The sequence below is a fragment of the Melopsittacus undulatus genome, chromosome 2 (genome assembly GCF_012275295.1).
Source record: "Melopsittacus undulatus isolate bMelUnd1 chromosome 2, bMelUnd1.mat.Z, whole genome shotgun sequence".
Classification (NCBI taxonomy): domain Eukaryota; kingdom Metazoa; phylum Chordata; class Aves; order Psittaciformes; family Psittaculidae; genus Melopsittacus; species Melopsittacus undulatus.
The window spans coordinates 26292730-26364524 of record NC_047528.1 but is presented as its reverse complement, the minus strand read 5'-3'; the positions used below and the strand labels follow the sequence as shown (position 1 = coordinate 26364524).

General features: G+C 41.9%; 2 protein-coding genes across 7 annotated transcripts; one reads left to right on the top strand and one right to left on the bottom strand.

Moving 5' to 3' along the window:
- Positions 1–19875: 19875 nt before the first annotated feature.
- On the bottom strand, positions 19876–58914 carry ATP7B (ATPase copper transporting beta). Of its 4 annotated transcripts, none has more exons than XM_034074454.1 (21): positions 58868–58914; positions 42698–43925; positions 40887–41117; positions 39384–39547; positions 38357–38518; positions 36831–36907; positions 36309–36483; positions 35501–35734; positions 35220–35311; positions 34960–35087; positions 33676–33830; positions 33337–33471; positions 32432–32626; positions 30750–30932; positions 28725–28923; positions 27246–27392; positions 25811–25953; positions 24808–25011; positions 24597–24714; positions 23716–23818; positions 19876–22157 (listed from the first exon to the last, which is right to left on the bottom strand). In XM_034074454.1, exons 2-21 carry the CDS (start codon positions 43875–43877, stop codon positions 21893–21895), a joined length of 4290 nt encoding a protein of 1429 aa, XP_033930345.1. In that variant the 5' UTR covers positions 43878–43925; positions 58868–58914; the 3' UTR covers positions 19876–21892. The 4 variants fall into 4 exon arrangements, with proteins under 4 accessions (XP_033930345.1, XP_030903578.1, XP_030903579.1 ...); XM_031047718.2 differs by lacking the exon at positions 58868–58914 and adding an exon at positions 50441–50689; XM_031047719.2 differs by lacking the exon at positions 58868–58914 and adding an exon at positions 50027–50101.
- Positions 58915–65441: 6527 nt separating this feature from the next.
- Positions 65442–71080, top strand: ALG11 (ALG11 alpha-1,2-mannosyltransferase). Of its 3 annotated transcripts, none has more exons than XM_005147646.3 (4): positions 65442–65499; positions 66797–67030; positions 67738–68669; positions 70793–71080. In XM_005147646.3, the coding sequence occupies exons 1-4, from the start codon at positions 65462–65464 to the stop codon at positions 71062–71064; spliced, it is 1476 nt and encodes a 491-aa protein (XP_005147703.2). In that variant the 5' UTR covers positions 65442–65461; the 3' UTR covers positions 71065–71080. The 3 variants fall into 3 exon arrangements, with proteins under 3 accessions (XP_005147703.2, XP_030903608.2, XP_030903607.2); XM_031047748.2 differs by having other exon boundaries at positions 65447–65499; positions 66836–67030; XM_031047747.2 differs by having other exon boundaries at positions 65461–65499; positions 66773–67030.
- Positions 71081–71795: the final 715 nt, after the last annotated feature.

The window sequence follows — 71795 nt, the reverse complement described above, 5'->3', positions numbered from 1 at the left end:
TTGTGATCTGCTATAGGATAAGGCTGCCTGTCCTGTTTAATTTTGCTCAAGTGAAATTACGTACTATGTCTTTCCTAAAAAAAAACATGAATATTCATTGCTCAGTGAATAACAAGTCCATAAAAAAAGCCAGATGATTCAGCCAGGGTAGGAATGCTTTGCAACCTCTGTTATCATTATTCTATTATTACCATGTAAGCCAGAGATGAAAATGACCTATTAGACCCCTCAGTGCAACCTTCTGCAAATTCAGGACTCATGTGCTAGAGCTTTATCATTAGATGTTGAAAAGAACCATTCAGAAAAAAAGCAGTATGGAAAAAGCAGTTGTCACTTACTATATTTTAATGTTAAAAAGCCAATAATTTATCCCAGTTATTCAAATCCATGTGTCAAATTAACATTCATTAAACTAAAATTAGGTGCTCTTTCTCTTGCAAAGAACTTGAAGCACATGAAATGCTCTTAGGAGAGCTCCTAGTCTTTTCTTCTTTCACAGCAGAGCAGAACAGTGTTTCCCTGATGAGAGTGCTGTCAGTATAATACAACTGTGAAATTTAAAGCATTACACGATGCAGCACAGAGAAGCCAGAAGTTTAGCCAGAAAAATGCCTGTACCGATATGGGTTTAGACTGTTGGCAGCTCCCTTGAAAATACTCAGTTCACTTGGTAGCTTCATAATGGTCTCTGCTTGGGTGCACTGCTGGAGAGACACCACAGGCAAAAGACTTACTGGGGCTGTTAGGAGATTGGAGGGCACCTGCTCTGCATCCAGCAGCTCTGGACCAAGGATGAATTCCAGTGACAAAGCAAATCTCTACTAACTCTCTGGAGTGGCAAAGTAACAAGGAGAACAAATAAACTGCTCTAAGGGACAGCTGGGTTACAATTATCACCTCTGCAACATGCATGTAATGGCTTTTGAGATATGAAATTCAGAGTGAAAAAAATACATAAATAGATCTCTTGGAAAAGCACGTCTGCTGATCTGGTGTAGGTTGGATGTTAGAAACAGGAAATAATAGGCCATGACTGAAGAACTAAAGGCTTTTGAAGCATGGATTCACCTGGGGTGGAAGGTCCTAAAGAAGCTGCTAAGCCCAAGTGTGCCTCAAAAGCAGCCATAGCTGGAACACTTTGTGCAAACACGCGTCTGAGCTGTTCTGCTTCATTCCCAGCACTGTTGTTGCACTTTCTATCTAGGGCTTTGCTTATATTGTTGTTTTTTTTTTGTGATATCTGAGGTGAATCTCCCTAACTGCAGTTTTGAATTATCTGTAGTCCTATCCACAGTGGAGACAGTGAATAGCTCTTCCATTTGTCACATATTTGTCTGTTTGAAGCTCCACATTATCTTTAACTAAGTCTCCCTACACTAACTCACCCTAACTCCTATTAGCTTCCTTCACAGGCCGAGTGCTTTAGGTATCTGAAGGCTTCTGTCCTCCCTTCTGGCCCTCCTTCAAAAAGACTGGAGAATCAAGGTAATTTGTAGCATCCAGACACAACCCCTGAAGATGCTGGAAGTCCAGGTTGCAGTGCTTGTTTCTCAAAAGAGATTCGAGAGAGCCGGCTGAACTGCATGATTGCCTGTGTGTTCTTCTGCAGACCAATGCCACCACAAGAGCTCTGTTCTGTGCCCAAGAGTGTCTCAGCCCCATGTGAGTGGAGAGCAAACGTGAAACGTAGTGACACAAACTCAAGGAGAACAGGTACTGATGCAAGCTTATGCCATAATCAAGCTTCCTGTGGTTGCTAGTCAAATAAAGAAGCATTAAAGCAGAACAATTAGTGTAATTTCAAAGTAAATACAGGGATAAAACCCAAATACAGGGAAATGTGGTGAACCTGAACAACCATTATATGTTGGCAGTGCAATTAATTTAAAGTCAATGAACTGTGTGTGCTCAGTAAAGTTTTGAAGGCTTAGCAAGTCCTGCACAGAGTGATCTGACAAAGGGACACAGAAATCTGATGGACTGGCTGTGCTGCAGACCCAGAGATTACCCACTTTCTGCTGCAGGCAATGCACTCCTTGCACTTCCCTGGGCAAAAACATGGACAACATTACAGAAAATGTGTGTTAAGGCAGAAGGGCCCCACTTTATCTGCACTGGCCTCAGGAACAAGCCAGTGAAGATGCCAGTCAATCTGATATTGATATTTCTAGGTGATATTTAAGAGTCATTTCTCTCCAAGTTTCTGCTCAAGTGACTCACAGCAGGCTATTTTCTGCTCAAGGCCACAACAAAGGTGGAAATTATGGACTGTAGCTTTGTGCTAGAAACACCTAACAGCCCAAAGCCCAAAGTGTCTTACACTTGCAAGTAGCAACTCCCACACAGAGCAATAAGGAGATTGAGTCAGTCATGCCAAATCAGCATAAACATTTGAGTGGGAGAAAGAATTAGCTCCTGAGCTCACTTGCACATATTTAAAATGCATCATTGTCATCAAAAAGCATTCCCAATGCAGCTGTGGATCTAAATCGTGGGAGAGGCAGAACATGGAAAATGGTAGAGTCATTTAAGTCAACTAAACATGTCTACATGTGTCATAAAGAGGAATGGTAAGAGTGACAGGAGGAAATCTAATTTACTCAGTATATGTGTGTGTATGTATGTGTGTGTGTGTATATATAGCTGTAATTTCCTATTCTGTGTGTCAGTCATTGCATAGGAGGCATGTCAAGAAGCTGGGAGGCAGGACTGTGACTCATGGAAATTAGAGCATCCAACCACAAATGCCAATGCTGCTGCTGTTCTGCCAGGAAGTCTGGCTGAATTCTTGAGAAGTCAGTGCAGAGGGTGTTGTGCAAATTGAACAAGAAGATAGAATCTGTGGCTGAAAATATCAGACGGGGGAGAAACAACAGCACCTTCACCTGTCAGAGATTAACATCTAATGTGGGTTAAAGGAGAGAGGAACCACAAAGAAACTGTATGTTTAAAACAATTCTAGAATCATATCAACCCACTAGACAGGATGCTCCAAGCTCCAAGCCCTGGCCAGCCTGGCCTTGAACACTGCCAGGGATGGGGCAGTCACAGCTTCTCTGGCAACCTGTGCCAGGGCCTCACCACCCTCACAGGAAAGAACTTCTTCCAAATATCTAACCTGAATCTACTTTCAGGTTAAACCCATTCCCCCTTGTCCTGTCACTACTTGGTCTTATAAAAAGTCCCTCTTGAGATTTCTTGTAGGACCCTTTAGGTACTGGAAGCTGCTCCAAGGTCTCCCCAGAGCCTTCTCTTCTCCAGGCTGAATGAGCCCTACTCATAGAGCTGAAAATCAACCTGTTTCTCCCTTTCTCTCTCTGTCTCTGCCTTCTTTTAGTCTTTTCTTTCTTTCTTTTTTTTTTCATCTTCTCATATTTATTGATTAACCTGCAGCATGATCTGCAGAAAGGGAGGGAATTACAGATTCTTGACATTCGGGGATTTAGGAAAGGTTTTGGTCCTGATCCAGCAATTCATTCACTCTATGCTGTCCCTCAGAGTACCTGAAATGCTTCAAAGTCCCATAGAAATACATATTTAGAATGAAAAGAGGGATTCCGCTACATGGTTCACAGGCAGTATGAGAAGCGGGCGAGGGGAGCACTCAGATGGTGAAGTTGAGCACAAGCTGATACAGTTGATGATATGGGCTTTTGTCAAAATAAAATGCAGATTTGTGCCTGGGATCTTCAGAAACCCTGGTAGCAGGGCTGGAGTTGTGAAGATAAACACAGCTTGTATTTTGGATCTTTGGGTTTGCAACACAGGACATAGGACCACCAAGCAAGCAACCAGCTTCCCTTGGCTTCCTCTTTTTGTGATTTCTGTGTGTGTGCCAGGGCATGTGTGTGTACACACTGACACGTACTGAGAGAGAAAAGGTGTCCAGGAGCTGGTCAGTGTGTGCAATGCAGGCAGAACACTGTGCCCCTGCCCTAGCCATCCCCTGCACTGCCTCTGCTATTAGAAACGTTGCTTCAGTCATTAACAGCAGGAGCTGTGCAGTAACAGACTTACCACAGTGTTAACGCTGTGGAAGCAGGTGACCTCACCATGGGGCTGTGACAACATACTTCTTATGCCATCACCTTCATCAGCATCTCGCACTTTGCCATGCTGCTCAAGAACAGGATGGGAAAATCAATTAAAGAGCATACTTCTTTGGTCTGAATGGAAACGCTACTGTCCACCCTCCACATTTTTAACGTGAATTAAAGCATCATGATGTTGTTATCCCTCAGCACAGCTTTCTGAGTGCTTTGGCGTGGGAGCTTTGCAAGCAGAATTACTGTTATTATTATTATGATTCTTCATGTGAAAGCCACATTTCCAGAGCTCTGGCTCTTATCTAGCCTGAGAACACTGAAATAGAAATTGGGTTGAAAAGCTGTTATTTGGCTCCTCACCCTGCCAGTAAATTTCCAATTTATGTATGGGTTTTCTTCCCTATTCTTCCAGATCACTTCAAGTGTTTGTGGTCTGACTGCTGTACTGCAGGTGGGAGGGAAGACATGTGAACCAAAGTAGCTTCTCGCTGGGAACACAGTGGGTGCCTCTTTTGTGAACATGCTCTCTCCCTGCTGACTCACAAAAAGCAGCTTTCCTTGCAGACTCTGGCACAGTTTCAAGCTACAGCACAAACACGTGAAGTCCCACTGAAGAGAAAGGGGTACACCCCCTGGTTGCTATTTACCTGTCATACATACACTTAATTTTTGAAGTGACCTACACTGGTTTTACATTGCATCACAGTACACAAAATCATCTTCTTCTCAGTGGCACTCAGATTTGCACCTGTGCAACTAGCAGTGACATTTGATTTAAAAAGCCAGCCCAAACAGCAACCTGATGGAAAGTCATTAACACTGTGAAATAACTGAGAGGTGAAGAAGCGATTCTATGACCTGACCCTTTGCGCTGATCAACTGGGGAGCAGCATTTCCTTGGGACCAGATGCAGTCAAGGACTGATAGAGGTGGAACTGATTAATTGGGCAGATATCACTTGGAGCACCCAAGGAGGAAGAGAGGGAACTTGTGTAAACTGATCTTCTTTCTAATGAAGGCATAAATAACAGAGCCTGAAAGCATCCCTCCACAGGGAACCATTAGCCCTGTAGCAGCCTGCTGAAACCCAGCAGCAGCAGGGTTCTTTGCACTTCTTTGGTACTTCTATATTTATGTGGTATACATATATGATGTATGGTACTTCCTATTCAGAGTGTGCCATTTACCCCACAGTTCTCTCAAGAGCTGTGCAGGATGTTATTGCCATTTTAAAGAAGAGGACACAAACAGAGGCTGAGAGGTTAAGGATGAAAAAGGATTTTGTGGCAAATCCAGGAAGAGAACTTCTTTGAGATTTCCACCCCATCCATGACACCAGCTGCCAACAGCACTTAAAACACCCACTGATACCTTTCATAAAGCATGATGACAACTGAGCATCCTATTCCATACCACTGGCTCTTACAGCTCCTGGCACACGTATCTCTGTGATAGATAAAAATCTGGTGCTTTTTACTTTTTGACCCACCCTGTTAGCTGACATTTATCAATTGGGAACTTACAGTATATCACAGATTAATAGGTTCCACCTCTCTCCTTAGTCTCATGTTTAGACATTAATTATGGCATATTGTTAATTTCCATTTAAACAGGACAGTTTCTTGCTAATTCAGCTTTTTCATGAGCCTGAATCAGGTTTTCAACACCTGGAGTTTTCTCTTGCCAGTCCAAGGGTGCCAGCTAGCTGCAGCCCACTCTGGAGTCATGGTCCACGGCTTTCCCTGAGGAGTCTTTTGCAGAGTCCTGCTTTCCAGAGCACAGATCGCTTGATTGAGGGAGTAGTGATGCTTCCCTCCTGCAGGCCCAGTTCTGGAGAGGACTGTAGGGTTTTTCATGTGCATTCGTGGCTGGGTGGGTTCGGGGTGGCAAGGAGCAGCTCCTGGTGCTTTTTCTCAGGTCTTCACACTTAACTTGCCCCACAGAACATACAAGGAATTTGCTACTCACCTCTTGGGTTGTGTTCCAGGAGATCTTAATTGTCATTTCAAGACCCCAGCCCTTGCACTGAAACTACACTATAAACCTTAGGTCTGGACTGAGATCCAGAGCTTCAAACATTGATATTCAGGCACCAGTGTGGTTAATGTCACTGCGCATGAAATTCCTGCACATGTCCACAGGTCTGGGCTGGGATGGCCTGTCTGACAGCAGACAGATGGCTCCCAGAGGCATTTCAGAGGCATTTCTCAGGGCATGACCATGGTCACCTTCTCCACTCCTTGGATGCAGTCACAGTGGAGGCCACAGAAACAGCACTAAGAGCAAAGCAGTGCTGTACAAACCTCTTAAATGTGACACAGTGATTTCCGATTTCCAGGCTCATGTTTGACCAAGTGATAACCCCTGACTTCAAACACCTACACACCGTTAAACCATACACTTAACACGTTCACACACGATGTGCTCATGTTCTTACTGCCAGCAATGGGGCCAATGTCTCTCGTGACAACCATGACAAGAGGAACGTTATTTTTAACCCCATCACCTTTGATAGCATACTGTTGATTCCCACATTATGGGAAACCTGTGGGCTGGACTTCCTACAGAACAGCTCAGCTATCAGGCAGAGGGCTGTGGTCCAGCAGCAGGATACACTGCTCTCACCCCTTTGAGACCCACTTTGGTAGCAGGAGCCAGCAACTTTGTCCCCCTGGACCCCCTGCTATACTTTGTCTCCTGTCCCTGTCCCATCTCCTCCCCTTGCTGGAGCTGCCCAGCCTAGCTCAATCCCAACCTTCCTCCTCAATGCATGGCAGGCTGCCTGGAAGCAGTAGCAGGTTATCATACCACCTATAGATACATGCTTTGAGAAACAGAGATAAAAAACCAACAAAATTAAGCAGGCAGAAGTGTTGGCTGGAAAGGGAGGACACTTCAAGGAAAACCCAAACGGGTGGCAGCTACGGTCAGCACAACCCTCCTCACTGTGCCTGTTTCCCACTGAACAACGAACAACAGTGACAAAAACCTGTGATGTTTCATTGCTAGAATGGCTTCTGATTTAGGTAGAGATGTTGGACTCCTCAGTTTAATGCTGGCATGTGAAATTATCAGCTTGCAGCCTCAAGAACAGAGACAATAACTGGTGCAGTACACATTGTCAGTGCTGCTTATTTTTAGACTCTTGTAGGCGTTTGTAGTCTTTTCAAAGTGCCTTGATGATTTTTTATGTGTTTTCCCAGCAGGAATGAAGCTTGCTTCCTGAGCTGGGGTGTAATAACCAGTGTGCAAAAAACAATGACCAAGTGACTGTTTTCCCCCCAAGTCGGGGCAGATTCTAGGGACACAAGAGCAATTCTGAGGCTGCACAGCCATTTCTTCTGCTTTCTCTCTGAAGGTGAGATCAGCCAGAAGTACTCTGCCCATTTTACCATGCTCTCAAGCAACGATGTGCTTCTCAGGGGTTGCAGGAAGATTTCACTCACAGATGTTGAGGCAGGGGCTGGTTTACTCCCTTGCTTTCCCTAAAGCAGCAATGTCCCTGGAACAGCATTGATTGAACTCAGATGCTTTAATTTCACTGAATAAGAAAGCCTGTGAAATAATGCTCTTAGTGGGTAGCAGGCTCACAGTACCTATGAGATCTGTGCTGGGTGGTTCAGAGAATGATGCTGGTGTTCCACAGGACTGTGGCAGGGCTGAGCCAAACTCTGAATGACCAAGGAGCCATGTGAGAGCTGGAGTGTATAATCACACCCACAGAGAGATTCAGACCTGCCTGATACGTACGCTTTGAAAAGTGCTTTTTCCTCAAAGGTCTCTAAAAGCTGGGTGAAATTTCTAGCACCATCTCCTGCAGTGGATGCTTTTTGTGGCCTGAATCTGGGCTCCTCAAATGGGGCAGGGGGGAGTGTTCAGGAGATACAGAAGGGAAAAACAAATCATCTTTTAATAGAGTCAACCAATTCTTAGACCAAACATGCGTGCCTGGCTGTGCATGCACATTGCCCATATTTATTTTTGGCTGATGCATAGAGAGCCCTGGGCTTTAGGAAGATGGTATTGGAAGACAGTAGAGGAAGATTTCAGGTGCCTAAATTGGCCTGTACAGAGCAGCTGGCACTACCAAGATGGAAACATGTATGTGCACAGGGTTACAAGCACTGCATTTTCACTGCATTGTAATTTGATGGCTCCAAAATGTGTGGTGGGATCACTAAACTCTAATCAACACTCCCCAGCCTGTCAGTCCACCTCATCTTTGGCTCTCTTGGGAGAGAGGGCTGCCAGCAATATGGTTCTGCTCACTTCTGTCAAGGTGGTTTTACTGATATGAATGAAATGTGCCCTGTGATGTTTGGAAAGGGCTTGGACATTGTCTGTATTGGGTTTAGGTGGCAAAGTTTTGGTAGCAAGGAGGTTACAGGTGTGGCTTCTGTGGGAAGCTGCTAGAAGCTTCCCCATATCTGATAGAGCCAGTGCCAGCTGTTTCCAACATGGCCAAGGCCGAGCCCATCAGTGACAGTGGTGCCACCTCTGGGATAACATATTTAAGAAGGGGGAAGAAACCTGTGCAACAACCTGCAGTGGGAGAGAGGAGTGAGAATATGTGAGAGAGACATCCTGCAGACACCAAGGGCAATGCAGAAGGAGGGAAGGAGGTGCTCCAGAGCAGAGATTGCCCTGCAGCCCATAGTGAAGTTAAAAAGGTCTGTGAAGTCTTGAGGGGCACAGATGTAGCAGTTGCCACTACCACAAAATTCAGACACGAACAGTATTCCCTGGTCTAAGTGGTCAGCATTTCCTGGCTTCTAGAAATCTAATTTTAATCACAAGCCCTTTCCAAGTCTTCAGATGTTTGAAGTATGTGACCATGAACATAGTGCACCAGAGAAAACCTTAATTCCCCTTTACCCAAGTTCTGCTGCAGGGGTTTGCACTGAGTGACATCCCGCCAGCTATTTCTAAGAGACTAGAAGTGCCTTTTAGGTTACTGAACTGTGAAAATCCTCCCACACTAAAGGATCATTTCCGTAACTGTGAGGGACATCAAACACCACAACCAGCTCCACTGTATGCCCACAAAAAGAAAAGCCAGCACAAAGCAGGCAAAGAATGAAGCATCCACACAAAAATCATGCTACTGTTGCGCAGTACCAGGTCCCTGCTCCCAGTGGCCACATCAGTTCCAAGGCTGGAATGAGTCAGGGCCATGCAAGGACATTGAATACAAGAAAGACAAGAAACTCATTATGGAATCTGAGTGTCCAGTATTGCATTTGCAATCAAAGGCAGAGATCACCTGTAGCGTGATTTTTCTCTCATTACCCAGGGTCAGCCAGAAGAAAACAGCAATGAGAGACAAAATCAGTCTCTTGCTGCTTTTAAACATCAGCCACAGTCTCCACAAGGAGCCGGAGAAGCAGAGCTCTCTTATTAAACTGTAAATTGCTGGTGCCATCTCTAAGGGATGACATTGGACTGTTTGCATTTCACTATATTAGATTGGCATTATCCTTTTCTTTTTTTCACCCAGTTTGACTAAAGAGCTGGATCCTGACTGCTTGTACCAGTTAAAGTCTTCAGCACATGAGGAGAATGCCCAGCCAGCCATGCTCACCTGTATCTCTATGATAAGGAATTGCTGCAGAGGTGGGATCCCTTTCCTACCCCAAAACACTCACAAGAAGCAGGACTGGAAGCTGGTTACTACCCTAACTAGTACTGGTAGCTTCTGCTGTTGTTGAAGAGAGCCAACCGTATTCTGGGCTGCATCAAAAGGAGCGTGACCAGCAGCTCAAAGGAGGTGATCCTGCCCCTCTACTCTGCTCTCATGAGACCTCACTTGGAGTATTGTGTGCAGTTCTGGTGCCTTCAACATAAAAAGGACATGGAACTGTTAGAACAAGTCCAGAGGAGGGCCATGAGGATGATCAGGGGACTGGAGCACCTCCCATATGAAGACAGGCTGAGAAAGCTGGGGCTGTTCAGCCTGGAGAAGAGAAGGCTGCATGGAGACCTCATAGCAGCCTTCCAGTATCTGAAGGGGGCCTATAGGGATGGTGGGGAGGGACTATTCATTAGGGACTATAGTGATAGGACAAGGGGTAACGGGTTGAAACTTAAACAGCAGAGGTTTAGATTGGATATAAGGAAGAAATTCTTTACTGTTAGGGTGATGAGGTACTGGAATGGGTTGTCCAGGGAGGTTGTGAATGCTCTATCCCTGGCAGTGTTGATGCCATCCCAGAGTTGTTCTAGTGGGAAAGACCAGAGGAAGAAATCATTCAAAAAGGGAAAAGCCATGTAAGCACTTTCTAAAGAAAAGTGTGTGGTTACCTAGAAAAAACATTCCTCTGCTATGCTGGTGAGTGTTAAAGAAAGCCTGCGGTGCTCATCATGACAGTGCCCCCTAATGCTCCTCTACATTGTGGTGTCAAAGCCCAAGACCTTCTGGGCTCTGAAACAAGGATACAGCTGGGTGATGTAGCAGAGAATGGGCTGAACTGTACTGTTTAAAGGCAAACTAGCACATTCAGGCAATCCTTAAATAATGCCTGGGGATCCAGATGAAGACTGAGGGGCTGCACACTCCTGGTTGGAGAAGCATGGCTAAGCTCCATGATCATCAAGCTTTCAGGGAGTGAGTGTCCCTGCTAGAAGTGTGAGGCCTCCAAGTGTGCTGGGAAGAACAGAGGCAAGCAGGTCTGTATCACTGAGTGCTCCCTCCCACAACTGTGGTCTCGTAACACGTTACTCTTTCACATTAGATCTTTCTTAGCAATGAAATGACGTGGAGGAAATGGTTGACATTCATGACCTTTTGTCAGTTCTCAGCTTCTGAAGGCAGGGACAAGCAGCACATTCCTGTACAGCAACAGGAGTGGCTTTGGGAAATGCTTATTCCCAACACAGTGCCACATGGTCCCAGGCACAGGACCAGCCATGATGGCAACAGCACATCCAATGTGAACAGAAAGACATGATGTCTACATGAGCTTTTGTGGCTGAAACACATTCTCCAGATTTCTGAGGCCATGGGGAATGTTGGCTTCTGGCTCTCCCTGTAGCCAAACCAGTCTCGTTGAGTAGAATAGCCATCTCCCACCTCCCTGGTAACTGCTTCTGTCGTAAATAAAGTTGGGGCTGAATAACACCGATAAGGATAGCTTTCCTCAATTAATTATCTTCAAAAAGAACTGGGATTCAGCCAAATGCTGAAGTCAGAGGGAAACTGGAGCTGGGCCATGAAGCAATGGAAAAGCTTTACCAGCACTTTAAGAGCTGTATCATTTTCTTCACAAAACCAGATGGATACATCTTTCTGCAGCTGTTTGCAGTCACTTCTCACACCTGAGCTCTCTATTCCTTCTGCTTTCGGTATCAGCTAAATCCTGCAATTGTATTTTGAATAGAAACTAATACAAGATGAAAAACTGCCATGCAGTAGGAAAGCCTGAGCCAGAACTTGAAAATATTAATAGAGTGTTTAGTCTGAAATAACTTACTTTGTGTGGAAAATAAGATGGGGAGAAAGGAAACATGGAAAGAAACATATGCAAGAGGGACTGCCTAATATTTTTTAAGTACCAGATAGAAAAAGAGATGTAGGGACACCACTAGTGACCAGTTGCCAACTAGATGTGATATCCTCTACCCCCACTCTCCAGGCTCTGGCATTCAGCCAGTTTTTAACCCAGCAAAGAATCACCCTATGCAGACCATGAGCTGCCAGTTTCTCTATGAAAACGCTGCGGGAGACAGTGTTAAATGCTTCACTAAAGTCCAAATAGATAGTGTTTACAGCCTTTACAGGTGGAGAATAGGTTGTGAGGGTATGCCATGTAGATGCTCATGATCCCAAAAGTCTATGAGGTTGTTCCAGAAATAAGCCCCATTGTCCGATTGAAACTGGATGGCACCTTCCAATGCCATCCCAAGTTTCTAGGCAGAAAAAGAAACCACGTGGGAAAGACCCAGGCATATGTCAGCCACTATTACATGTATGGGAGTAATATACCTGAATCTTGTTCTTCTGAAGAGCACACACTAGTCCACTTCAACCTTAGCAGGGTGAAGAAAGGGGAGATGAATCTGAAGTCAATGCATGGTGACCCAGGCCACAGTGTCAGCACCACATGGGACTGAAAAAATAAACAGGACCCTGGGATCTCCTAAAAGTGCACATCACGCACTGGTGATGATGGAATCCACCTGGAAAGGCAGCATGGGGGCTTTTTCTCTGTTATTAAAACAAGAGAGGTGGTATAAGACCCCGGTGACTTAGGCCTGGTTTCTCCAGACTCTGCCCTTGAGCTGCTGTGTATGTGGCCTGTTTTGCTTCCACACATGAATCCCAAAGCACGTTACACACGAGACACCAGCTAAACCTGCAGTGGAAGATGAGAAACAGAGAAGTCAAGTATTAGCACAAGTGGCAAATTTAAATGACCTATGTGCATTCTTTTGCCAGGCCAATGGCTTAAGCTTGGAGTAGCTTTATTAAGTAAGTGGAAAGATAATTTTCTTTCTAAGGCAATAGGAGACTCTCAGCTGAGAAGAAACCATTGTCATCAAAGCACCAAACTCTGTAAACAGGAATCTTGGGATCAATAGAAAGCCATGAAGAAAACAAAGAGAAGGACTAATGTTCTCTCAGAGCAACAGATGCTAAATTTGGATAGTAGCTGATGCAGGGGAAAGCAGCCATCAAGAGAAATGTGCTAACACTTCCTAGTTATTGCTTTGGTACTGCCCTGAATGGAACTGATGGTGGCAAGAGCTGGAATTGCCTGGAGTATCACTGCCTGCTTTGTGCCCCAGAGCCTGTCTGACCAACTCACCAGAATAAAGGGAATATATCATTTGCCGTGGTTTGCCATTTCTGTCTGTTTTTTTTGGTTCTTGGATGTTAAAGGCCCTTTTTTGCTGAAGCCAGCATATGTGCTGCAAAACCTCTGCGGCCATTCACAGCACGAAATGTCTGTATGCACAGCACAGTTCATGAAAGGGAAGAGTGTTAATAATGGTAAAATTCTCAGTACACCTACCGACATTTCTAAACATGTGTTTTAATTAATAAAGAAGTAAATGGAAGAAGAGTATCAGAGGAAGCATTGTCGTCAGCCCTGGTGGGTAAATGTGATGCACAGAAAATACACACACCTTGGCAGAATTTGTAATCTGCTTTTTTCATTACTCTTCAAGTCTCTTATTACAGGGTTTTTCAACGTTTCTCTTTTCTGACTTAGTCGTACAAGACGCTGAACACAAGCTGGTGAGAGTGGAGAGGGGGAAGAAGTTGCTGGGAAAACAATCATATGTGTCTGATTCAGAGACCAATCACCTGTCTGCTGGTGAGTTACAGTTTTGGTCATTTATTTTTACAAATCTAGAAATGAGTCCTTTTAAATTCCATTTTGATTTTATTTGTTTTTTCACAAACAAGCCAAGCAATCAGGAGAATAGGGGAAGACGGTGGTGAAAAGACAGGGATGAAATGTAAAATATCTTGGACCCTGCTAGGGTCAAAAACCACTCAGGTCGCTTCATCTGGGCCTTAGCTCAGCCTCATGTAAGATGCCATTAATGCTTTCCTTGTGGAAGCAGCTTGATGTTTTGATCACCTTTATCTCAGGTTTTGCATTTAATAAATGGTCAGAGAGTTAAGTAACAACAACAGTGACAATTTGTTACCAAATTAGTGGTGCACTTTTCTGTAGAATTAGGCACTTTTCGAAGGAGGAAAGTAGAGAGGTTGCTTTGGGCTCAGCCTTGATTCACCCTTGTCCCCAGCCCTCCATCTCAGCAATGCCGTAGAGGCCCTGCCCAATCTGGGCCAAGATCCCAGACTGAGGATCTCTGAGCAAAGCTGCTTTGTTACTTTGAAGATCTCTCAAGGGCAAGGCTCTTTTTCTGCTGCCTTGTATTTGTTCAACCTGCCTATTATTTAAGCAAGAGGGTCTTTTTCTACATCCTAGTGTGCACAGAAGTGTGCTCCCATTTCCTCCCCTCATTTTAAGCACATGTAATTACTGCTGTAGTCATTAACTTGTTAATGGCTTCTGCAAGAAAAGGAACTTCATCTGCCACCTCTTTCACTGAAGAGGTGCTGTGTGGAACCTGCCTTGGGCTTGCAGATTTTGGGGTACTCCCAGCTCAGACACCAGCACCCCCCTGAGTGGCTGAGGCTTCCTACACGCTGGGATCCCCCAGCAAAGTGCCCTGGTGGTCTGAAAATCTGTGTGCCTCCTCCCTACAAAAGCAACCCTCACATCTCAGTTTCTCCCCCTGTTCACTACAGGTCCTGGTGAGCAGCTCCTACCCTCTAAGATACCTGTGTGCCTTGCAAATATTTCTTCTCCTTGAAGTTTCTATTTCTCACCTTACCCAATAGCACCATATAAGCCCATATTTTATGGCCCACAGACCATAAAAGTAATACTTTCCTTGCTACAGAACTGTCATCCTTCACAGCAGTAATGAGTGAAAATCAGGCATCCTGTTTTCAGGATAGACAGGAGGTGCCTCATGTCCCCAACCCTGCCAGTGAGGCCAGGCCAGGCTACAGCAAACCTGCTTAGAGGAGAGAAATGAGTTATGGCAAAATAGCTCTGCCAACAGCAATGAGTGCTGCCATGGGAGCTTACACCTACCACCCACAGGCAGCTTTCTCAGCCTACCCATCCCAGTGGTGAGTACCCACGCTGTCGTGGTTTAAGCCCAGCCAGCAACCCAGAACCACACAGCCACTCACTCACTCCCCCTCCTTCCTCCCCCCTCTCCCAGAGGGATGAGGAGAGTTGAAAGAATGTAACTCCCACGGGTTGAGATAAGAACAGTCCAGTAACTAAGGTATAACACAAACCACTGCTGCTACCACCAATAATAATAATGATAAGGGAAATAACAAGGGAAGAGAATACAACTGCTCACCACCCACCGACTGATACCCAGCCTGACTGAGCAGTGATCTAGCCCTTCTGGGTAACTGCCCCCAGTTTATATACTGGGCATGACATGCTGTGGTATGGAATACCTCTTTGGTTAGTTTGGGCCAGGTGTCCTGTCTCTGCTTCCTTCCAACTTCCCCTCCTCCCTGGCAGAGCATGAGACTCAGAAAATCCTTGGTCAGACTAAATGTTACTGAGCAACAACTAAAAACATCAGTGTTATCAGCACTGTTCCCAGGCTGAAAGTCAAAACCACAGCACTGCACCAGCTACTAAGAAGGAGAAAAATGATTGCTACAGCTGAACTCAGGACACACACCAACAGAGTGCAGGCATCTCTCACCAAAACTTCCCTTTCAACACTTCTTGCGAGCTTTTTCAGTGCAACATGGCCTTAGCCAGTGTAGTGCTAGCCAGGTCACCTTTAAGCCAAAATCTGCCTTTGCATGGGTGTGAAGCAAGCAGCACACTACCCAAAAGCGTTGCCTATCTCCCCTCTTCCCTAAGATGGTGGTACACTTAATGAGCTCCATGGTCTGTAAAGAAAGCAATCAAACAGCAGCTTCTGAGTAAATTCCTTGTGGCACGAATATGTGGCAGGTGTATGTGTTTTTTTAATCCTTATGTCATAGTGAGAGGATAAAATTCCCAACACAAATGACAACTTTGCAGCAAGTATCTGACATAATTACAGTAATTATATTGTCTCTGCGCTCTCTTGTAAATCAGTGACAGTGTGTATTTAATGAGCTCTTTCCTGTTCAGCAGGTTGCTTCCAACCACTCAGATTTGCAACTGCAATGCAGAGCTATCTTAAAATAACACTAACACCTTTCTGGGGGGACACAGTGAGTCTCTTGGAGAAGGATCTGACTCTGTACACCCCTCCTGGTGCCACTGAAAAGCACAGGTAGGCTTCAGAGAAAGTCCCTGCACAGGTCTTATATTCCCTGGTGAGTAAAATGTTGTCAGTTCTGCCGAGTGATCTGGATGTGGTCGATGTGAGCACTGTCAAGATGCAACTTGCTTGTAGCCTTGTATCTCAGACCACAGTGGTTTATATTGTACAGTCTAATTCCATGCCCTGTAGGAAAGCCAAGGTTTTCCTTGTCTCTTCACAGCAATCAAATACTTTTGCAGCCCTTGGATGTCCAGAAAACGGACAATCAGCTTTGCCCATGGAGAGGCACCTCTAGAGGCACAGCAGGACACGTATGGCAGTGCCTATGCTCTCTATGCATGGAGTGTGCACCTGGCCTGGGCTGCTCAACACATCCCACACATCCTAGCTAACAGAGAGGTCACAGGGATGTGACACATCTGGGCCATCTAAAATTCAGTATTCTTCTGCAAAGAGCCTGTTACATTTTTACTCCAGGGGCAGAGTTTATTGGAAGATGTCCATGTCATGGCAGGGGGGTTGGAACTAGATGATCTTTAAGGTCTCTTCCAACCCAAACTATTCTGTGATTTATCATGTCTGTCACTGGGAGCACATGATGAAGCAATTCCCCACCTGGCAGGAAAGCCAGCACAAACCCATGCACTTGAACACTTGCACTTGATCTTCACTGCAAACTCAGAAGTCCCATGCCTCCCTGGCTGTGTTCCTTGCTTCAGCCCTGTAAACTGTCCCGCTGATTCGCAGGGACTTTGTAGGCCAGCTCTGAAACCAGAAAATGTGTGGATATAAGAGGACCACACCACTCCTTTGTACCCAGTGCCTTCCCACATGAGGCTTCCCCCAGCCTTTCCCAGCAGAAGGCTTGGCACCAGCTTGGCAGGGACATGCTGGGTACCCCAAGGTACCCAAGGGGCCTGATTAAACCCACAGGCTCAAGTGTGGATGAGCAGACCCATAACCAAATCCAATTAAAATCAGCATGGAGTGGCCATTCTATCTGCCTCCTTGCTGCTAGCCCACACCATGTGTGTGTTATACATCTGCCCCTCTGCACTCCCTGCTGCCTGCTGGGCAAATAAAAAGGCCACAGAGCTGCAGAACAGCTGGGAAGTATGAGCTTTGCTGTGCCGTTCCCTTGTGTTTTCCCATAGACAGAGGAAATCTTGCCTTCCGTCTGCCACACATCCCAGGGTGCCACCATTAGCCCTCACTCTAATACTGTAAGGGTAGGATAGAGGTGAAGAGCTTAGGGGACATGGACACTCAGCCAGCTGTTCCCAAAAAAACAGGAGTGTCTAAGAGAAAATTAGAGACACAGAGAGAAAAATTGTAATTTTAAAGTAATTTGCTTTAAGAAAAAGTGCCACAAACCATCCTCTACCAAAGTAACAGTATGGGTCATCCCACTGATCACTGATCCCCAAAAGCTCTGGTCCCAAGCTTCACCTGATGGGTGCCCCGAGGCCTTGCACTGCCTGGAGACTGCTCCTTTTCATCAGCTGGTATCACCTCACAGCTCCTCATCTGCCAGGGACTGCAGCACCAGGGGAAACTTGGGAAATCATCCTTCTGTGCATGAAGATAAACAACTGGTGAAATCAGATCACTGCATGGAAAGCCTGTGGTTTGGGCCATAGTTACCTGCAAAGCCTGGGTGCTTCTAGCTCAAGACAAGGAGAGGAATTAATTTGCCTCCTTCTGTATTTGTGTCTGTCTGAGGCATGTGAGCAGGATGCTTTGAGCTTCACCACTTCTTTTTTTGTTGTGACTCTCAAATGATTTCCCAGTGAAAACCAACACGCTTGCTGTTGGCAAGTAGGGGAAATTCAATACGACACGTCAGTGTTATCTGATTTCCCATAACTGTACACTATTGCATAATTTCACCACCTACCCATTTTTTTCTTCACACACAGGTGCATTTAGAGAAAATATAATCCATGGAAGAATATTTAGCCAGAGAAAGGTTGTAATCAGCTTTGACAGAAATCAGACAGTTTATGTGTTTGAAAATGTGGTGAGGGAGGAGGAAATGAAATGGAATAATTTCTTTCCCATGAACTTAGGACACCAAAAAGTTTTACGGCAAAACTACAGCATGAGAATTAAAAACTACACAGGAAACACTGCTCCTAAGCTATTGTACTAAAATAACATGAAAGTCAAAGATCTGATTCATTAGATGTCTTCTGTGTTGTTCCTCCAGCACCAGTAACAGGACAGCACCTGGCTCTGCCAGGGGCTCTACAGGCAGATGGTCCTGGTGAAGACAAGAAAAGTCCAAATTATGCAGAAATGCAGATGCTGTCCTCCATCTCATATGCCCCTCTAGTGAGTCAGCTCAAGCTTAAAAAGAACACATGGTCACAAGTCTTATGAGGAACAGCTGAGGAAACTGGGGTTGTTTAGTCTGGAGAAGAGAAGGCTCAGGGAGGACCTTATTGCTTTCTACAGCTACCTGAAAGAAGAATGGAATGAGGAGGTGACTGTTCTCCCAAGTAACAAGTGATAGGACAAGAGGCAATGGCCTCAAGCTGCACCAGGGGAGGTTTAGACTGAATACTAGGAAAAATTTCTTCACAGATAGGGTGCTCAGTCATTGGAACAGGCTGCCCAGGGCAGTGGTGGAATCACCATCCCTGGAAATGTTCAAAAACTGTGTAGATGAGGCCCTCAGTGACATGGTTTACTTGGCAGTCCTAGGGTAAAGGCTAAACTTGAGGATCTCAAAGGTATTTTCCAACCTATTTGAGTCCATGATTCTATGATTCAAAGTGTCAGGACTAGTACTTATATTTCTTTTTTTTTTTTTTTTTTTACTATGTGTAGCTGTTCTAACTGCCTTATAGGCATTATGCACATTTCACAGCAGTTTACAACCTAAGACAGTATGCAAATACAGTTAGGAAATCTTAACATATTTTCCAGTTCATTTCAGGATGTTAAATAAAGTCAAATCCAATCTTTCTTCCACTCCTTTGGCATCTCTTTGGAGCAGGACAGTGTGATCAGTTCTCTAATTCAATAGTTTCACAGTTCATACTACGTTCCCAGAAGTAAGAGAAAGCCAGGCTGGAGAGAAGGTCAGGAAATTGCCCAGGGGAGCAGCCTGCCCCAAGGCAAGATTCACCTCTGGCCCAGCACATTGTCATCAGATATGTGCCTGTTTGCCGTGTGCTTCTGAAGAGCCTCCTTTTCAATCTCTTCCAGTGCTCCACAATCTTTCCTGTTACAGGGTTCCTCCCTAGTGACTAATCTAAATCTCCTTTGATTCAATAAGCCTATTATTTCTTGTTCAAGCCACCACGAACATAAGAGACACTGGAAAGATGAAAGGAATCAATTGTTCTCTTTGTGTTTGGAGACTTGTACTTCGAGTATTCTGTAGGCAAACCTACTCAAACTCCTTCCATTTATCTTCTTATATTTCTCATTCTCATGTACTTACGTGCTCAGGTTTTCCAGATTTTTGTTAAATTTCATTGCTCTTCTCTGAACTGTTGACAGTCTTTCCTGACAAGCATGACATACAGAACTAGACCAGCTGATGCCTCTCCAGATCTGAACAGAAAGTGGTATTTCATGTCATGTGGATGATATAGTCTTTGTAGATCTCACTGATTGTTTCTGTTCATTTTGCAGCATCACTATCTGGTTAGAATGGGTCACAAAATGAATGCCAGCCACTATTTGACCTTTTTCTGCCAAGCTTTAATTCCTCCCTTTCCTGTTTTGTCAGTTCTGTCCAATTTCTCAAGACAGATTTTGAATCCTAATTCAACAATTATGATTATCTACTTGCAGTCTCACCTACCTCAACATACAGTACAGCCCTGTTTATTTTTCCTTGCTATACTCCTGCCTTAAATAAATCACAAAGCAGTCACAAAATCCCTCTTGTACATGTATCTTGCATTCCGATAATCACTGCTTCTGCTTTCTTTTTTGCTGCTGCTTTCTTTTTTGCCATACCCCTCCGAAAACAGAAAAGCAAAGACACAGTGTTATTTTCTTGTTTGTTTGTTTTAGTAAAAAATAACAGTATTTTTACTGTGAGCACTGGTAAAAAGACATACAACAGTAAAACAGTAGACCATCTTCCCCATAGGGACATGTATAGGCACCTATGGCATTATTTGAAAAGTGTGTGTGCTGTGAAAGTAATCTCTACACATATAAAGAGATTTTACAATTTTAAAACTGATTCGTAATTATATTTAAACAGTGCTGCTGAAGTTTTCTAAGGAGACCTCAAATATACCATGAGGAAGAGAAAATAGGAAGACCTGCCAAATGCTCCAAGCACAGTTCTTTTCCTCTCCGACTTGTTTTTCATTCTTACATTAGGAAGAGCATGATTTGAACCCATGCTGGAAACAGCTCTATCTTTAAGTCAATGAAAATAAGTGTTTATTTCACATTGTTTAGCATAGTAATTCCTCTATTTTCATTTTTTTAGATTAAACTATAAAACTCTGGTCTGCTTAATTCAGAGTCCCACAGCTAAGCAAAGCAGCACCCTGGGACTGCACACATTCAGTGCACCAAAGCCCTTGATTCCTACTGTCCTAACTCTAAAAAGTGTTAAGGGATGAATTTGACATTCACAGTGATAGTTACTGCAAGCTTTGGTAAATATGCTAAACTGAAAACAGGGCTGTTCAGTACCTTGATTTCTTATTAAACTAGAGTAAATAGGGAAATTAAAACAAATTCAAAACATGAATACAAATTTATATTAAAATTCAAGCTATTACAAATCCTCTTAGTTTAAAACCTTCTGTCATCAGAAAAGGTTATTTATATGATAGCAACTAGAAATCCCACATTTTAAGGCCATTTTTCCACCATTAGCATTTAAACATGTGTCTCCCTTTTAAGAAAGATGGGGTCAACTTATGCAATAAACATACTCCTTTCAACCATGCTTGGGTGACATGGTTTAGTGGGAGGTGTCCCTGCCCATGGCAGGGGGGTTGGAACTAGATGATTTTAAGGTCCTTTCCAATCCTAACTATTCTATGATTCTATGCTCCAGCATAGTTCTGCTCTGAGTTACACCATGGTAAATACCACCTTTGCTCACAGTGGGATAAATTCTTCACTCTGTCAGAGGGAAGAGACAGACAACTGCCCAATTGTCAGGAGCTTCATGGGGTCCTTCAAAATATCCACAGGAAAATGATACGCTAATTTGGATCAGGAATTTTGTGGACTTTTGTGGAGAAAGGAAAAGTTTCTGGTGACTTAAAGAAATTTGTCCCAAACAGGATTATCTGTAAACATAGTAATAACTCATAGAAGATACCTTGTGCAACAACAGGAGAAAAAAAGAGCTTGCATGGAGCAAAAGAGAAAATCTAGGAGAGCAGAGGAAATGACAGAACAGGAAGTTCAGAAATGCAAGTGTGCATCAAACAGATGCAATACCTGAAAACACATGAAAATCTTTGAAAGAGACCTTTCAGAAAGTTATAGTCAGTGAAACACTGAAGCATTTTTATTCCAAGGAGATGCACATAAATCCTAAAGACAAAGTGCTCTCACAGTGATATGACTAGTTAGGATTCAGTGAAAAAATACAGCTTCCTACCAGAGAGCAATTTATGCCATGTCTGTTTTCATTTGGACACAGAAATTATTATTTGGCAGCTAAATATTTTTGCTTCAGGTGCTCTTGAAATAATAAAATTAGAAATAATGCAAAGTATGAGACTTGGTGCCTGGCAAACATCAAAGTCCAGAAGAAAGAAACTCTTTTAGACCCTGAAAATTACAATTTTACATTATTTCACTAATTGCTGTGTGCAAAGGAGCCAGTTCATTATAGAGCCACAGATCCTTTCTGTGACTTGAAATAACTGGTGACTTGAAAAAAATCCACAAGCCAACATTGAGCTGAGTAGCAATTGTTTTATGAGCTGAAGGAATTACTTCATTTGAAGTCTTGAAGCTCTTGGTGAAATAAGTCAGTTCCTGCCATCACTAGTGGGAAGGAATGTTTCCTCCTGTACTAAGAATACAGTGCTTCAGATGTACTGTTCTTCATCTCTTCCATTAATGAGCAATGACCACTTGTCCCCTTCTTCCTCAACAAACCCATTATGTTTCGGCAGCTTGTCTGCCGTCAAGGAAGAGAGAGATACTTGGCTAATCTGATCCCAAGGAGCTGGTCTGGATGAATCCCTCCTCCTATCATCCATTCCAATATGAACACTGATTTGGGAAGGAGTAAGTGGCTTCATGTGGCCTTGAGCTTGTGCTTCATAACTTTCTGTGTCTGGCTTCTTATAACTAAGAAGAGAAAGAGAAAATGTGTTTAGTACCAAACAATGAATGTGTAGATGTGTCTTCACATCAGAACAAATCAGAAACTTCTGATAACCCAAACGTTACCCGCACTCCAGACACAATGTTAATGGCTAAAAGTATTTACAGCATTAAGACATTTCAACAGTAGAAGAGAGGGACTCTCAAAGTGAGATTCTTTAAGAGTTTTTATGAGTTTGCTGAATTATGAAAGGGCTCATAGTAAACAACTGGAGAGGAATGGATTCAATAACCCAAAATCACTTTCTGATTCAATGTATTCTAGGTCAGAAAAAGTCCAGCAATGGCAAGTATGCATGGTCTTCTTCACATACATGTATTATCTTGCTCTTTGGAATATGAAGCTGTGTTCAACTGATGTGAAGCTTCAAGAAAGATTATTGTCCCACAGAGTATACTGTAATACAGCTTCGATAAGTCTGAAGCCAAATGTGTTTTGGGGGGTTCTCAATATCTAAACACAGTGGAGTCTGCCAGTTAATGTAATCAGCACAAAATCAAAAGATCATAAATTCCTTCAATGAAATTTCTCATCCTTTGTATAATTGCACACAGAAAAATTTCAGGATTAAAATCCTGTAGTAGTAGGCCTGATTCTGTGAACTGACATGAGTATGTATGTAGTTTTTATTCTAGATTGCCAACTCATTGAGCATTTGCAGGACCAGAAACATGATGCAGCAACAGATTTCCTATACTAGTTTATACTGTACTACACTACACTACAGAGGATGCCAGCTACAGTAAAAATACATGGAGGCTTGGACTAATTTCAGACGCTGTGAAAAGTCTTTTTTTTTTTTAAATGGCTACTCACATAGCTGTTAAAAACAGGTCCACTGTAACTGCAACCAAAATGGGCACCCAAAAAAGGTAGCATAAAAAAAATCCTAGAATAGCTTGGAAAATTTTTTTACATTTGAGAAATTGTGTCCCTTCCAAAAATACAGAGCAAGATACTTTATCTGCAACAAATTGCAGAAGAATAAATACACTGCTTCTCTCTCAGATGTGGTGTCCCTGCCCATGGCAGGGGGAATGGAACTAGTTGATCTTAAAGTCCTTTCCAACCCTAACTATTCTGATTCTTTCTCTCTGGCTAGATTAAATAGACAAAAAAGTAAAATCAGGTACAAATGTAAAAAACATCTAATGCTACATTATGGAGAACTATCTTTTAAATTATTTTTTTCAATAATAATTGAAAAATAATTGCTCACAGCAAAACCAGTGCTAATTATTATTGCACTTTATATTGAACTAGATCTCCAACACAGTTGTCCACATGGCATCCAGTGACACATTTAGCTGCTAGTTAAGGAATGCTCAGTACTGTCTTAGTCCAGGTGTGCTCATAATAGTGACACCTGCCTCTTTTGGAGCCAAGGATTAGAAAGTACAACCCCAAGCTAAAAGACTGTCACATACTTCTATGCAGACAAAGCCCAAAGTAACATTTCACTTGAGGCTCAGCAGCAGTGCTGCCTATGGTTCCCCAGTTAATGAGTATAAGAGAACTTGCCATTTCAGCTGCAGAGAAGACAACACGACAGACACAGAAGAAGCTGCCATGGCAGCTGATCCCATCCAAGGCTGAAGCACAAGGCCAATAGGCATGAACACACCTAGCAAAAAAACATATATGGACATGCATCAGAGCCACCTGTCTCAATACAGACATTTCTGTCCATGCATATCATATATCAGCAGTTCTACAATATGACTTGCTGAGACCTCCATAAGCACAACTGGATTGATATACATATATTCGCTTATTTTCAAATATGTCCCTTCCACTGCAGAGGATGACCTTTGCACCAATTCAGCTACAAGACAGTGGCCACAAGGCAAGACTATTTGTCCCTTCCAGCTATTCTGCACATAGGAAACAAAGCAAAAGCAATAGAAAGACAAAGTAAACACTCAGGCAAAGCAGGGGGAAGTTAGTCATAAAGAAAAAGAACACTTGAAGTAAGATTTAAGAAGGAATTTGGAGCATATCTAACAGAAGCAGAGAGAATGCAAGTAGTGGGAGAGAAAATGTGTGATTCGGGGCCAATAAAAGAGGAAGCACTAGAAGTGGAATGGTACCTCTGGTTAGAGCTGTGTTTGAATATACAGAAACTAATCCCCAAGTACTGCTGTGTGAAATAAAAGCATGCTTTTAATTTCATCATATGAGAATTTATTCCCAAGAGTTTAAAACTTGGGGAACAAAGGTTATTGGATGGTTTTTTTTCCAAAACATGTTTAAAAACATAATAATATTCTTTTTGTCTTCCTGACAAGGTTTAAGTACTCTAGAATTCTCTTTGGTTCTTTGGGCAAGAAATCCTGCGAGAGGCACCACAGAACTCAACAGTGCTTCTGTCTTCAATAAATAGAGCTCTGGCAGTCACATACCTGCTGCTATGGGTATTCCAAGCAAATTATAAATTAAGGCGAGAACCAGATTTATTCGTATTCTCCGAACTGTTCTCTTCGATAAGTGAATACTGGCAACTACATCCAGCAAGTCATTCTGCAAGACAGAAGAGCATTGAAAGTTTTCCACATGCAGTCTTCCAAATACCAAATCAAGTATAGGAGTACAGCCCAAGACTGTAGTGCTCACTCGGATAAGAACAACATCGGCTGCTTCAATCGCAACGTCAGTGCCTGTTCCAATTGCAATTCCAACATCGGCCCTGGCTAGCGCAGGAGAATCATTGACTCCATCACCAACCATTGCAACCTTCACCTTCCCATTTTGGAGTTCCTGGACCTTTGCAACCTTGTGAGAAGGAAGAACCTCAGCAAAGACTTTTTTGATCCCAACCTATGTATAAAGAAAGAAACAAAGAAAGAAAGTTGGTGATATGCTTCCATGCTGAAATGAATGTTCTGTCTGAAGGGAAAACGAAGATCAACCAAACTAATTCTGGTGGAGATAACACTTGCAAGCTACACGGAAAGCTTAAGAACAACATGCCTTTGGCATAAAAAAAGACTGATTACACCCCCCCCCCTCCATCTTTACTGCAGACATGCTGGCAGACCATACTCTGCTATTAGTATCATACCCCACAAGGCATGTAGAAGTAGAGCTTCAGGCTCTATAGCCCTGGCAATAAAGGTTTAATGGTTAGAAGAGCCAGTTTTCAGTTATACACGCTGCTTAATGCACCAAAAAGTTTCAGTGAAATCATAGAATCATTTAGGTTGGAAAAGACCTTTAAGAGCAACAAGTCCAACCCTTAAGCTGGCACTGCCAAGTCCACCACTAAACCGGGTGCCCAAGTGCCCCACTTTCACAACTTTTAAATACCTCCATGGGTGGACACTCTGCAGCTTCTCTGTGCAGCCCCTTCCAATGCTTGACAACCCTTTCAGTGAAGAAATTGTTCCTAATATCCAATCTAAACCTCCCCTGGCACAACTTGAGGCCATTTCCTCTTATCTTATTATCTGTTTCTTTTTTAGAAGAGACCAACGCCCACCTTGATGCAACCTCCTTTCAGGTAGATGTAGAGAGCAATGTTTTCCCCTCAGCTGAGTTACTTCTCCAAATTCACTAAGGTGAACAGAGTTTTAGAAAGTCACCAGTTTTTGTTTTTGCAACACAGAGAAGCAAATACCTGAGTAGCAATGGCTTTTGCAGTTTTCCTGTTGTCCCCCGTTATCAGCACCACATCTATGCCCATGTTTTTCAGCGTGTGCACAGCAAGTGCTGCCTCCTGCTTGACAGTGTCTGCTATTGCAATCATTCCACACAGCATACCTGCATAGAGAAGAAATTCCTCTATCAGAGAGGTGTGGAATCTAAGTGACAGCAAGAGAACAGGACTTCCCCTCCATCTATCAGACCATGGCATCTTGTGAAATAACACATTGTGGGCAATATTGACAATCATAGGCCTGAAAAACTGTCTACAGTTTTCTAGGTTATGGGCTCTTTCTTGCACACACATGCATACTTTTGTCATTTATCTCTTTCAGATCAAACAACAAACACCGTTGATATTCGGGCACAGGGAAGAAGGGGAGGAGGGTATCCTTTAATCATGACTGCCTAGCTTTTATGGCACAGAGAAATACAACAGTGGGCCAGAGAAAGTTCTCATATCTGTGGCCAGGTCAGATGTTGAAGCCACTCCTTCAGGAGGAAGCATATAGAGTATCTGCTTTTATGTCCCCTAATCTTTCAGGGTTGGAGCTCTATTATAATTTATTACTTTCATACACAACCGTTGTACCTACCTTTTAATGCATTGATTCAATAGTGCATCCACATTTCCTTTATATGATTTACAAAATCTCATATTGTTTTATCACTGCATGTTACCTTTCAAAAGTAAGTACTTAACTAAGTTTTGTACCCCATATTTGCTGTCAATAGCAGCGATAGGAACGCCAGCTGTATATCAGGGCCCTTATTTCCATGCTAAGAGGACTTTATTTTGCTGACTTACCAAGGGAGCCCAGGCTGAGACATGCAAAGGCTTCTCAAAATTGCTCTCTAGGACCATCAGGAATATTTATTCAGTAGTTGAATCAGAGGCCCCACTTCCAGATCTCAGATGCACTGACAATCTGTCATCATGGTTTCTCATAGTAAGGTATTGTCTGGGATCTCTTTCTGCTTAGCACAGAACCCCTCTGGCAAAACCCACTTAGTCTGATCTATTATACTTGAATATCTAATGAATCATCATGTTTAGTCATGAAATGTTTTGAAATCAGTGATGCAATAGGTTGGCCTGTGATCCTTTAGTGATGTAAAGTTAGAATGGGACAAGGCACTGCTTTTCTGAGCAACAGTCCTAGACAGCAGGAGATTCATAAAATAAAATAAAAAAAAAATGTAAACTATCCAACAAAACCTTATAAACACTGTTCTGAGGTGAAAGCTTCTTTTAACACCTTGATACTTGGCAGTTCACAAGCAGTTCTGCACTAAAAGATTAGTAATTTCTTGACACTAAGCACCAATTAATTGCTCCAGTTTGTTTTTGTCCATTCCATGGTAGGATTAACTGATGTTAGTAAGTCACACCAAAGAAGAGCAGTTACCATCTATAGCCACTAGTATGGCAGTCTGTCCTTTTGTTTCATGATCTGTCATTGCATCATTTATGTCATTTGCAATATGCAAGCCATTGCGTCGCATCCATTCACGGTTTCCAATCAATACTGAGTATGTGTGAGAAACTGATGGACCTTTGTGCACAGACAGAAAACAAAATGAGCAACTCAAAAACAGTGAACACAAGCCAGAGACATTTGAAGATGACAATGTCAGGGTGCATTAGCTAGGAAAACCTCTTCTTCAGGGGTTCTTTTGTGTTCCAGATTGGCATGGTCACACCCTGGACACAAACAGAATTAGTCTTGTTCAAGTGATGCTATCATGGCCAAACACAAATGCATGGGTATTACCTGAGACAGCCTCATAAAACTTTTCTCCCTCAAGCCTCAGTCTGTGCCTGTTTATACACAAAACTGCATCGTGAACTTAATGGAAGTATTTGCCTTTGCCATTTAGCATTGTTTTCCTGAGTAAGTGCAATATTCATGTTTTGTAAATGCCATGCTGCTTTATTCTCACAGCTAATGGCTTCTTTCAAATATAAAGGCTATTTCTGGTGAGAAAAAAGTACTTTTGTTCTAACAAACAATGAAACCATACATAGGGCACCTCATTATGGATTCAACCCAACTTCACAAGACCTGTATGAAGCAGGTGAGAAAATATTACATTAACACCATTCACAAATGGCAGAGTTCTGATGATTAAAGTTCTTATTTTATTTAATTCTTCTAATAGCTTTCTCAAAAAGGTCAGGAGAGCCACAGCTTTCTGAAGAAAACTGATGAGCTTCTTAAGAAAGGCTTTAAATACTTTTTCTTTCTCTCCTACACTATAAAAGAGCAAAGTGGCTTCCACAGAGCTTGAAACAAAACCAAATGTATTGGCTTAATCAAAGCCAAGAGGCACTGAAACTCAGTTTGCAGATAAATAATGCTTTATTGTGCATCTGCTGAAAATATTATTTTTTTAATTAAGTGCCTTGGGAGATATATGAACAGAAAACAAAAGGTCCAAGATAATATGGAACTAAAGGGTAGGATATAAAAAGTTGAGGTAAGATATACCAAATATAAAATATATATGCTAAATGTAACTGCTCTAAATGGGGAGATAATGCTAATTGGACAATTTCACTCTCTGCTGGACAATTCTTCTATCCAAAAGGAACACTGCTGAGTATGCCTTAGAGCCTATGTATTTTATGGGCTTCTTGAGTACCTATCATTGTAGCATCTGAATTCTTATTTAGGTTTCTGAATTGCAGAGAGATTCAGAGTATGGGAAACAGAGCTCTGATTTTTGTTAAGGCCCATTTTTGTGCCACATGTTCTTTGTCTCTTGCTGCCATAAATCCACCTGTCTGTTGTTCCTAGCCTTATGGGATTGTTTTACAGTGCTCAGCACTTTTTGATTCATCAGCTCTCACACTGTGACTGGCAGTCATTTGGTGGCAGACATACCATGTGATTCTGAGAGCATGACCAACATATTATCTCCCAGAGGAGCACTGCTGTCCCCGCTCCTGTTAGCATCCAGCTTATCGAGACCCTCCTCGGCCATATCCAGGACAGCCTCAACACCTCCGACCTTGCAGCTGATGCCACAGCCTGGGACTGCCTGGAAGTCGGTGCAGTATCCCAAGCTCTGAGTACCAAGCTCCTGCAGATGTAACCAGAGTTCATCATCAGTCTGTGCTACCCACATGGGGTACAAATATTAGATAACTCCTGCTGAAAAGAGGCTTCATTCATCCTCTTGACAATGACTGACTGACTGAAAAGCTGTATGGAGTACCCAGTAGCACAGAAGTTAAAATAAGGATGTTCTGGACATGCTGTGATTTAGATTTCTAGAAAGGGACAGCCACACAGATCACATCCAGGTCTCAGCCCTAGCACAAGCAAACTATAAAGGGCAGCTTTTCCTCATAGCCGAAAGTTGAAGCAGTTACACTGGGGATTCATGGCCTCAGACAAGACTAGAAACTAAAGACAAACACTACAACCATACAGCTACACAGCTTCTGAAGAGGTGTAACTTCCAATTAATTAACAGACAACTGGCTGCAGGGGATCAGGCCTTTTAAATAAAGGTAATAATACAGTGCAAAACTGTATCAGATTCCTAGAGTGATTTGTCTGGATGATAAAGGAACTAGGTCTTTCTGCTGAGTTAGAGAGAGAAGCCAGTGAGAACCTTCAAGATGAGAAAAGGGATTACCAGGGTCCTATGAATTACCAAAATAATGGAGAAAATCATAGAATCACAGAATGGTTTGGGTTGAAAGGAATCTTAAAAACCATTCAGTTCCAACCCGCCTGCCACAGGCAGCAGCACTTTCCACTAGACCAGGTTGCTCAAAGCCCCATCCAGCCTGGCCTTGAACGCTTCCAGGTATGGGGCAGCCACAATTTCCTTGGGCAACCTGAGCCACCACCTCACCGCTTTCACAGTGAAGAATTTTCTCCTAATGTCTAATCTAAATCTCCCCTCTTTCAGCTTACAGTCGTTATAAGGCTTAAAGCCAAAATAGTCATTTATATTACTAGATGATCTTAAGGTCCTTTCCAACCCTAACTATTCTATGATTCTATGATTCTATAAACAAGTTATTCTGGGTTGTCTCTGGAAGTTGGAAATACAACTCTGGAAGCTGGAATTTCAGTGATCTTCTTACAACACAGGGATGATAAGGCAGGCACTAAGAATATTAGCAAACAGTAATGCTGAGCAGCTTTGCAATGCATATAAGCTATGACCCAGTAATAACTGGTGCATGGGATGACTACAGAAGTATCAGAGTACTAAGACAAATTTGAAAACATAAAATGTAAAATACAAGAAAGGCAACTGAAACATGTTCTTGCCAATAAATTTTTCCATAAACCAATTAATGACTTTTGTTGCAAACCGAAATTGGCTATTTAAACCAGGCTTCCTATTTTGGTTACTATTTGTGCTTTCGTTCTTCCTGAAACATTTGAGGAACACATGCAATATATAAATGATCTTTGAGGATTTGCAAAATTTGCAAAGACTGGAGAAATCTATTAATTCATTTGTGAAACTCACATAGTGAGGATTTAAAGCTTTTTGCTTAATCTATCCAGATAAACAAGCGACTAATAAAAGTGACTAGTCAGGTAACACATGAAATGTCACCACACACATTTGCTTCATGACGCTGTTTTAAGCATAAGTATTCCTCCTGCACATACATATTCCACAGTCCTTATTTCCCTACTAGTTCAGGAAAAAAATTTGTAAGATCTTGTTTGAGAACTCCACAGCATTATCAGAAAAACAAAGCTTAGAATATGCTTTCTGGTATTGTCCAGACTAAGATGCACAATCATAAAATCTCCCAGCTTTCCAGTCTGCTACTATTCAGGCAGGCCTGTCCCTCTGGGACTTGTTCATTTTATACAATATTGCTGCATTTGCACAGATCCCTTCAGGCCTTAGTGAATTGGAAGGGTAAGTACCTCTCTGCAATATTTAGTAACTGCAACTCCTAGAGGATGTTCGCTGCTGGCTTCTGCAGTGCCAACCACTGCTAGTACCTTCTTCAGAGAGAGCACAGCTGTGTCTCCCAGCAAAAGCACCCTCATGACTTTAGGAACTCCACAGGTGATGGTCCCAGTTTTATCAAACATTACAGTCTTGATCTGCAAGAAATAAACCAGAGTTACTGCCTAAGTCCTGCAATCATGGAGATGCTCATATGCTTTAAGCACATAAGCACAGGCAAAACCTTAATAATCACTGGATTATACCCACACCAAGACAGAACAGACCTGCAAAAGCAGGGATTCGTGTATGTACCTAGAACTATCTGTACAGTAGGTCTCCTTATGCTTTCTTATTCAATCCCCAAACAATGATTTCACCAAAACTACAACATCATCCTGTACCTATACCAGGATCTCAGACAACACTTATTACAGGACTTGTACTGTCCTCTGTGTGAGCATGTATGTATCTACAGGCAGGATTCACATAATCTACCTTAATCATTTTTACCACAAGGTAGATGATCAAAGGAGGACTTTTACAAGTACTGCTCTAAACAATTAACAATAGCACTGGGAAGAGAAGACTCATTAATTTATTTGGTAATAGAGCAGGTGGGGAGAGTGCAAGAAGCTGCAATAAGTTCTGGAAGCGACAACCTAAATAAAATCAACATTGTACTATTCACCAAATTCATCAATCCCTTCTTGTTAGCCAGCCCAAGGGGTCTTGAGAATCAGGAATAAACCAAACAACACAGCCCCAAATACAATGAAACCCAAAGCTAAAGTCAATTCTAACCCTGAAAACAACACAGCACAGAGAAACACAAGAACCAGAAAGCTCAGCAAAGTAGTCACTATTTCTATTCCCAATTATTCCAACCCACCAACTTCACAGAATCCAACAGTTCACCTGATTTTCCAGGCCCTGATCCTAGTCTTGCTTAAATTCAAAAGGTAAAAGGTCATGACACTAATCAGCAGTCTTTTTTTTTTTTTTTTTTTTTCCAGAGACTTGAGAAAACTTCTGGTCTGTGTTTTATAATGTCCAGCAAGAACAAGAATTACCAGACTGTTTGACTTATTCTTACCATCTTTTTCAGTTCAAGTGTTTGCTGTGTGTCTAATCCAGTCTACCATAACATGGTTTAAACACATATTCTTTTGACTGGCTGTGGACATGTCAAACCTGTTCCTACTTTGAAGGGCTTTTTCTAACTCCTTTCTATCTTTTTTCTCTGTTCTAAACCAACTTCAAATCATTCAGTTTTTCTCTTACATCCTACATTTTAAACTGCTGATCATGAACAATATACATTTCATGACAGCCCTCTGAGGAAATAATCACTGGATTATTGGGCTTTTTTGCAAAAGAGGTAAAGAGAGTGCAAAATGCAGAAACTTCTGTGATCATGCAGAAGATAAGCAGCCTCACTTTTATGAGATTACAGGAACATTTGACTCTCAACATTTTGCTATGACTGTTTTGAAGAAAGAAGGTCAGATCTGTCTTCTTTCCCTTCATGAGCAGAAACCAATAGAAAACAATCAATATTCTGCAGTCTTTCTCCAGACCAGAAGGATTTTCTAGGAAATCCTTGCTGTGTAGCAACAGCTGGGTGAGCTACAAAAGTACAGAATGAACTATTAACCTTGTGTGCCATTTCCAGGGGTTTTCCACCTTTGATGAGGATACCATTCTGTGCAGCAACGCCTGTGCCCACCATCACAGCTGTGGGGGTAGCCAAGCCTAAAGAACATGGGCATGCAATGCTCAACACAGTGATTGAGGTTTGAAACGCAAACCTCAATATTAGTTCAGCTTTTGAAACGTGTTTGTTCTGATTCTGCAAGAAGAGAGAAGGGGCAGAGGGAAAGAAAGAGATGTATGATTGCTGGTAGAAGACAACATAGTTTTACAATGAGTCATAGTCATTTCAAAAAACACATCTGCACAGAAACCTCCAATAGAGGAAAGCAACATATTATTGTTACTGCAACAGTACAGAAAGGTCAATGCTATGAATTGCTTATGGCAATATTTTCTGTATGTTTTGCTGCTCAAGCACACTTATGTTTGACTCTGCTCTTGGGCTTCTGGGTGAAAATATAACTTTCCCTTACAGCTTAGTAAAGGATAACTCTATTTCTGGGTACACAGATTCCCAGTTTCTGACCATAGCGAACACACATCCTAAAGATAACAGAAGCTCATCTTTCTAAAGCCAAACCCACTGTCTACCATCAGGAACAAAGATGTCCAAAAAAATTTAGTCATGGTAGAAATGTCTCAGCTATAGATCATGTTTAGTCCACAAAGGCTGCCAGTAATTTCAGTTTGTAGATACCACATGCAGAACTAAGGGGTAAATGGGAAGATACATTTATACCTGCAGACAGATTTTTATTAGCATAATTATTTGCTCTGTGTAGAAAACACCATATTGTATACAAGTATTTGCCAAATTGCAACATCAAACCCTACACACAGAAGGTATGTTAATTACATTGGAAGATGTCCTAACACCTGAATTCATCTCTTACTGAAATTACTTACAGGAAAATATTTTTGAATAACATCAAAATTTATAAACCCAATTGTGATCCATACTATCAATGTCACTGTTGAAATGATGATGATAAACGGTACAAAATATCCACTAAACTGGTCTGCCAGTTGCTGGATGGGTGCCTGTAAGAAAAACAATAGATATTTGCATGTTTATGGTCAAAACTCATAAATGTGCAAGGTTCATGAAGACATCTGATAGTCTATCTCATTCTTTTTTGAAGTCTGGAGAAACACATAGTTTGCTGAACAAGTAAATAAAACAAAATATAGAATCTTTTTCTTATTTTATCAAAACCTATGAATAAATTTTTCTTTTATTTTTACCTTTGACATTTGAGCTTCTTCCACTAATTTCACAATCTGTGCCAGAGTGGTATCATTACCAACATGAGTTGCATTAACAAGAACTGAGCCATGTGCATTTATAGAACCAGCAATCACTGTGCTCCCAGGCTTTTTGGTGACTGGCATAGCTTCTCCTAGAGAGAAAAAGTAAAATAGATAAACAAATGCTCCTAATAACGGTGAATATAGTCCAGCAGGCCACAGCTCATTGTATGCTAGCAAAATCCATATGGTAAGCAATAATAATTAGAAATCATATATTATCTATCTCCAGCTAGTCAAGACATATTAAGTGGTGTAATACTTTTATAAACATTCTTCTAGGTTTACTTCCAGAGAAAATTTTGTTTCTTTGGTCCTAACTCTCCAGTTCACCACCCCTCAAGAAGGCCAGGAGCAAACTGATTGTAAAAGGAACTTCTAGGAATTTCTCCAGGCAAAATCCAGGCAATGCTTTGCATAGCCATGGGTAGTGGGAATAAAGATATAAATCTGTATTTATTTCTACCACCCTCAGTTTTCAAAGACTAGAAAAGTTGTCTTTATGGCAAAGCTCCTCTTCTCACACTGCCTCCCAAAATATAATAGCTCCATACAATCTTTATTTTCTTTATTTTTAGGGTTAGTGATAATGACTGGTTCTCTTAAACTAAGGGTGTTCTTGCTCCCCAAGCAAAGTAAATACGTAACTAAAACAAGTAAGCCAATACCAGTGTAAAGTTTTCATATCCTTTCATAAGAATTGAACAATGCAATTAATCCTTATTACATTTATAAAATAAAATGAAAATTTCAGATGCTGTGAAAAAGTCCCAGGACCTTTAATGAGCATCATGTTGTGAAGCTTTCTTTCCATCTCTTTGCACTGGGAGAAGTCCTGTTCAGTGCCCATGCATACACACCCCAACATCTCAGCAATATTTCCCCATCACCCTTTAGATGATATTTGTGAGAAGGTACCATCTCTACAAACACATTCCAGTGGAAATTCCTACAAGATCTTTGGAATAATGACAATAGTATTTAGACTCTACCCATCTAATCAGAAAGTTATTAAAAGTAACAAAACTGAGCAGAAATTCCTCAGCTTTTTAGGCTCTGTGCAGACACAGATTTGGCTTCAAGCTCACAAATGCTGGGCGTAGTATCCGTTAAGGTGGGAGGTTACGCACACAGCAGCTTTTGGGTTGGGTCTGCTCTATTTTCTTGTAAGAAAGAATTCTAGAGGATTCAATTTCTTTGTATAAGTGTAATGGAAGTTACCAGTAATGAGAGACTCATCTGCCATAGAAGTGCCTTCAATGACCTTTCCATCCACTGGGAACTTTCCACCAGGAACAACCTTTACAATATCACCCCTTTGAACCAGTTCAACAGCTACCTGCTCCTCCCTACAAAAGACAAAAGTAAAACAGACAGATTATTAACCCATCAAAATAATAATAATGCGTTCATACTGGCTACATCAAGCCTAGTCTTTGCACCGAGGCAGGCTGAAGCGGTTTTGGTTCACAAATATATACCTGATGATAGAGTGGTCAGGTCCAAGAGTCACCACAGTGGCTTCTGTGGCTTGAAGAGATATAAGTTTAGCAAGAGCTTCTGAGGTCCTACTCTACGAAAGAGAGATGAATGTTTATGATATATTGATATATACAAATGCTGATGTCTAATTAACAAAATGAACTCTAAATGACCTTGTATAATACAAGCTACAGCAGAAATATCTGACTCAAAATTCCTCTGAATAGTTTTATTCTACTCTCATCATAAATACACAATAATTAATGTGAAGCTGAGTTACCTTTGCTATGTGTTCCAGCCATCTCCCAAGTGCAATGAATACAAACAGCATCGGAGGAGTGTCAAAGAAAGTGATGGGGCTTTTCTCTGCCTTTTCAACTATTGCTACCATGAGGATAACACAGGAATACACATAGGCAATCGTCGTGGCTAGTACGATGAGCACATCCATATTGGCCATCTTGTGCTTCAGTGATTTGTAAGCTTGTACGTAAAAATACCACCCACCAAGAAACTGTTGGTGGAAGCATGGACAGATTCATATTTAGATCACAGCAGTGAAAACAGAGAGTACATAATACTGCCTACAGTAGAATTATAAACACATAGTAGATAAGGGAAAGCATTGCTGTCCCATGCAAATTTTGTATTGACATAACTTCAGTGAAGTAATCTACTAGCAGACTGACTCCACTGTCACCCTTTCACTTGCTCTTCCTTGTTCTCAAAACAGCTCTGCCAGCTAAATGTCATCCTTTCCCTCAACAATGCAAGGTAAACAAGGCACTGAAGTTGAAGGTATTTGCCTACAGCTACCCAATTATTTTGCAGCTGATCAGGTATTTCTTCATTTTAATACTACTTTCACCACTTGGATAATTATCTGATGCAACTCTGTCAGGAGTAAGTACTGCAAGGTATTACAGAATGGATAACTTGCAGAAAAGTGCCACTTCATTCTGCATAGGTGGTACAGATAAGACAGCAGGCCTAATCCACAAAACCCTTCCAGTCTCCTGTTTTTATCACATCAGTTACATAAATGGGAGATTAATAGAAAGTAAACCCTAGGAAGTCTGTGGACATACCTGAACAAAAGTGCACAGGACAAAGAAGAGAAGATTTAAAACAGATAATCCAGGAATGATGTTCTGTTCCAGCACCATAGACCCATGGTGCTCACCATTGGGTATTAGCATATAAATCATTAGGATTAAGACAGGGATACCAAACAGCAGGCTGCACAAGAAAGATTTCCTCCACCTGAAAAGAAGAAGCTGTAAATGCCTGGTTGTCATACACCCCACAATACAAAGGCCTGCGCCAACACTGTGTTCGCTGTGCCAGACATGGAGTATTAGTAATGTACTAACAGCTTCAGGATATATGGGAAAGAATCAACATTTTGGGACAGTTTCAAGCATCTCTTTTATGTTTAACTCTACAGACTTCTATCAGTTTAAAAACTGAAACTAATGAAAGTAATAAAAGTACTTGAACCAAATAGCAAATAGTAAAATCAAATAAGCTAAATTAACTGGAAAGGGAGGGGGAGTTACAGAAGATGATCTATACACATTCATTAGTGAGAGAGAAAGAGAAATACTTACTGTTGGATTTCCTTTTTATGATCTAGGTTATGTGCATTTGGAACTCTTCTAGCCACAGAAGCATGAAAGCCAATTTCCTTTTTATTGAAAGGGAAGATGAGTTAGTTTTGATTGAACTACCCATATTATTTATCACACGCTTAAATGATACTACTTTTAGAAGAAATGTCAGAAAGGGACACTATTCCGTATTTAATAAATGCCAACTTCTTATTTTTAGATCCTACCAACATGAGAGGATATTTCAGACAGTAATATGGACTGCAAAGGGTTTCTGCTACCTATACATAAACACAGTGTAGAGATGCAGTGAATGTCCCAGTTTTCTTAGGCATAGGAATCTCCTACTGACAGCTGGAGTTCCACTGCCTTCCTCCTCTAGGGAAATTTATGACCTTTCATCTCCACCTGAAAATTATGAGAGACTGGAAAAACCACAAAGGAAGGTAAAAATGTACAAGTCACTGGGCTAGTCAATCTTGTGAGCATCTCCTTAACACTACAGTTGAGTAGGCCAACCTGCAGCTGAACATCAAAGTGGCTAGAATTTGTTTAAACCTGTAAAACAACAAACTACAAGGCAAAGCATCCCCAAAACAAATAAAAGCAAATAGCCAATTTTGAGTGATGCTTCAATGTGTTACAGCAGTAGAATCATGCTCCCTCTCCCCAACCCCCACAAAAACCCCAAAGCATACTTGCAAGAACGATACATTTGAACTTTGTATCTGCACCATGAGATGCTCCTCTGACAAAATACACTTTACAGAACTACTTTGCCAGCCTAAACAGTCTAATAGTTAACATGTTAACCACTTCTGCCCCATCAGTTCTGTGGCTTAGGAGCTTTTTCCTGCATAAATACTCTAGAACACAAATGGCAGTTTCTGCTGTCCTCCTGACTACTCAATCGCATGTTCCTCACACACATGCACCCTTCTGGTGGGGCAGAGAAAGAAAAAAATTTTGTCCACAACTTGGCCATGGTAATGACAGATTTTGTGATCTGTGTGGTTACTGTTAAGCCAGGATTCTTTTCGTTTAGTGGCTGTATCACAAGTTCTTTTGGTTTAAAAAGTTCTCTGAACTGCTGTGGGAACAAATGGCAGTGAAAACAGAGATGTGTAATACTTGTGGTATGAGCTGTTGTGAAACTCCTTTTACAGCCTCTTTCACGGGCAAGAGAAAGTAGTATTTTTTTCTGAAGTATCAACACTTCACTGAAATGACAGGGCACCAGACACACATGATTTTACACATAGAATTGCAATGAATTAATATATGACACTTTTACCAGATATAGATAAGAAAGGTTTTGTTTTGCAGTTTTAAGGGCGTGTTTTCAGAGTAACAACTTGGGTGACTATGTACTATGGTGGAGCACAGCTGCTTCACCACAACAGCATAAAAACATATGGCAATAACTGTCATCTGCAAAAGTCAGTGAAACTTCTCAAATATCAACTTTCTTTCCTTTTTAACTTCACCTTACAACTGTTCTTACATAAAATATATCTAAAGCCTACCTCAATTATTTTTATAATATCTCGAGGTCCAGTAATCTCAGGATCAAACTGGATGTGAGCTTTGCATGTGGCAAGTGCAACTGAGGCATATAATATGCCATTTGTTCTCATGAGTTTGGATTCAATATTGTGAACACAAGAAGCACAAGTCATCCCTGTAATCTAAAGAAAAGACAAATTGAGGTAGAGTTAGCAGCCACCAACATTCATCCAATATTTGTGGATGCATATGAGACTCACCCTCCTGGTGTCACAAAGGTACTAATGACTACTCAAGCTCTGCTGGTACTGACCCAAGGCCTCAGCATTAATATTTTTATAGAACTGTCTTAAATGAAACAAAGCTGAGAACATAACTATACACTTTTATCACAAAATTCTGGAAGCAGCTATTATAGTCACAGCTATATATTTGTATAGCAGCACTTGTACACTGCATTAGCTGTCACAGTATTGCTAATACAGTTCTATCAGCAGCAATATTAACATTACCAAAATCAAACTGCGTGTGTGACTTTCTCGCTTACTTAAATTTTCCTGTGGCTTCAATAAGACATGTTCCTACTTTCTTCTGTTAGCACAACTGTTGTCTGTTGCTGTCTTTTAGTAGGTATGTGTCAGAGACTAAAACAGACTTTTTAAGGATCTGTCCTTTGTATAAACAATTTACTAATTTTACCCAAAGTACTCAGACCTCTATAAGCCCCAGGCATTATAACACATATTTGGTGCTACATTTTCCTTTGTTCAGAGTCCGTAGTGTTGACTGAAGTGCCTTCACAGAAAAGTTCAATTTCATTTCTCTTTTCTGTAGAAAGCCTATTCTGTACATACAACTATCACTTTTCACTTCAACACCTTTAGACAGGTTCTTCCAAGACAAATTGATTTTGTCTTTTCAGCAATAAAGAAAAAATAGTGTCACCAGCCAGACTGACCTGCCGCAACTCCTTAACCGGAAGCATTTGCAAGAAAATTATTTTTCCAGACCAAACCCAACACTTAATTTCAAATATGCATGACTTACTAGAAGCTCCACATTCCCTTCTGTTTCTGCATGATCTTCTATGACAGTAGCACCAAAACCCAAATTCTGGATCAGCTGTGCTATTTCAAGAGGCTGTATGAGTTCTGGCTTGTATTTTATCTCTGCTTTACCTGCCATCAGTGCTACCAACACTGAAACAATCCCTGCAGTGGCAACAATAAAAAATATTAGATAATGCAGCTCATTTGAGAGGAAGAAAAATAAAACATTACCAGTAAATGTCAGCGAGGGCTGTAACAATTGAACAGATGTTATAAGCCTAATGATTTCTCTCTGCCTCCTTCTAGTGTTGTTCCCTAGTCACAACAGCAAAGTTCCTTGAGATCCAACCACACTGCAGCTCCCTTCAGCAATGAGAACTGCAACAGTACACACAGAGGGAGGTGAGCTTTGCTGTGATCTAATGAGAAAAAAAAAAGGTGTACAGAAGCAATTTTTACACTCATTGCTGCAAGCTCTACCCTGGACTAAGTTTGGAAAGCCCTAAACAATCCCCACAGCACAATGCTAGGCCTTTTTCTTTACTTATTTTCCCATTTGAGTTGTTTTTTCATCTTTTTGTTTTTGGGTTTTTTTTTTCTGTTTATCTGGTTTTGGTTGTTTTTTGTTTTTTGTTTTTTTTTTTAATAAATCAACCCACAGAAATCTACATTTAGAATTGAAAAGTAAAACATAAAAATCACAGGCAAAAATAACTGTTCTGAAATGCTAATAGTTTCTTAGATTTTTAAATCAAGGCAGTGAGACCACCACTGAGAGACTGAGAGCACAGTAATCAATAAGCAAAAATCCTCCAAAGGCATCCCTACACGAATTAAATCAGATATTGCTGGGGCTCATCTGTTCAATCTTCTATATGGCCAGAGGAAAGGCAGCTCCATTGTGCAGACTTCTAACCTAATAAGCTTTGCTGTGCTAAAGTTAATATAATTACCCAGGCACTGGAGCCATACATTTGCTTATACCTGCTTTTGCAAACATGACCTGAAAGGTAAGTTTCACATCACAAACATGCCAGAGCTCTCAATAGCTCTGGAAAAGATGGATTGACTCGTAAAGCAACAAAGCCAGAAAACTAAATGAGAACCATTTTCTTGTCTTGAGCCTTAGTTGAAATTTTTATCACATTACAGCAACTTACTGTTACAATACAACTATGCCCATTGGGTTTGTCCACTAGTGCAGTAGGATAGTTAAACGGTGATACAGTTACATTATCACTAAGAAAGAACATTAAGCCTATTTAACCTTCAGATATTGTACCACAGCCTCTTCCATTAATCACATGGAATATCTTTTCCATCCTATAGTTCCTTACAGGCTCATTATTGTCATAGAATGGTTTGGGTCGAAAGGGACATTAAAGATAATCTAGTTCCATCCCCTTGCTATGGGCAGGGACACCTTCCACTAGACAAGGTTGCTCAAGGCCCCATCCAACCTGGACATCAATTAAGATTACAGGAAACTGACATTCATTACCATCTTGTTTCTGCAAATTCCTCTCAATGGTAGACACACAGGATGCACAGGTCATGCCAGTGATTTGTAAAAAACACTTCCCAGCTATCGCTCCACTGGGCTGGTTTGGCCCATCACGATGTGGTCTGTCTTGAGCAGCATCCGAGGAACAGTCTCGGAGAGGAGGATCTGGAGCTTGAGGCTGCACAGCAGCTTTGCTGGTGTCAGGCTTATGTTCTCCAGTGGCAGTATCTTGAATAAATGAACAATACACTGAACAAGCACTATTTACGGTGAGATTGGGTGATGCAAAATTACAAATAGGTCACATTTATCAACCATGCAAAGTCTCTTGGTTGTTTGAAAGGTGACATAGTAATCTTGGTCTCTTCGTGGAAATAATACATCTGTATAACAATATATATTCACCAGTAGCACTTGCATGACCATTTAATTCTATGGAACCAGTTTTCCACTTTCAGATGGTAAATGATTCCCTCCAATTTCAATGCTTAGACCTGACAGACACCTCCACTCAACAAAGATATACTGCTATCTAGAGGGTCCTTATCCAGCACAGATAATGCAGTCCAGTCATACCCCTTCTGTCCCTGTTGTCATCTGTGCACAGCACATAGCACTTCATCTCAAACAAGGAAAAAAACAGGTTTCTCAACATGTTTCTCATGGCACAATATTTACACTGCAGGTACTGCCAAGCGAGTAGTGGAAGGATTTGCAGCACCCAGATGACCTCAACACATACAGGTCTGTGGTACTAATTGTTGTTCTTTACCAGATACTGAACAGACACCCAACAGCTTCAGCTGTGTTCACAAACTGCCTCCCTTTAGCAGAGATTTGTATAAAGGAGCAAGAGTTTTTCTGAACACATTAAACACAGGGGGTTCCCTCCTTTTCCACAGATAAATCAGGTTCCACCAATAAATTATAAAACAAACAAATCATAATGAAAGACCACATATGGGCTCCTCCTCATTTGTAGTGGTACCACAGATTCAGAGGGATTGGACCCATGAGAAAAGCAAACAGGATGTGGTTTATTGTGATCAAATGAAATCATTCTAGGTAAAGTACATCAGTATCTGAAAGCAAATCTGTTGAGGTGAAGCAGATAAATATTGCCACATCTAAAATTCACTAAAGAGGAGATTGTGCACCATAGCAAGTTCTTAAGTATTGAGCACATACACAAAATATACAAACTGTGCTGCAGCTACATGCTACATGTGCCACAGCTACATGTGGAAGCACCTGCTCCCACCAAAGAGTACATGCATCTTGCAACTAACCTCACTTAAAGTAAGGCTTAGTAAAGTAGGGCTAGTAAAAATAATAAATAAAGGTCAATCGATTCTGTCTTTCCACAGTTTAAAATAATAATATGGATTTGTATACAGAAAAAAAGGTGATTTTAAATGGAAAGGATTTCAATAAGTTTGTGATGTTTAGTATTTTAGAAATTAAATTAACATAAATGAAAACATTTGATTTCATAGATCTACTTACAGCAGCCTGTAGACACAGGAGGAAACCTCCTCCAGTGGATAAGGGGATCAGCTATTTAAAGACCTTGTACCAACTTTCAAACCTTTGGGCTCATAATTTAACTCAACTTTTCCACCCACCGATACAGTTATTAAGGGCTGAAATAAGGTACACCACAGCTGAAATCTCTCTCCCTTGCTAAGTGATCAGGTCAGTCCCTTAGAAAAGACAATGCCAAGAGTTTCTCTCCAGAAGAGAACCTCAACACAGGTGTCTCATGGCCCAGCTTGGCATGCTACCCATGAAAGAAAGAACACTGTTACCTGTCAGTATAGAAACATCAAACCCCATGTCTTCTATGGCAGCTTTTAACTCTTCTCCGTTAGTGACAGATGGATCATAATGTATGGTCCCAGTTCTGCCAGCTAAAGAAACTGCTATACGTTGCACTCCTTGTCTCTGTGATATGGTCCCTTCTATGGACTGTACACAAGAACTGCAGGTCATGCCATCAATCCTAACAACAGCCGTACATGTCATGTCTTGCAGTGGCTCTCTGAAAAGATTTTGTTGGGAAGCAGGTGATGGAGATGCTTCTTTATTTGTTTCTGAACCATTAAGGAGGCATACTTTAAAGTTTCCAGGTGGAAGTGATTCAATAGCTTGCTGCAAAGCTGACAGGGTAATTAAGTTTGAGCTATACTGTACCACAGCACTTTTATGCTCCAATGACACTTTAATACTTTGTATGCCAGGAAGATCAGATATATTTCCTTCGATGTTTCTGACACAGGAGTTGCAGTGCATGCCTTCTACATGTAGAACCACCGTAGCTGTGCTATTCATCTTGGTGAACCGCGGATCTACTCCATTGCTCTCAAGACTTGCTGGTGTCTCTTTGGGGTTTGCATTCTGCAAGCGCTCAAGATCAAGGACGCCCAGCTTCAAAGGGGCTGATTTACTTTTGATGGTGCACTCATACCCCAGGTTACTGATATGATTTTTGAGGTCATCAGGCTGAATGATGTAAGGATAGTACGCAATAATAGCTTCCTGGTTACCAAGTGACACCTTGACTTTTGCCACACCATGCAGCTTCCTCATCTTTCCTTCAATGTTGGTGGCACAAGACTGGCATGTCATGCCTTCTACCCGAAGCTTAACTACTGCTTCTTTCAAGCATGACAAATTTACAGCCGCTGTTGTCAACCTCTCTTCTGCTATGTTCGCATCAAAGCCCATATCCTGAATTTCTTTGCAAATCTGCTCAGCACTTATGTCTGACTTCAGATACTTTATTACAGCATTGTTCTGTTCAAGGGAGACTTTAATACTCACAATGCCCTTCACCTTGGAAATTCGGCCTTCTATCGACTGCACACATGATTGGCAAGTCATTCCCACAATGTTGACTGCCACAGTGTGTTCTTGGGAAGATGAAGAGGGCCCAGTTTCAAAGCTGTCCTCGTAGCCCATGTTATCAAAAGCAAAACTGTGTTTCATTGTAGGCTCCAGCTCAAAGCCAGGGGGAGAATCAGTGGTGGACAAAGCCTAAGGAACAAGAGGCAAAATAAAACATTGTGAGCCCTGTGAAAGCAGCAATATTCTGCATGTGCTTTCACATCAGGCTATACCACCAAAAAGCTTCATGATGTTAACTTACACTTTGAATATATTACCAGTGATCTATGCCTACAATGATGAATCACACCTCCAACGCTTCTCTTGAGCAGCAATTTAAAAAATATTCACTAAGGACATAAAAGCAAAATTATCTCAATATTTCCACCCCAATGCAATCATTTAAAACCTGAGCTTTCTGCAGTCACAGGGCACTTTCACTATGCAGCCTGAGCCCTGCTCTCCAGGGCACATTGGCACAAAGGGTCACAGCAGAAAGTGGGCTGATCATCTGTCCACAAATGTCAGAAGCTGGCTCAGTCTCACCAACCTGCTACTGCAGGAGTTCAAACCAAACCTAACAAAAAAAAATGCCCACAGAAAAACAGAATCAAGGATTTCCCAGAAGCCTGAAACCAGCTGGCACAGGGAGGACCTGTTGCCTGATATCTAAAGAGCTGTCTGCATGCAGATCTTCGAAGTTAAAATCTGTATCTGACAAAGATTCTAAAAGACACAGAATAACATTCGGATACTTCCACCATGGTTTAGTTTAATTTACCTCCCTGTGAGGCACCTAAGAAAGACCATATATGGAGATACAAGAACTCACTGATCTGATCCAAGACTCATTTTCAGGATGTAGTGGCCAGTACTGAAGTAGATCAGCCACAAGTGGACTATCTCTCAGTGAGATCATGGTCTCTGCCTTACTGGCTCTCTACAGTTTAATGCATTCATTTTAATTCAAAATAAATTATTAAATTTAAAAAAAAGTTATAAAGGCAATGCTTCTTACAGAATAGGTAATTGGAGCCCAGACTCTGTTGCCTAAGGAAATAGCTAGCACAAAGTGATGAGAAAGATTGAGAAGGGGATGGACAAGTCCCACATTGTCAGATTTCATGGAAAGAACATCAGAATTCATGTCTGTGACTTAAAGTAGTTTTAATTACTAAAAATTCAAATGCAAGCTACTACAACAAATCTATTCTCTTGCCTGTGAAGTAGGGGCTCTTCAGCATTCAGTAAAGCACCTGATGCTGGGCATTACTGCAGGGAGGGGCAGGAGAAGGGGTCGGTCACTAGATTAGTCTCAGTACCACAAATCTTGTTCCTACCACCGACAAGAAAACTCCCTCCTTGGTACCACAGAGCAGATGAGAAGCATTTAGGCTGCTTATTAACACTAGGCTGCATCCAGTTCATTTGCTGCAGTATTCAAAATTCATTAACTTGATTTTGTTTCATGCTTGGACAACTTGAGAATAATGAGGTCTGGGGTCATGACCAAAATGGTAAAACATTAAGACAAATCTGCTTTCAGACTTCTCTGTATTGTATTTATTAAAACAGGAGGAATGAAAAACTTCAGTTCTTCAGCATTACAGTGCAGCTTCTCATTATCCCAAACAGGAGCTCCCCTGCACTTCCCTCTTTGCTCCCTCCATCTGCACTGAACCTCAAGGTCTTGGGGATGCTGGGGAAGAAGTCATGAGAATGTTTCAGCCCTGACATTCCCTTTTACCTCCCCCTCCAACAGGCCTGGCAGCACAAAGGGCACGTACTGCTCTCCTTGCACTTCCCTTCCCAGAAGCTGCTGAAATCCCCAACACACAGGAAAATGTGGAACCAGCCCCTCCTTTCAAAACAAAACCTAAATAGTTCATTGGACAACCCTACAAATATGGTTCCCTGCTTAAGCACACACAAAGACAACCACATGCCTATTTCCTCCTATTTGTGCCTTTCCACAATTGAAAGTAATAATATGGCCTTGTATATGGGAAAGAAGCTCATCTGATAAATGAAAACAGTCTCTCACCCACCCATTTTGCTTGTGGTGGCCAGCTCTTCTTATCATGAACACTTAGTAAAGAAAACCTTTGCATGGGATTTTCAGGAGCTTACCCTGTATATTTACTTTAGCTCGTGTAACAAAGGCCTTCTGCACCCTTTGGCAAAAAGAGCATGAGAGAGGAGCAAGACAAACGTCCTCCACTCTCCATTAGTCCTCCACCATGTTTCTGACAGCCACTTGGAAATGAAACCCAGGAACCATTACAAGCCTTATGTCCTCCACTGTATTCCCTCCACCCCTACACCCAGCTATCTCAGTTTTCCTGTCTACCCAGTGACATAAAAGCAATTCAAATTAAATGTATAAAAGGATTAAAGGGTATTTTTCGTCCTCCATTCTCTTGCAAAACATAAAAGCAATGACTGGTTCTACTACTTCAATGCATTATAAGCCACAGAAATATCAAAACCTGGTGTCATTTTATATTTTGGCTAAAAAGCCATCCAAACATTCAGGAGAGTTGGCAAAAATATTTTGTTTGTTACTTGACAAAACCAGATGCTTATGCTCTGTAGGAGAAAAATCCTTGCACACAAATTTTTTAATGACAAGGAGAAAATAGAGGGGATGTGGATATATTAAAAAGAAAAGCACTTACTTCCCTTAAAAAAAATAATAAAAAAAAATCAACCCCCCCCCAGAAAAAGCCAAAATGCCAAATAATTTAAGAATCTACCTCCCAGAAAACCCAGAAATGTGCCCAGGTTCAAATACAGTGTTTGCAAAGCCTTGAGTATTGCTTAACAGCCTAAAAAAAAAAAAATTAAGGCACAGATACATCTATGTGTGAATTTTCTAGAAGGGGTGTTGCTACACTAGATCAGAGCAAAACAGCAAGTTCATGTGAGGACACAAAGATGACACATGCAGAAATGCACCCATAGTTTGCCTCAGGGCACAGGATAGGCCTCAGAAGAGGGTTTCCTGATAGCAGCGGACATCCAGACATAAAATGGTATCAATGAAGCTGTATAGGAATTGAGGGACACCATCTGCAAGAGGATCAGAGAAGCAATTGCCTCCGAAAAAATGTGCCTGGAATTCCCAGGAATTACCCCTCCTGCTTGCTTCCGCCTAGAGAGAAATCCCCATGAAATAATGAAAATGCATCTGACTCTTCAGCCATAAGGGAGTACAAAAGAACCAGATGCATTTACTATTTGTCTCACACACAAAAGGAGGTCTGCTTACTTTGAAGGGCAGGTGTACTCCAAATCTGTTTGCTCTACCAGTCTCACACGTATTTCTACAGTGACTATACAAAAACTATGTAAGTAATGAAAGCATGACATTATGACAATTCTTTTCCTCCCTTGCTCTGCACGTAAAAGTTGCAACTGAACACACACATCAGAGTGAGGCTCTAGTCTGAAAGCTACAAATTCCTGTGGAAAGCAGTGTTACTGAGCTCATTTAAACAATATAAAATTAAAAAAAAAAGAAGAAAATTTATAAGAAACCTATTGACACAGAAGCAGTGGTAGCCAAAGAGAGCTTTAAGGGAAGCACCAGAGTAGGATCAAAAACATTTGCATCTACAGAAGACAGCTCTGAACCAGATCCAAGGTGAACAGTAACTGAAACTGCTGATGTGCATGAACATAGAACCTGACACTCAGCTCAGTATGGGAATTTCAGAGCCTGAAGAACCAGCAAGAGGAGCAACCCTTGATGTCCCATGCAGGAGCTGGAGCACTCATGCCTGCCTTGGGGCAAAGCAGGGCTTAAAGAAGCAGGAAGGGGCAGAGGATCCTGCTCACCATTCCAACATTGCTGGATTGGGAGCACCAAGTTTTGAGCCCCAGCTTGGCATGCAGCTCTTGGCATTACAGCATCCAGACCTCGGCAGCAGGTCTGGTAGGAAAGTTGGTCATGATTCATGGCCTGTGCAACTGGTCAGCAAAACCACCCCACTGAGTGCTGCCCTCAAAGGCCTAGTGACCCACTTTCCCCACAAATGGGCTATTTCTTCTGGGTATTCCCATTCTGAGGTGTAAAGGCTGCAAGTTTAACACAGCAGTGAGGGGATACAGAATAAATGTGAGAAAAGCAACTGTAAATTAAAATTAAAAACAAAACAAAACCAAACCGAAAACCAAAAACCAAATGAAAACCCCAAAACAAAGAAGAAAACCCAGCACTGGACAAGACCCTCATGTATACACACATGGTGATCAGTGTCTTGATGATGGATGCAATCCCATGGCTGTCAAGTCAACAAGGTTGGTGTCTTCCTTGGCTTCATGCCCCAGCCATCAGCTGCCCCTGGCTGAGTCCCCATGCTACCTCCACCCCTGTGCTCCATGGTCACCTCATGGAGTGGCTTGCCACCAGGAAAGCCACCCCTCTCCCCCTGACGGGGTGCAGCCACCTCCAGAATGCCAGTGTAACACTCTTGGCCACTGCCACAGGCACACCCCACAGCTCCCACAGCATCACCCACATGGAGACCCTACACAGCTGCTGCACCTCTCTGGTGGTCCACCAAGGCTCTCCCCCAGGGCTGGCTCTGTTGCTCTCTACCTCCTTCACCCAGCCTATGGGGATGCCAATTTTAACTTCCTGAAATTCAAGCACCAGACTCCTCACCATGATGCCAGGCAGTCAGCTGGCAAGGAGACAGGGCCCAGTCCATTCATAGAATCATAGAATAGCACCTTCCCCTCTGCCTCTCCCCATCTGCTCATCCAAGAATGCCAATCTCACTGAACCTCATGCCCAGTATCTCCAGTGGTTTTGGGCTGCTGTTCTCCTTTTACATCTGCAGGCTGAAACCAGCTATCGCTCTCTCACCTTCAAGCACTGCCAAAGAATTGTCTTATCTGTGTCACTGTTTTACCTTTCTTGCTTTGTTCTTTCACAACCCACTGACTCATGGCTCTGGATTCAGGCAGGCGGTAACACACAACTGAAAAGCCACACACTATTAACTAAATGCTTCAGATGCTTTCCCAGTTTGTTATGGGCGGTCAGTGAACAGCAGAATGAGGACAGAGAAGACTCAGGAACATCAAAGGTTCCGAGTCTTCAATTTCATACCTGCACTTCTGAGTGTGCAGAAATTCAGCCCTCATCCTCCTTAACAAATTTCTGTGCAGCTTGTCCATCCATCTTGTTAGCTCATATTGTTTAAATGTATTAGAACTTGACTGGTTATTCTTCCTTCCCTCTTCACCCAGGTTTGCTGAAGATTAACAAGTGTCAGTAGCTACTATTTTCAGTAACTACTTGCAACACAGCTTGCTATTTTTCAAACAGTTGCTGAGTTTTAAATGAGAGAAAACCCACCCTCTCCACCTGGATATTGAGATTCAATGAAAATATTACTTTAAAGCAGCCTTTATGTGCTTTTGTTTTCAAAATATTACATTCGTTCCCTAATGCTTCTGCCAAGTGACTGCTATTCCACATCTAAGAACAAGTTTCCGTAACAGTACAGATGATGAGAAAATCTTTACGCAGTTGTAGCTAGTCTTAGTGAAATGAAACCTACACCATAGTTTAACGCACCTTAGAGACCTTAACAGGTATTTTCAAATCAAAGGGAGCTATGTAAACCAAGCTCACTTTAGTGGGAAAGGAGAAATCCTTGTTGTAAATGGATTATTTCCAATTTAGAATTAAAGCAGAACACTTCATGATATTCATGATGACTCCAGTACAGGCAAAATGCATATCCCAGTGAACTGAACACAAAAGAGAGATACTTTGGTAGGAAGAAGTCGTTTATGTCATGATTGTTTTCTAGCAAACATTTATAATACAAGTAACTCAAGTCAGAAAAAGCTTTCAACTATATTTGGTCTGCCCTAGCTGTTATTTGATTCCTGTCTGACACTAATTATTTAAGCTATTCTAAGCATATGCAGTTTCAAAGGACACAAAATTTGTTCTGAGAGTTTCTTTTCCTTAAATATTCACAGTATTCACTGATCCAAACTACACTGCTGTCATTTACAGGTCTTTCAAATAACAAAACATCTTTTTAAAATAATAAATCTCATCATGTTTTTATCAGCACTGATCTTTCTAAGCCTCTTCACAACAGTTAATCTCCAAAAGTGCCATAGTTAAATACATCAATGAATTAAAAAATAAAAATAAAAATGTTGCTACAGATGATTATCAAGAACTCCCACTAGCATCCACTTAGTAGCTATAAACTACTTACCTATGGTTAGGACCTTTTAATGTTTCTGCAACTTCTGTTATTCCAGAGAATACCTGGTATGAGCTACTGTCAAACTACTCAAGCAATTGCAGTTCAAAAGGAGAAATATTAATATGTTTCCTTACTAAGAATCCCCATGCTGTATTATTAGAGGTGGAGCTGAAAAAAAATGCTCATTAATTACTACAGCATAACCCATCATTAACATCTGCTTTCAAAGGTTACTTTCTGAGGACTTTGCATTTGTGTACTGCTTCTTTTGGAGCAGGCATCCGTGCTGGGGATTGAGACAATTTAGATAAAGAAGGTTTAACCTCCTTTAATACACAATCTGCATCCAACATGCTCTGTTTTAAATTCTCCAGTTCAGAAACACCTCTTTCCTCCCAACACACACACAACCAGCTCACTGACCTGTCTTTCAACTGCATTGACTGCTGGCATTCCCATGGAGTAACTCTGCAAAACTTTCTCTTCTTTCTGCAAGTTACTGCTTTCTTTTATCGGAGATCCTGTCTTGGACTTTTCACCAATAATCAGTAGTTCAGGCACATCATGAGCTGCCTGCTGCTTACGAATAGACACCAGGGTTATGTTTTTGTTGTTCAAAGTAGCTAAGCAGGACAGCTCCCTTTTCATTTTATTGTCCAGCTTTCTCTCCATTATCTTGCTGGACTTTAAATACTGCAGTGCCAAAGGAAAGCTTTGAAAGAGTGGTTATTCAGTGTCTTATCAGCCCCACTTCTTTCAGATACATTTACAATGGCTTGAAGAGTTCTGCTCTTCTAATCAACATGCTCATTAGGCATTCATCACGAAATCCCAGATGTAACCTGTGATCCCTGTGTACACTGCTTGCTGCACTCAGCCACCTGCTCTTCCTGCCAGTTTAAACGCTTCCCACCAATTGGCATCCCTCGTGCTTACCAAACTGCATTCTGCACTGTTAATCTTTGCACACGGCATTGGAGCAAGCTCAGCCAAGGCTGCCTTTCACAAGCTAGTCAAACATGACCTGTGTGCACCAGTGCATAATTAACTCAGCCAGCCAGGCATTAGTTCCTTGTGGCCATGTGCATAATCACAGCTCCTACAAAGGGCAATGCTATTCCATTTCCTTCTATGAAATTAACAGGGATTTCTGGGATAAAATGTGGCCCATTCTAACACTGAAAACATGCCTATGATTATATCATTAGATAAGGTTCCTAGACCAAAGTTCTTTCACTCATTTAGGGCATGAGAACATTCATTCTTTGTTTCAAGAGGATGGGGGGTGGAAGAATGAGTACAATATTTGTACTTTTTGAAATGTGCCTCTTTACCATCAGCAAGCTTTATTAAAAACCAAACAACATTAAACCAGCAATTAGTGCCAGAAAGTAAAGAAAAAAGAAGATATTCCATTTGGCAAACTCAATTCCCCTTAACTCCTATGGGCAACTACAGGAACATGTAGTTCAGACAGCCATACACATGATGGGTACAGCTACCAGTACTGCTTAGAGCCAAGCTTGAATATATTTCTTTAGTATCGCCCACAGCAAATTCACAGTGCTCTGCTAACCTGGTGAGCACATCTCTAGTTCCCTAAGCCCACAGTAGCACAGCCCACTCCTAAAGACAGCCCTGAACAGGGGCACACAAAGAATTGATTAATACAGCTGATGTGTCAGCAGTTCACACCATCCCTGGCTGTGCAGTGACCTCATTGCAAAGGCAAGCCTTAACATGATCAGTTTGCATTTAATCAGAATCTCTTGTATTTGTCCCCTAATTTAGTCCTATGCAGAGGTTAGCATACAGGGTCAAATCTGAGAGAATCAATGACAGACACTCCACCTGTCTGGCAGGACAAATTTATATTATTTTTACTTCCAAAAGCAGTACATCCCTCACACCCCTGCCACAAACACAGCAGTCCAGAAAGCCACCATGCAGGACATTGGGATCCTCTCTTGTTTTCCTGCCATAACTTCCCCACAAGAATGATTCCTCAGCTCTACTCACACCATCCAGTTCTTGACTCCACTGGCCAGCTCTAAAATCTATATCTGATCCACACATCTCTGACAGTATCTTTACTATTAAAAATATCTCAAACCCTACCTAGCATGTTTGTACCTGTAACTAGTATTCATTAAATTATTCTGTGATTAAATATACTATAAAAACAAGTTAGCATTTTTTCTTCTTCATTTCAGGTTCACCAGCAAAGCTCAGCTTGGGCTGACAGAATAAAGAGGTATTTAGTAAGTATCTTCTCTCCAAATCCCTTCAAACACCATCCTTTTTTTTTTTAACTTCCAACTTCTGAATAACTCTGAGGTAAAAATCTGTTTGATTCTAAAAGCAGCGGAGATAAGTTCCTATTTAGTGCCCCATAGTCCTTTGCCTTTGGCAGAGCCTGAAACACCAATTTGGAGGTAGACAAGAAACATACAAGGTTGTGCTTTGAATACATTCAGTCTTACAAGATACTTACCCACATTAAAAGAATTATTTGGTTGGGAAAGAAGTTTGCTATAGTTCTTCAGATGAAAGGGGCACAACATATATTTCAACCAGTCTAGCTGCTCTGAAATACATAGCTTAGCTGCAGGTTCAAGCAGAGGTATATGGCAATGGCAAATGAAACCTGTGTAACTGACCAAACTACATGCAGCCCTTGGAGAAGTACCATTCACAAAGCAGAAACCACTGAGCATCTTATAAAACTGAACCATTTCTATTTAATACAGTACAGCAGACTGAAAGCTCAGAGATCCTACCCCATTCCAACAACTTGACAACTCTCTCATGGTTCAGGAGGCAGTTCAGGAAGGGACCTTCTGTTGGTACTTGAAGAGTGGCAAAGTCTGTCAGGGCAGTGAGGCAACTGTTGGGATTTAACAGCTTGCAACCACCTGGTGCTGAACTCTGACAGACTACTACCAATTTCCAAATTATTTTCCCCATTCTGGCTCAGTTAATTGCCCCTTAGAGTTAATAGAGTTAATGCTAATTGTGTACCTGCTAACTGGGGGAGAGCATTTTACTTAGGGCCTGTTGCCCTATCTTAAGGCAATTTTGTCTGTCTTATCTAACAATATCATTTTCTGAGTCAAGGTCAGATTTTGCACAGCTTAGTTTTGCCAGGAGGAATCACTCAGGTTGGGTAGCATGAGATTTACGTGGCAAATAGCAAATATGTTCACTGCTTTTGCAGCTCTCTACTAGCATAGGGAAGAGATGCTTGCATTTCCATGTGAGAAAACGAAGAACATCCCAAGAAAATTAAATCCTTTTGACTTAAAGTGTCCAGAGACAGTAAAACATGAGGTTTTCTCTTTACATTACCAGCTAATATCAGAGAATATGATAAACACACAAGAACTTTGTGTTTTCAGGTAATTTTTTTTTCCTGGGTGCATTCATTCCTGGCTTTATAGGATGTTCTGGCCTGCATCTAATCGCTCTGGCTCCTGTTTTAAGATGCCCAGAGGAAGCATCTTAAAATAGCCTTAATAATGCCTTGAAAGATGAAACGCTTGGGTTCAAGGGAAAAACTGAGGCCTGGAGGTAAGAGGGTCATATTTCCTTAATATGACAGACAGACAAGAGGAACCGGTTCAGGTAAGTGCATATCACATCAATGCAAAGAGGGATGTAGCAGCATTACTCTAGAAATTCAGTCTGCCTTTGAATGTTAACCATTTTCCTACTCTCCTCAGATGTAATTTTAAACCACTGAAATACAATGAACCTTGAGGAATACAAACAATGATAGGAAGCTAAACCCCCAGCAATTTCACATTTGTCAGTATTTTGAGGTTTTTTTATTTGTCTTCAGGATGCAGTTAGCTAAAGGTTTTGAATATTTCTCCCCCATCATAACAGAGTTAGATTAACTTTGGGTTTTATAGATATAATCTGACTGCAGGAACTGGAGCTTTAAGAAAAGAGAAAGAGGGGGCAATGAGAAGCAGTGTGTTGCAAAGCTCCTAGTAACATCACGAACAACAGTGCTGGTAACTCACAGTTATCCAGAAGTTGTTAACAGCATTGCTTGGGCAGGAAACCGTGAAACACCCAACCCTTTTGTGAACAACTATTTCTCCTCTGTCAGAGTCCTCTTTAAGCCAGAAGAGAAGTAGTTAGTAAAGGCATGCACTTTTTCTTCAAGCAAATCTTTGTGCTTGCTCAGCAGTCAGTTTTCAGTCCTGCTAAGCAACACAAGCCTCACATTTTCCCTACCAAGTCAATCAGCTGCAGCTGAAAGTTCAGTGGAAGGTTGGTAAGATTCATAGTACATAACTGCGAGCCTGAATTCTCCTAATTAACTGACATACTTCTTACATTACATAAAATAAAATAACTTTGTAACATCAAAGAGGCAAGAAAATGGCCTCTTTACCTACATTTTCCCTAGTTTTGAGCCATGAAATCAGGAAGATAACTCTTTGGCTACAGTCCTAAGAAAACAGGCAGCTATCAGATACACAAGAGTTTCTACATCATGAGTGGTATATATATATATTTCTTTTAAGAGATTAAAACACATGAATAAGACTGTTATTTCTTACACTATAAGAAAAAAGGAAACTGTAGAACTGAAATACAAGGAATCAAGTTCCTACCTGCCACAAATAATATTGCTTCAAATCAAACAGTTCAGACTTTGGCTTCAGTTTTTCAGGAAGCAGCCTCAATCTTCTCTAAATATTTAAAAAAGCTTTGTTTGCTCTACACCAGCACAACCCAGCAGAATATCTCTTTTGTAACAGGGTCCCCAAATGCATACTAATTCTTTTTCATTCCACAGCTTCTAATATGATTTCAAATTGTGTGGACTTGGTACTTTGCTTTCAGTAGTGTGGATTTCATTATGGCCCTTTTCTCTTATCTGTCTATTTATATTGCAGGAACTTCTTGTCAAGAGCCTGTAAACTACCAGGCTCATCATATTACTACAGGAAGAGGCACACCTTTTGGGTCAGGGTTTAAGTGCAAAGAACAATTGCAGTCTATATGATTAATTTGAGTCCAGGTCTCAGTAACATTCATTCACCTAGAAGGGGCAGAGGAATGGCAGAACTCATCAGGCAGTGCCAAAATGAAACCAGTATTTTCAATTTTGTGTTTCCAAAGCAGGTTTCTGCTATTGTCTATGATTTGCTCTTGCTCAGAGCTGGGTTTTGGCTTGTAAGTTTGAGCAAAAGCTTTTTTGAATTCCATACAGAGAAAAAGGATCCATATTTTATCCATCTTGACTGCCATATTTCACACATAACTTGAGAATGAGTAATATTACAGAAGTAACTTTTTTAAAGATGAATTCTAGAAGGCAAAAATACCTATTACTTGTGAATTTTATCAGTTGTTAAAGATCATAGCTTTTGTCACCTACATTTGTTTCCCACGTTTAGAAATAAGACTCAAATTCTCAGTTCCAGTTTTATTTTGCAAATTCTTCAGTATTTGTTGTGGCATTTTAAAAATACCTTTTACTCTTGTTTTGAATAAATAAAGTGGGAAGTCTCTGAACTGTGATTTAAGTAAATGGGAAGACTGATTTTTTTTTTCCCCTCAAGTAAGCAGCCATTTAGTATGCAGAATGCAAACAAACAGCAGACTCTAAGGTGCCCTGCCAAATCTACAGATCAGGAATGTAAGCCTGTGTCTAAAGTGACCTCCACATATTACAGATAACTTCTAAACTGTCCTTCACTGTAGAGTCCACACCATTTAGATATACTGTTAGTTCTTTGCCAACATTTGTTTCAAATCGTTCTTGTGGTCATGTTTGACAGCCAGAGATTCAATTTTGATAAGTCACTTGACACTATGTAAGCAACATAAAACACATCATATTTATAAGCATGCCAAAAAAGAAAAATCATCAAAAAAAAGAAATAAAAAATGTAACTCTGATTTAAGCAAGTATTTCTGGTTCTACAGCCAGTGTTTAATCCCAAATTAAACTGCTCGGCCTCTGAATAAAACGTTGTGTAATCCCATTTAATTTATACACACCACAACCGCCTTCATTTCAAAAAAAACAAACAAAACAGTAACTCGTGTTTGCATTAGAGATGCCATGTCTAAAATACAAACATGGTGCCTTTGTTAGGACAGGCTAGCTATGTAAAGGCAAGCCCAAATTCAATTCCTCTCAACTGAAGCACACAGGGCAAGGGCTTTGCTGTTCTCAGTTGGCAGAGATCCAAACTGTAAGTATGTGAGCTGCCATTCAACTAATTCATATTTGTACAAAAATCCTGTTAGTTACTTGGTTTTCAGGACTAGGATCTATTACAGCAATGCCCTGCCTAGGTCTAATATCTCTCATGAACTTACGTTCAACCCTCAAGCAAGATGTCAGAGAGATACTGGTTTCTACCAGCAGACAAAACATATTTTCAAGTGACCATGAAAATACATCAAGTTTGCCTGGATAGAGCTGTACTGATTCACTACAGAGGCTTACAGAAACTAAGCAGAGAGATTAAAAATAAAGATTAAAACATAATTGCAGCTATTTTTTTTTTCTGCTGGAATACTCTGGTGACATTCAAAACCTCCCTGGACATGTTCCTGTGTAACCTGCTCTAGGTGGCCCTGCCTTGGCAGAGGGGTTGGACTAGCTGATCTCCAGAGGTCCCTTCCAACCCTAATGAGACTGTGATAACAATTCCTTATTACTTCAAATAACACCTGCAGCCTGCAACAAGTACAGGGAAGAATTCAGGTGGAAATGTCAGAATTAAAGTGACAGTCAGAGAAGAAAGTATCAACACAGGAAAATCTGCTACTAATTTTACGCAATCTCTTCCGTATGAACAGATGCTCCAAAAACATCTAAGGAAAAAGGCAATACAGAGTAAACCTCTTTCTGTTTACAAGCATTTTTATCTAAAATATTTAACATCTGAATTGAAACACACAGCTAAAATCCTGCTTTCAAATGCAGATGGGATTTCTTGGGTTGTTTTCTGTGGCATGCATACCAGCTCATCAAAAGTAAACTCACTGTAAAAACAGTTTTTGCTTGTTGCAAGATCATACAGACGAAACTGGAGACATTTAATACTTAGAGTTCATGGGAACCTGCAGTTCTGAGAAAGAGCAAATACAAAAAAGCTTTCCAACAGTGAAATGTTTTTGGTTTTTTTCAGCTGCTGGCAATTCTGCCATTTCCAGAGTTCACCTCAGTCTGCTCTCCAGACAAAGAGTTTCTTCCAAGGACATGTTTAGTCAAAGCCGATGCATTCTGCAGCTCACTATAAAAGAAGATAATCATCCTGAGAGTTGCTGAGCAACCTCCTGAGATTTCAGAATTCAGGCTCAGTTCATTTATCATTCCCTCCTGGTACTTCTGCTTGTTGACAAAAAGAGGCAGTGCAACAGGGAACTACTTTTAAGCAGCCTTAGTTGACCCCCCAGAGGAGAACCTTTCATTGAATCTACCCCAGGGGAAAATCACCAGCCCTTCAAGCTTTCTTCATCCCCTGAACAGAAATAAGTCAGCGGAGGTGATGAGGCACAGTGTCTGTATCTCTCATGTCTAGACTAGCCAAATAATCTCCTCCAGTAATCGTAACTCCTTTCTGTCCTGCCTCACAGCCAGTTTCTGGCTCCTTTCTCTTTCCTGGTCAGTGCCAAGATGCGAGCACAGAATGTTCAATTATGCCTCGTCCTGGCCTCATGTGAAACAATTTGGATTTTCATCCAAATAGCATCTCCCTCGCTGCCTTAAATATGCAAAGGGAAGAACACACAAACACATGGTCAAAAATGCATCTTGAACAAACTAGTGCAAGGTGTTTCTTTTTCAATACATGAACCCTTTGAAGTCTGACGATGAAGGTACCTAACTCAGTGAAAATTTCACACTGTGAAGTTTTGCAGCTTCCTGAACAGTTTCATAGTTGATTTAAACATATGTTAAGGAATTGCTGTGAAAGAGGTAGCCCTTCATGTTCTGGTTAGGTGCAGATGGTAACAAAGACATTAGTATCTGCTTAAAGGAGAAAGAAAAGCAGGAAGAGTCTGGGTCTGCTATCACAGACTCTCAAAAATAGCTGTCAGCCTCTCAAGAATCCCTGACTTCCAGCTGGAATCAAGCTAGGCTTTAAGGTGAGTCTACGTGTTATTTTAAAGCTCAGCAATGTTATCAGTAGGGCTACATCGTTTGCCATCTCATTTTTGCCTCTGCTCCATGTCCTTCAGCCACTCTAAACAATGGCAGACATTCTGACTTTTCTTGCTGATGCCTGTTTAGGAGAATTGACAGAGGAGTCAATGGGAGGTTAGAACACTGGAATGATCTATAGGATTAAACTCCAATAGTGGAACTGTTTTTCCTACATGGTCCTTGCCCAACTGGACAGTTTGTGTGAAAATAATCTGTTAATCAAAAGGTATGGGTTCAAACAACTTATATTGCCTGGTGATACAAATAAGTGTGGTTTACAGGAGCTCTTGCAAAAATACTGTGTAGATCCAGGTTGCTTAATTCTTTATTGCTTCTGCCAAACAAAAAAAGAAAGGGCAGCTTTTGCTCACAGATACATGGTGTGAGCATCCATCACTAGAACATCTAGCTCAAAAGTAAAACTGACTGCTAGACTTTACTAGAATTGCTTCTCAATAAATAGCAACTCAATATTACAATATATCAGCGCAAACAAGCCCATTGTGTTTTGTCCTAGAAATATTAGTGCCACAATTTATTTCAAATACTTGGTTTTTGCTTCACAAATACTAAGCACAGAACCAATGCAACTTTATTTCTGCCTCCTATTACTACGCAGTAATATTAACAGCCTATCACGAAACGTGCAAAAAGGAAAAACTTACTGTGTATGTGAATGATCTAAGATTCCTTCTGCTAAAAACAGTCCCAGGCATTTTGGTAGATAAGTCAGCAGCCCTGAATGAGAGACTGCTACACAATGCATGTTTCTGAAAGAAAGTAACCAACTCTACAAGAAAGTATGAAAGACCACATGACTGTCATATGAATATCCTTACACAATATTAATCCAGTTTCTTTGTGTTATTACTTGCCAGTGGGTTTATCTTACCAAGTTACTCATATGTGGAGTACTCGGCCAAAATGAAAGTTACAAATATATACTTTAAAACTGTCTCAGATGCCTTACAGGCTTGCAGAGAACATACTGTGAGTGGATTCTGCTATTTGTTCTGAATACTCCTCACTTCAGAAATCCTGCTTGATTTTCCTTCAGAGTAAGGACCTTAAGAAGAAAGCAATTAAAGCAGGACAAAAATGTTTACAGAGGCAGCAAGAGATTAAAAACTTGGTAGATCTCTGGGAAGGTGAAAACAAAGCTGACTTCATGACAAGACTAGTTTAATTTGATTGGCATGTCAGCCACATGGAATTTCCAGACAAGGTTTTTCATAGCATTCTCACTGCTGGAGTGGGAACACCAGAGACAGCTCAGCCCTACTCTTGCTGAAGTTCTTGCCAATACCCTAGATGCATGCATACAATATCATCTGCTACATATGCATTCAGGTGGAGAAGTTGTTAAGTGGTTACAAGTCAATTAGTCTGTGCTGGACATTCACACATTAAAGGCATCCCTTGCAGCCCATAAGGCTGTCAGCAACATTGTTTTCATACTGCTCAGGTCAGACACTGAATACCCTGTCGTTAAAGAAGAGTTAACAAAAGAACTACGAATGTATGGATATGTCTGTGTTTTAAGTACCACTAGAGGGACTAACTAAAAATAAAACAACTAAAATGATCAAGGTACTGCAGCATCTCTCCTATGGAGAAAAGCTGAGACAGTTGGGACTGTTCAACCCGGAGAAGGCTCAGGGAGGATCTCATCCTGAAGCAAAGGTGCAAAGAACATGGAGCTGAGCTCTATCAGTGGTGCCCAATGGCAGGACAAGAGGCAATTGGCACAAACTGAAACACAGAAGGTTCCCTCTGAACATCACAAAATGCTTTTTCACTGTGGGAGTGATTAAGTACTGGCACAGGTTGTCCAGGAGGGTTGTGGAGTTTCCATCCTTGGAGGTGTTCAAAAGCAGTCTGGATATGGTCCTGGGCAGCCCACTGTAGATAACCCAGCTTGGGCAGGGAGGTTAGAAAAGATGCCTTCCAGAGGTCCCTGACAACCTCAACCTTTCTGTGATTCTGTGAAATGTAGGTTATTAGAAATGAGAAAACTAGTTGATATTCCCACCATCATGCAGCTTTCTCCCTACAAGCAGTGAGCGAAACTCAAAAAACAGATCAGTAGGTGTCTTCCTCACTAATTACTCTTCTTGCTTCCTGGAACTCTTCACCATTACTTAATTCGCATCTTAATTAAGCCATGGCTAGCCTGCTGACAGGTTAGCTTCATGAGCTAAAGAGGATCCTGCAGCTTCATAAATACACTCATCTAAGATTCATACTTTCCAAGGGAGTAGCCATAAGCACCTTTACAAGTCAGTGGGCAGACACACAAATTTCATTGTCTAAAACAGACCAGTTTCTTGTTCCCTAAAAGAACTGTGCCTCCTCTCTGAACCCAGGCAATTATCTTCAAATATTGACATTATGAGAGAGGTGATTTGAGTTGAGATCTGTGAATCCAGCAAAGATCTCTTCTGCAAACATCCCACAAGCTTCTCAGGCAACTAACTGCTCTGTTGGGGAAGAGAAAAAAGATTAGGGGAGAAAAACCAATGCTTCTGGCACCCTGTTTATGAGAGCTGTTAATTCTGAAACAAAATGCTAGGTCATACTTGCTGGACCTCCAAACAGAATGCTTCCAATTTACCTACTTAAAAGCGCTGATGAACCCATGAGGGCAGGAACAGGTGAGACTTGGTTGTTGGAAGTGTGTTGTGAAAGGGGTCATTCCTAGCACAGGAGAGAGGCTCCTTAGTTTTCATTCAACCTTTTGTTCTCAACATCCTGTATGATTTGGAGGTTTTACTTTTCCCTGAGGAAGATGAGGAGTCTTTCCTGTCATTGCCAACTAATAGAGAACAGCTTTTAATTCACCAGCTACTTTTCGGATGAGGTAGATTTGAAGTGGCTGTCTCCTTGAAACATACAAGCTCTAGCTTTTCCAGCTGACAAAAATAATCTCCTTTCCATAAACAGAAGTTTCCCACAGTGTTTAAATTATTCTCTTCCTAACAGAGTCTGTGGCGTGGCAACATGGCCAAGAGGTTTGGGGCTTTGGTATTGTATGTGAAGAAGGATGGAATGAAAGCATAGCAAGATCACAGAAATACTGACCAGCGGCCTTCTGTCAAAAGTAGTGCTTTTGTTTCTCGGATTAGAAGAAGTAGCAATGTACTCAAGTTCTTGGCTTGTCAAGACCTTTTCTTGGATGCAAGTGTCTCCTCAGCTTTTTTAGGAGAAACGCCAAAGTTCCTGAGAGGAAGAAAAGGCTTATACAAATGCAACCATGGCATGACCTTTTTGTCTTCTTGGACAGGTAAGTATCAGAGAGAGAGAGAAATTAAACCCAGAGGTGGAGAGAGGAATAAAAAGGGAAGGGGCTCATCCAAATACAGAGGCTGGCCAGATACACATTTGACATTTTCCTGTATCAAAATGGTAAGAAAATTCAGAAAGGCGTAACACATAGGAAGAAATGCTGAGAACTGCAGGCCATCTGTGCAATGTATTGCAGCAAATGCAAAGAGAATAGGCACGTATCAGTCACTCAGCCCTATTACAAACAAATCGCTCTGTCGGTACTCAGATTTGGGACAGTTTTGTCTGCAGACAGCTGGGACGCCTGCTATCATTTCCCAATGGCATTTAGATAGCCTTCTGTCTATAACGTATCACAGTAGACACTGGACATCCCTGGTAGATCACACTAAGATCTTGAGAGCTGATCTTACTCCCTCCTGAGTGCAGAAGGATCTGAAGGATTTTTTTGGGGTTTTTTTCTTTTTCCCAAATAGGATTTAGGATTGGGGTTTTTTTGTTTCTTAGACCTTTTGGGGGGATTTGGTTGTTTTTTTTATGGTTTTGTTTTCTTTTTTGTTGTTGTTGTTGCTGGATTTTTGTTTGGTTTTGTGGGGTTTTTTAAATTTTATTTTCTTTTAGCTGCTTTTTTGGTTTTGTTTCAGCATCTGTCTGCCCAGGATGAGCACTTGTCAATGAAAACACAGTGGTTCACTTCCATGCTCCTTTCTGCTGCCTGCCTGCCTGCATTTTCTCTTAGAAACAATTCTCTCTTGACTTCTAGAACTTAACAGGTCTCTAAGATAATGCAGATGTATTCCAATAGCAGGCCAGTACTCATCTGGAGCATATCTGAATCTTTTTCAAGGTGCAGTAGTAGTTCTTCTGCATTCATAAATACCTTTCTGTCATTTCTTGCTTAATCCAAAGACTCTCTCAGCACTTTCTCTTCTGTTTTGCAGAATATTTTCCCACATTCTGCAGGATGCAGACGGCAAGGCAGAGAGAAATGCTTTCGTAATTCTTTCTGCTTTGTTACTAATAGTGCTGCAGAGCCACTCTAAGACAAGTCTTGTGAACCAACATGAAATTGCTAGAAGTCCTTGCCAACCCTAACTCTCCTAAAAACTATGAAACTATCAAGTGTGTACTCAAACAACATGAAATAGCTGCTATCCTAGAACATGTTTCCTAACCTATATCCTAAAGTATATCTGAACATTTGCTTCTGAAGGACACAGCAATAGCCTAACAAGCATAGTTATAAACAGAGTAACAAACGCACCAACAGCCATAGTGATAAATAAACACTGTAATAAACACAGGAAGATGGAGCCCAGGGTCCAGCTCCGCACTCGGGCAGACGCGCCAGAGGGTGGGCATTTGCCCTCTGGGCTGATGAACGAGCCAGCAAGGCCTCCTGTGAGGGCCGGGACAGGCCTGACGGTGCTGCTATGGCTCCAGGGTGAGTCGGTGGCACCTTCCCTCCAGAGCAGAAGGGCACTGTGGTTCCGTCCTCGCTGCCACCGGGGTGGTGCTGGGGCCGCATGGTGGGACTCGACTCAAAGGCCAGGCGGCAGGGCTCAGCCGGGGAGTCCAAGCAGTGCATGGGAACCTATAAGGGCAGAGTCAGAAAGCACTGATGAAACCATGAGGGCAGGAACAGGTGGGACTTGGCTCTCTTGGGTTGTTGGAAGTGTGTTGTGAAGGGGGTCATTCCTAGCACAGGAGAGAGGCTCCTTACTGGCAACTGCAGTTTGCTTTTGGTCCCTTTTCAACCTGCATGATACACTCAGAGCATGCCAATTTGACAGGGATGTGCGGTGCCCCGTTGCCAGGCAGCAGGGCTCGGCAGGGAGCCCTGGGAAGCTCTGAGATGGTCCTTTCCAAAACCCAAGCAGCAGCATCCCTCACTGTGCCATACTAAAGCAGACTTACACAAACTCAGCTTCTACAAGGGCAAAATGAAACCCACCAATGCTACAGTGGTATGCTTCTGCTGAGATACATGTTCCCCCGAGGACATGTGCATGTCTCCTTTCTAGGACCATCCTGTGCACCTCAGGAATATTTCCTACACTCAGAAGTCAGAAAGATGGAAAAGAGGGTCTGCTACGTATCGGCACTCTGCCTTCTTCTTGCCCTGCTTTCAGTTGCCCATCCCTGAAAAGGGCTCGGTGGACAACCTGCTCTTCTTTGTAGACGGTGGCCCACCACTCCCCTCTTCAGAGGCTGCTGGCCGCTTTCTGCTCCCTCTTGCAGAGCCTGGCAACCTTTCCATTCAACAGTATTGTTAGACAGCTGAAGCCATGATTACCTTGAAGCAAGCAGAACTAGGCAGTTTTACCTTTTCTCCCCGCAAAAGCTGTTGCGTTGCCCGCTTTCAGCAGCGACAGGAGGCACCTGCAATGGAAATGTGTAAGTTAGCAGGGGGCAAGGACCTCCCTGCCCAGTCGCTGCCTGAAAGGCACAGCCCTTGGATGGCGCTGCTCAGCTCAGCTGAGCCAGCTGTGGGATCACCGCATGAAGCGGGATGCCCGACCTGCATCCGCCTTGCTTTGCGCTTTGGCAGAGCTGCAGGCTGGCAGAGATGCCCTGGTAAAAACTACAGACAGTGGTATTTAGGACAATTTAAATAAAAACACCATAAAATAACCAATAAAACTCTTAACTTTGAGGGCCTGACACATTTCCAATTTGATTCCCATAGGGTGAGTCCTCGTAAATGGCAAACTCAATCGGGGCAGGTCAGAATCAAATAGCCATTACTTAAGCTGAACTCTCCTGGACTTCACTCCTGTACTTCAGGCTATACCAATGGCCAAACTACAATTCAGCAGTTTCCAACCAGCACTGTTCTGACAAAGAAAACACAAGGTGACTGTCATAATCATCCCTGGCAGCTTCAAGACCTAAAAATGCTTGGGTAGCTATGACATGAAAGAGATCACACTGACCAGAGAGAGGCTGAAAAGATTACAGGTTCTGGGAAGCTCCTGTTCAAAGATATAGGGCTTGAAATGCCCTCAAATTTTGGACAACTTATAGTTTGCAGAGACTGGAGACTGAGTTACATGGATCAAATATGTCACATAAAGCATTTCAGCGTTTTAAAATGGAGAATATGGTGAGGGGGGGAAAGCATTTAGCAATATGACAGGAGATCAGAAATGTTTTGGCCAGTTCTGCCTAAATCCCTCCTCACTTACGGTCTGGTAGTTTCACCAAACATGTCCCAGAGCAGGGTGAGCTGCTTACATTGTTCCATGGGAAGCTATTTTAGAATCACAAAGCCTTGCTGCTTACTGACACATCATGAGTAGTATTTTTAAAACCAGCACTGTTCAGTCTGATCTCCACACTGATCGTCTGATCCGTGCCTATACTCTCAATTAAGACAAAACAGGAAACAAGGTGTATCAGACAGAGGCAGCCTGGACATCCTCCAGTGCAAACTGTCCCCAGTGTGTGTGTTCATGGGGATCCTTTCAGGGCCAGCAGCAGGCGCAGGGTTACTTTGGACGGGGTCGAGAGGAAGAGATAAACATGGGCAGCCATGAAGGGTGAGGGAAGATCATGAGGGGAGATAGTGCGGGGTTATGAGGAGTAGGCATGAGAGGTGGGGGGCGGCCATAAGGAGTGAGGGGTGGCCATGAGGGGAGCTCAGTTTGCCCTGTGACATGGTTTAGCGGTGGGCTTGGCAGTCCTGCGGCAAACGTTGGACTTGATCCTAAACGTATTTTCCAACCTGGTTGAGTCTATCGCGACAATTCAACTCCCGCCCGCCAGGGGGCGCTCTCAGCCCCTGTCAGGCGCAACCACGCCCAACTCGCAGCTCCCGCCCACTCGCAGGGACTGTCCCGCCCCTAGCCCCACACCCTTTCCATCCCCTCCATCTGTCCCCCGAGGGAACCAATGAGAGAGCGCCACTGCCCAGCTGGTCCCGCCTCCGCCCGTCTGGCACCGCCCCTTCCGGCGTGGCGGCGTTGTCCAAGATGGTGGCGGGTGGGCTGTGCCTTTGCGGGCTGATCAGGTACCGGGGGGCGAGTGTGGCCGCGTATGTGCCAGCGGAGAGAGAGGGCAGAAGGACACCCCACTCCTCTGCGGCCACTGCCAGGCTGCAGCCGCGTTCCCCCAGCCCCCCGAGCCTGCCCCATGCCCTCATCAGGAGAGCAGGGCGAAGTGAGGCAGGTCCCTGCCCGGGCTCGGATGGGTTAATGAGTTTTTCCGCTGCTTCATGCCGAGAATGAGAGCGTTGTCTTACGTGTCAGGCGTGACGCGTGGCCCGCGGTGGGCAACTCAGGGTCGAGTAAATGGCGTTTGTGATAACGCGTAGCGCTGCGTTCGGAACCAGGTGCTGTGGTGCTCTGTAGACCGAGACTCCTGTGAGAAACGTCCCGTTCTTGGATTAGGAGAGCTGTTCAGGGAGCGGTGAGCAAAGGGAGTACCGCGGTCAGTGCCTCAGATAACCCAAAACACGGGTCTCTACAGACAGAAGCTACTCAGAGCTTTTTTGACAGTTGACATACCTCTTCATATCCCAGGGGAATGGAAAATGCAGGTTCTGGACCTCCCAGCAGCCTTATAGTATCTGAGGGGGGCCTATAAGGATGCTGGGGAGGGACTCTTCATTAGGGACTGTGGTGATAGGATAAGGGGTAACGTGTTAAAACTGAAACAGGTGAATTTTAGATTGGATATGAGGAGGAAGTTCTTTACTGTGAGGGTGATGAGGCCCTGGAATAGGTTGCCCAAGGAAGTTGTGAATGCTTCATCCTTGGCAGTGTTCAAGGCCAGGTTGGACAGAGCCTTAGGTGACATGGTTTAGTGTGAGATTTCCTTGCCCATGGCAGGGGGGTTGGAACTTGATGATCTTAAGGTCCTTTCCAGTCCAAACCACTCATACAATTCTATGCACTGCAGGCTGGCCTGAGTAACTGCAGCAAGGCAGCTCACACAGATGCAGGCCAAGCAGGAGCTTAGACTAAAGAAAACTTATAAATCTATTTAGAAATCACTTTGCTAAGTGTGTTGTGCCAGATTGCTAAGGACAACCTTTACAGTGTCCATAGCACATGGAGATGGATGTAGATATGTGGCATGAATAAATAGTAAAAACATTGTGAGGTAACCATAGAAAAAAAAACTGGCTAAGCAATGTAAATTTTTTTTCCATAATTGCTGAAATGATGAACAAATAATTGATTTCTGAGATTAGAACAGAAGAACTTGCTGAACTCCCTGTAGCTCTGTCAACCTCTGTATCTCAGTTTCATACACAGTATTTCTTTAAAGCAATTCTATAGTTTAAAATTTCTGGCTTGTTTCAGATTGCTGTGCTCATTGTTAATCCCTGCATTATTTCTAAGTGGAATTTTGTGTGTTTGCGTGGTGATACTACTGTGGGGAATACGGTTCTGGATACAGCAAAGGAAGAAACAGCTGACCTTAGCAGGAAGAGATGGGAAGCGGCCATTGCTGGTTGCCTTTTTTCACCCCTATTGCAATGCAGGTGGCGGAGGGGAGAGAGTCTTGTGGTGTGCCATAAGGACACTCCAGAAAAAGTAAGCATATATGTTTACCAGGTACTATATTATTCTAACATACTGATGGTATTATTTATGCACATTTTGGCACTTTACTTATTGAAATAGGTATCATTAATCAACCTGTCCTACATTTTTTTTACATCCAAGTTTCACCTGGTTGCACCACTTCACTTCATCTCTTTACCTAGATCTTTTCTGCTGGGGCATCTCTCACTTCTTTCTCTCCTTGGGAGAACCACTCCTCCATGATCTGTTTTCCAGTACTGGTGTGGAACATTCTATCGGCATACCTCATTAGAGGATAACTGATAATCCTTATACCAGCCTCTTGGTGCAGGAGGCAAAACATTTTAATATGTGAATTGGATATAACATTGACACATAAATTGGCTTGCAGAGTCTCGTGCATTTTACTCGTGTACTAGACAGACAGCTGCTAGTGTGAGGCAGTGCATTCTTAAGTCTGTAGAATAATGCTGAACTCCTTTTATGTTTTTTACTAAAAATAATAATTATTCCCCAAGTCCTCAGACATGTTTTTCTGCAGATTAGAAAAATCCTGTGGAAATATAGGGAAAAGTATAATTTAGTTAAAATCATTCCAGAGCTAGGCCAGTCTTTTGTTCTCACATACTTCTTGAGTAATTTTGAAAGGGTGATATTTTAGTTTCATGTTAAAAAATGTGAAGAGTGTATGAAATTCTTTTCTTTTACTGTTGCAGGTATAGAAATGTGACATGTGTGGTTTACACTGGTGATAGAGGTGTCACTGGAGAAGAAATAGTAGAAGGTGCTTTCAGAAGATTCAGTATTAAATTGACTCACCCTGTGAAGTTTGTGTTTCTAGAAAAACGCTACCTTGTGGAAGCTTCGCTTTACCCTCACTTCACTTTGCTGGGACAAAGTTTAGGATCAGTGTTTCTTGCCTGGGAAGCTCTTCTAAAGTGTGTTCCTGATATTTATATTGACTCAATGGGTTATGCCTTCACCCTTCCCCTTTTTAAATACTTAGGAGGTTGCCACGTTGGATGCTACGTCCATTACCCCACTATCAGCACCGATATGCTCTCTGTCGTTAGGAATCAAGATACCAGATTTAACAATGCAGCTTTCATTACAAACAGCCCTCTTTTCAGCAGATTTAAACTTGTCTACTACTACTTCTTTGCTTTCATGTATGGACTGGTTGGGTCCTGCAGTGATGTGATAATGGTTAATTCTTCTTGGACACTAAATCATATCCTTTCCCTCTGGAAAGCTGGGGCTTGCACTAGCATTGTGTATCCACCATGCGATGTTCAGACCTTCCTGGATATTCCACTGGAAGTGGAAAAGAGCACCTGTGAATATTCCATTGTTTCTGTTGGCCAGTTCAGGCCTGAAAAAGATCATCCTTTGCAAATCAGAGCCTTCGCTAAATTGCTAAAAGAGAAGAGACTGGGGCAGCAGCCGTCATTGAAGCTTGTCTTAATTGGAGGCTGTCGTAACCAGCAAGATGAAGAGCGTGTAGATAACCTTAAAGGTCTTTGTGAAGAGCTGGGAGTTAGTAACAATGTGACATTCAGAATAAACATTCCCTTTGAGGAGCTAAAGAGACATCTGGCAGAGGCCACCATTGGCCTGCATACAATGTGGAATGAGCACTTTGGGATCGGTCAGTATCTTCATCAGTGTTCAGCCATTTATCGCAGCTGGGGACACAGTTGGGGAGGGCTTCAGTTCATGAGTAAGGCTTCTCAGTGTAGGTATCTTAAATGTAGAGGCCTGTGTACCAAGCAGGTGTTCAGCTCCTGGGTTTGTCAGAGGCAAACTAGCTGAATTAAAGCCTACAGGACCAATTCAGATGAGTAACCACTAGGTGCTACTGTAGTGCAAGCAGAAGCCTGTAAATGTAAAAGAATCTTATGGGCAAGTTCTAGGTGCCTGAACAGGGAGGGAATTCCATCTGTGCTGCCCAAGATGTCCTGCCTCACCTGCAGGTAACAGTCTGCAGTCACAGGTCACTCTCTGGTGCTGTGTTGGGTTTGTCAGTCTTCCATACCCAACAGAGCCTCAAAAGGCAGTGGGTGCTTCTCTTCTACCACCTTAGATTGTGCCCTGTTAGCTCCACTGTCTTCAGGGAGAGCTTAGACACAGTTCATGCAGACATACATCCATGTGTGGAGATTTTGCTTGTGTTTCACCTGTCTCAACAGCCATATGAAATGCCTAATTTATGTCATGGAGCTCTAGCTGTTGTTTCAGAGCTGTGAGTCTCCCATATATCCTTTCATTTGTAAGCCCAGTATAGATGCCACAGCGTAGCCTCGGTTACCTCATTGCACTAGGCACCTATGCTAAGGCAGGTAAATCAAGTCCTTAAAACAGTCACTGTAGCATGAAGCAGAACACCAAAGAGGAGCTGGCTCATCATTTACAGTCTGCTGTCTTACAGCACGAAGGTGTTGGGCTCAGTTTATTAGGATTAGTGGAGTCCTGACCTTGAAAGGGAATGCAAGATTGCCCAACTATCATAAATCTACAAGAGGGGAAGTTAGCAGCCAAGCAGCTGGATACTGTACTTGCCTATAATATGACTAAACTGCAGTTAATGTCACCAGACTTTATTAGAGTACAAGTTAAGTATCAGGAGTAGCAGTTTATAGCAACTTGGTATAAAAAAAATGTACTCTGAAGTGTCTCTTAGCAGCACCTCCAAAAAAATGGAAATAATGGTTTCTCATATTTCTCCCAAAAAAAAAAACAGTTTAAGTAAATTTAAAAGAGCGTTAGAATCACACTGTGATTTTACATTCCAGCATTTCACCTTCACCTCCAGTGGCTTTTTTCCTATAAAAAAAGCATGTTCTAAAACTTTGGGGCATTATTTATAGTTGGTGATTTTTGAGCTAGGGGGGACTTCTTAAAAATCAAATCAGACCTGGGAAGAATCAGCAATTAAAGTGATTTCTGAGGTCTGTTCTGGAACCATGGAGGAGAATTGAAGTTGACATGTACATTACATGCTATTCTAATCCCACTGCGTTTGGCTGAGGAAAACTTACTGTCAGATTTCCATTTCATTAAAACTTTTTCCATCAAAAATGCAGATTTTTACAAATGTAAAAGATGTTACAAGTTTGTTGTGCTGAGTTGTCAAAAGCTGTAAACATTTGTTAATCTGCAAAATACTGAGCTTCCAAATGTCATCTGACTGAGATGTGCAGTCAGCTTTTCTCTCAGTATGTGAGTGCTAAAGTTCTTCAGTGTGAATGAGATGATGAATACAATTATGATCAGCTCTGATTTTTTTTTTTGCAGCTGCCACCATGCCATGAAGTTAAAACCACAATCACAAGTTAAAACCACTGCCACTAGTGTTGCAGCATTCTGTCACAGCAGAACAGAACTATGCAGGGTTCAGTCACAGAGCTACCTTCCACGTTTATCTTTACATTTGTTTCAATATCTAGCTTTCCCCCCCCCCCGTTTATACTGGTGATAAAATCTATCTTGGGTGAGATGTTACAAGAACCACAACCAATTATATCCAATTTCTAATTTCAGTTTTGTGTGCTTAAGAGAAACATGTTTCAGTCCTTAGCACTGAAAAACTTCAATATGTGTTTGTCAGTTTTTGTTATGAGACCATTGATTCTGTTTTTCAGATTGGTCTAGAACAGCATCCTATAGTAACTTAAAATTCTGGGTGAATTTTATTGTGGTTTCCAGTGCCTTACAGAAAGGCAGAGTCTGTGATGTGCACATTCATATCAGTGTGTTCTGTGTCTTTTACAGGAGTCGTTGAATGTATGGCAGCTGGCACAGTTATCCTGGCTCACAACTCTGGAGGCCCCAAGTTAGATATTGTGGTACCCTTCGAAGGACACATTACAGGCTTCCTAGCAGAAAATGAGGACAGTTATGTGGAAAGGATGGCTCATATCCTCTCTTTGTCTCCTGAAAAAAGGTTAGAGATCAGAGAAAATGCTCGTCGCTCTGTGCACAGGTTTTCTGACCAGCATTTTGAAGAAACATTCCTGTTATCTGTGGAGCCACTATTTAAATAAATGTCTATGAATAAAACTGTATGAGTAAAATTAATTTTTTATATTTGACTGGGTGTTACCTATAAATATGTCTATGACCTCTTTGTCCTCTTCAATAAAGAAATTTGGTTTTCTTTCTGTCAGAGTATCTATGTAATAGAGATTTTTTTTTTCACTGGGAAGGAAATGCTCCTGGAAATTCTCTGTGTTGACTACATGACAGTATGGTACGCTGCAAAACCATTATGTTTCCTTATAGCAGGACTACATCTCTATACTTGCAGTCTCCACTCATTTCATGACTCTTCTCCCACAGTCACACTTTTTAAAGTCAGCACTCCTGTTTGATGGCTTTTGTATCCAGAAGACTCCTTTCCCAGAATCTACAGCACATTTTCAATTTGCTGTCCCCCATTGTTTGGCAAAACTCTATTATGTGGGATTTTAATTGTGACTGTGGAGATTTCATTACCTACAGTGATTCCTTTAGGTTAATCATATGGTGGGTTTGCTAACTTGCTTTTTAATACGTGGCCCTTCACGCTATGACACTTAATGCTATTTTTCCAACCCTACTCTGCTGAAAGGTTTGTTTTCTGTTCCTAGGGAGCAGAATGGTCTAGAGGGCATAATTAAATGCTACACAAACATGAATGTTAAAGCCCTAAGCTACTGTTTATTATAAAACTGAATGCTGTGCAAAAAATGTTAAGAAATTGGACATCTGCTTTTGTATCAAAAATGAAAAAAGC

Coding starts and splice junctions, on each gene's coding strand:
- ALG11 (XM_031047747.2), top strand. CDS start 65,462: ATGGTGGCGGGTGGGCTGTGCCTTTGCGGGCTGATCAG. Junction 65,500..66,772: donor TGCCTTTGCGGGCTGATCAG/GTACCGGGGGGC, acceptor GCAATTCTATAG/TTTAAAATTTCTGGCTTGTT. Junction 67,031..67,737: donor ATAAGGACACTCCAGAAAAA/GTAAGCATATAT, acceptor TTACTGTTGCAG/GTATAGAAATGTGACATGTG.
- ATP7B (XM_031047718.2), bottom strand. CDS start 50,689: ATGGAGAGAAAGCTGGACAATAAAATGAAAAGGGAGCTGTCCTGCTTA. Junction 38,519..39,383: donor AAGGGAATGTGGAGCTTCTA/GTAAGTCATGCA, acceptor TCTTTTCTTTAG/ATTACAGGGATGACTTGTGC. Junction 32,627..33,336: donor TTATTCAAAAATATTTTCCT/GTAAGTAATTTC, acceptor CTCTTCTTGCAG/AATCAGAACAAACACGTTTC.